The sequence below is a fragment of the Punica granatum genome, chromosome 1, assembly GCF_007655135.1.
Source record: "Punica granatum isolate Tunisia-2019 chromosome 1, ASM765513v2, whole genome shotgun sequence".
NCBI classification, from domain to species: Eukaryota; Viridiplantae; Streptophyta; class Magnoliopsida; order Myrtales; family Lythraceae; genus Punica; species Punica granatum.
The window spans coordinates 52,590,147-52,648,190 of NC_045127.1; the positions used below are offsets into that span (position 1 = coordinate 52,590,147).

The 58,044-nt window shown below is 40.7% G+C and overlaps 8 protein-coding genes and 1 pseudogene across 13 annotated transcripts; 2 read left to right on the forward strand and 7 right to left on the reverse strand.

Moving 5' to 3' along the window:
- Positions 1 to 1,391: 1,391 nt before the first annotated feature.
- Positions 1,392 to 6,548, reverse strand: LOC116201717. The gene is made up of 3 exons (XM_031533104.1): positions 6,309 to 6,548; positions 4,936 to 6,192; positions 1,392 to 4,033 (listed from the first exon to the last, which is right to left on the reverse strand). The coding sequence occupies exons 2-3, from the start codon at positions 6,068 to 6,070 to the stop codon at positions 1,881 to 1,883; spliced, it is 3,288 nt and encodes a 1,095-aa protein (XP_031388964.1). The 5' UTR covers positions 6,071 to 6,192; positions 6,309 to 6,548; the 3' UTR covers positions 1,392 to 1,880.
- A 446-nt stretch (positions 6,549 to 6,994) lies between these two features.
- Positions 6,995 to 13,509, reverse strand: LOC116192420 (acyl-CoA-binding domain-containing protein 4-like). 3 transcript variants are annotated; one of them, XM_031520970.1, is made up of 19 exons: positions 13,239 to 13,509; positions 12,366 to 12,436; positions 12,225 to 12,288; positions 12,059 to 12,130; positions 11,603 to 11,797; positions 11,422 to 11,499; positions 11,091 to 11,205; positions 10,893 to 10,955; positions 10,376 to 10,437; positions 10,017 to 10,156; positions 9,430 to 9,556; positions 9,238 to 9,352; positions 9,003 to 9,091; positions 8,822 to 8,905; positions 8,521 to 8,706; positions 8,283 to 8,438; positions 8,098 to 8,157; positions 7,439 to 7,673; positions 6,995 to 7,253 (listed from the first exon to the last, which is right to left on the reverse strand). In XM_031520970.1, the coding sequence occupies exons 1-18, from the start codon at positions 13,389 to 13,391 to the stop codon at positions 7,485 to 7,487; spliced, it is 2,019 nt and encodes a 672-aa protein (XP_031376830.1). In that variant the 5' UTR covers positions 13,392 to 13,509; the 3' UTR covers positions 6,995 to 7,253; positions 7,439 to 7,484. The 3 variants fall into 3 exon arrangements, with proteins under 3 accessions (XP_031376830.1, XP_031376831.1, XP_031376829.1); XM_031520971.1 differs by adding an exon at positions 12,754 to 12,832 and having other exon boundaries at positions 7,014 to 7,673; positions 13,239 to 13,440; XM_031520969.1 differs by having other exon boundaries at positions 7,014 to 7,673; positions 13,239 to 13,508.
- Positions 13,510 to 16,695: 3,186 nt separating this feature from the next.
- LOC116189074 (protein OPI10 homolog) lies at positions 16,696 to 18,137 on the reverse strand. The gene is made up of 3 exons (XM_031518638.1): positions 17,920 to 18,137; positions 17,468 to 17,627; positions 16,696 to 17,352 (listed from the first exon to the last, which is right to left on the reverse strand). Exons 2-3 carry the CDS (start codon positions 17,568 to 17,570, stop codon positions 16,889 to 16,891), a joined length of 567 nt encoding a protein of 188 aa, XP_031374498.1. The 5' UTR covers positions 17,571 to 17,627; positions 17,920 to 18,137; the 3' UTR covers positions 16,696 to 16,888.
- Positions 18,138 to 20,344: 2,207 nt separating this feature from the next.
- Positions 20,345 to 21,502, forward strand: LOC116192419 (nuclear transcription factor Y subunit B-4-like). Its single transcript, XM_031520968.1, has one exon. The coding sequence runs from the start codon at positions 20,395 to 20,397 to the stop codon at positions 20,893 to 20,895; it is 501 nt and encodes a 166-aa protein (XP_031376828.1). The 5' UTR covers positions 20,345 to 20,394; the 3' UTR covers positions 20,896 to 21,502.
- Positions 21,503 to 23,183: 1,681 nt separating this feature from the next.
- LOC116195981 lies at positions 23,184 to 25,071 on the reverse strand. Its single transcript, XM_031525463.1, has 3 exons — positions 24,915 to 25,071; positions 24,431 to 24,494; positions 23,184 to 23,464 (listed from the first exon to the last, which is right to left on the reverse strand). The coding sequence occupies exons 1-3, from the start codon at positions 24,975 to 24,977 to the stop codon at positions 23,244 to 23,246; spliced, it is 348 nt and encodes a 115-aa protein (XP_031381323.1). The 5' UTR covers positions 24,978 to 25,071; the 3' UTR covers positions 23,184 to 23,243.
- A 253-nt stretch (positions 25,072 to 25,324) lies between these two features.
- Positions 25,325 to 34,588, reverse strand: LOC116212227 (protein ALWAYS EARLY 2-like). 4 transcript variants are annotated; one of them, XM_031546813.1, is made up of 19 exons: positions 34,248 to 34,588; positions 33,768 to 33,886; positions 33,422 to 33,520; positions 33,257 to 33,319; positions 32,906 to 32,983; positions 32,182 to 32,353; positions 31,820 to 32,085; positions 31,362 to 31,725; positions 30,671 to 30,748; positions 30,164 to 30,426; positions 30,002 to 30,058; positions 29,296 to 29,780; positions 28,919 to 29,201; positions 28,548 to 28,748; positions 27,640 to 27,798; positions 27,133 to 27,243; positions 26,743 to 26,958; positions 25,956 to 26,231; positions 25,325 to 25,781 (listed from the first exon to the last, which is right to left on the reverse strand). In XM_031546813.1, the coding sequence occupies exons 2-19, from the start codon at positions 33,870 to 33,872 to the stop codon at positions 25,611 to 25,613; spliced, it is 3,447 nt and encodes a 1,148-aa protein (XP_031402673.1). In that variant the 5' UTR covers positions 33,873 to 33,886; positions 34,248 to 34,588; the 3' UTR covers positions 25,325 to 25,610. The 4 variants fall into 4 exon arrangements, with proteins under 4 accessions (XP_031402673.1, XP_031402656.1, XP_031402669.1 ...); XM_031546796.1 differs by having other exon boundaries at positions 27,100 to 27,243; XM_031546809.1 differs by having other exon boundaries at positions 27,100 to 27,243; positions 34,423 to 34,587.
- Positions 34,589 to 35,823: 1,235 nt separating this feature from the next.
- LOC116207667 lies at positions 35,824 to 38,543 on the reverse strand (annotated as a pseudogene).
- A 172-nt stretch (positions 38,544 to 38,715) lies between these two features.
- Positions 38,716 to 43,660, reverse strand: LOC116188715 (probable linoleate 9S-lipoxygenase 5). The gene is made up of 9 exons (XM_031518203.1): positions 43,294 to 43,660; positions 42,315 to 42,604; positions 41,977 to 42,217; positions 41,525 to 41,857; positions 41,343 to 41,428; positions 41,104 to 41,196; positions 40,701 to 41,008; positions 40,284 to 40,547; positions 38,716 to 39,673 (listed from the first exon to the last, which is right to left on the reverse strand). The coding sequence occupies exons 1-9, from the start codon at positions 43,514 to 43,516 to the stop codon at positions 38,920 to 38,922; spliced, it is 2,592 nt and encodes an 863-aa protein (XP_031374063.1). The 5' UTR covers positions 43,517 to 43,660; the 3' UTR covers positions 38,716 to 38,919.
- Positions 43,661 to 54,147: 10,487 nt separating this feature from the next.
- LOC116188721 (U-box domain-containing protein 14-like) lies at positions 54,148 to 55,765 on the forward strand. The gene has a single exon (XM_031518211.1). The coding sequence runs from the start codon at positions 54,404 to 54,406 to the stop codon at positions 55,328 to 55,330; it is 927 nt and encodes a 308-aa protein (XP_031374071.1). The 5' UTR covers positions 54,148 to 54,403; the 3' UTR covers positions 55,331 to 55,765.
- Positions 55,766 to 58,044: the final 2,279 nt, after the last annotated feature.

Consider the following 58,044-nt stretch of genomic DNA (forward strand, 5'->3'; position numbering starts at 1 on the left):
ACAATGTATAAGATCTTTATAAGTTATTTGAACGAGATACTCCTCTACTAGATTTATGGATAATTCAATGTAGACTATATCTTTCTGCACTTGAATCTGGTAAGGAAATTACCATATGTTATTTTCCAGAGAAATCCAAAACACGAGATAAAAAGATTTCATGTTCATATTAAATGAGGGTGTAGCACAGTGGTGTACGCTCTCGTTCGGTAATCAAGAGCTTCCATGTTCGATACTCAGTTGAACTACTGGTGCCCCTTAATTAGATATTATGATTTATATTTTATTATAATAAGCCCACGTGTTTTTCTTGTAACCGAAAAAAAAAATATTATGTTCACTGTTTTTGTATTGTCAAACACCTTAAACCTTCCTTCCTAAAAAGTGTGCCTAATGTGAGGAAGGGGTTTTAGTGCGGTGATCAAGACGCCAAATCGGGGACTAAAGGGTCCTAGGTTTAATCCTCATTTATGGAACTTATGTGCCTCTTTATTTCGTTTAATTTCTTATCTTTGTTCCAAGCTCATGGGTCATCCCTATAACCGGGAAAAAAAGGTGTGCCTAATTATCCTCTTAATACTCACATTCAATATTTAGAAAAATATATTATGGCAAAAAGAAGTTAGAATACTAATTACAAGAGTTTTTAGGAGAATTTAGTACAATTTTTTCTTTTCTCTTCTATCTGTCCATTCTCGAGATGGAATATTGGCCTCTATATTTTAAGAGAAATACAATTTTATTAATTTTTTCAGTCCACACCATAATATTTGAAAGTCTAATGGTCCATGCTAATTCAGTCGAGCCGGGTCGGCCTACTAAGAAATAAAGCTCTCTCAATGTAAATTTTCTTTATTCACAAGACTTGAGTCCGAGACCTTACTTTAATTAAAGGATAATTTTATTAATTCATTCCTACACCTATGTTAAGTCGTTAAGTCAGCAATTTATATATTCAGTCACTACTGATTATGTCGATCAAAACCCTCCCATTCTTCTTATCCATTCACGAAAACCGCCCTCATCACGGTCGGAATAATCGATGCTGACAATTGCAGTTCCATATTTATAGCCTCGTCGAGCCACATGGTGCGGTTTAGAACCGAGACGTCGCTGAACAAGAGATGTGAAGTCTCCGTTAATCAGACCGCAAGCCACCGGACCATTCCATTGGCAAATGATTATTATCATTATAAGACCAACAGTACTCGGAGCTGGGCCAAGATCTTCAAGCCCACCTCCAATATTTTTTTTTGCCGGAGGCAATAATACCTCGGCCGAGACAATCGGAAACAAAATTACCCGTTCAGGCAAAATTTATGGGCCCACCGACCAATTTTTACCCTTCAAATATTATGATTAATAATTTAAATGCAATACACGTCGCGATCACAATAGCCAGAAGAATCACCACGAAAGGCGTTGGCGTTCGGGGCACAGAACATTAATTAAACGGTCGAAAATCCGAAATGTAGAACTTGCCAAAGCGTTGGGAGAGGACGAGTAAACAAATCTACTAAAGTCTATGTTACCTAATGGGCTAAAAGCAAGAAAGAGAAATGGGAATATTACACTACAACTTCACTATTGAGTTACTAACAAATTTTGGAACCCCTGCCAACAAAGCCTTCATAATAGAAAAACAACTTCCCGTCCCGTTCCGTCTTGTCTCATCGGCCTGTCTGTCTCGTCTTGTCTCGTCTCGTCGGTCCGCGCTTCATAGCTTGGACCCTCTCCCTCGGCATCTTAAGGCCCGCACCGGCAGGTAGCGTTTGAGATAATTGATGATTGCCTCCTCCATGGACGAGCCCCAAGTTTTTTTGGGCATCTTTTCTTGACTCGTCAAAATTGGCGTTGCGCCTCCTCTGACGAGTTCAAGGTCATAGAGGGTGGTATGGCACATAGCCCAACAAGCCGGACAAACTGGTCACGACGTCATTGCACCGAGTGAGCAGGCTTATCATCTGCTGCGATATGTCCACACTAGCCGTAGCAGCAGTCAGGGCGGGCAAGGGTGTAGAGATGTTTGGGGGCGGTTGGGGTTGGTTTCTCGGCGGGATTTCTGAGTGATGGTGAGAATTATTATGCTGCTGTGCGATTGCATATTGCGGAGGAAGGGGAAGGAGAGGAGGGAGACTAGACTTCTGTTGAAAGTTCTTACTATTATATATCGTTCCACCAACACTTGAAGTAGAAGAAGACGAACCAGCACCGTCACCAAAACTACCACTGTTTGTGTTGTTGTTCGAAGTAGAATTACCAACTCCGGGATGGTCTTGCCTAGGGTTCTCTTCCCCTCCCAACAAGAACTTCACGCGGGCAGTCCCCTTCCCGCCGTTTCCGGATGCAGACCCAGCTTCTTCGCCTGGAGGCTTCTTCAAGCAGGACTTGAGCTGCACTGACTGCGGCTGTGGGATCGGCTGGTATGCATAATGAGGGGCCACCTGCCTCTCGGAATTGGGATCCTTAGACCTTGAGGTCTCGGTCATCGAGTCCTCGTTTGTCTCCGGGCCTTCCTGCCCTGGAAGGTCCACGGGCCGAACATGGCATCTTACATTACCAAACGGTGAGCTGTTTCCCATAGCGTACTTACATGCCGCCTGAGCATCAACCTTGTGCTGGAACACGACACGACAAGTCGATGACTTCCAAAAGACGCGAATGCTGTTGTGATCCAACGGCCCAAAACGAGCAAATCTTGCCTTGAGATGGGCAACGGATGGGAGAGATGTTTTTGGAGGGAACTTCATCACCAGCATTGTGGGTTCGGCAGCCCTGGCCAGTGGTGGTGGAGGCTCCGATCTCCTCGCAAGAACTGGTTTTACCGACTTCGATGATGGGGCTGTGGCTGCGGTTTCTTTTCCTTCACCTGGCCTCGTATCTTGACCTTTCTGAACTGCCTTCTTCTCCGCAGTCAGCATTTTAATTTTATTCACACTCTTTAATTTCTTTGCTTCCAGTTCTTCTTGACGATCAGAAGGAGCCCGCTTCCTCCCACCCCTGCTCAGATCATCCAGTCTCAGAGAAGTCTTGACCAGTTTTGGATGCAGAGATTTTCGGACTGCTTCACTTGAAGATTGCTTGGGAGCTCTGACAGTCGGAGATTTGGCAGGACGAATCTCCACGGAATCAGACTCTGATGCAGGTGCAATAATCAAGCTCTTCTGGTACACTAGTGACCTGAAGCGCAGAAAGGACTGCTTTATAATAGCAGGGTTGGTCCTCTCCACACCGTGGAAATGATCAACAGCAAGGTGTTGTAAACCATCCAAAAGATGTCTCAATTCAAGCTCAGCATTTTCAATTCCACCGGCAGTCAATGGCCCCACTGAATCCACTATTGAACTGCTTCCATCATCTTTCTTCGGTGGATCTAACTGAATGCCTTCTTTCGAAGCAGGTGGCCTTCCAGCTTTTGCGGTCACCGACCGGTGGTGCTGTTGATCAGAGCTCTGCTCTGGACCGAGCATTTTCCTCTTTTTCTTCTTTGCATTCATCATCTGTGTACCCAGCTCCCCTGGAGGCCGTTTAACAACTTTCTTCTTCTTCACCACTCCATCGGCACCGACAACAGCTCGTTTTGCACCAGTCAATGATGAATTCACAAGACAGCCAGAGTTTTGAACTTGATCCAATCCTGGAATGTTGGTTTTTATCTCTTGGCTTTCCTGCAGGAACTCTCTCTTTACATCTTCAGCGGCACCTCCGACAGTGGAGCTACTTCCATGTGCAGGAGTCCCATCTGTTGTTGCCGCTTTACCAACCATATCCTGTCCCAAAGTTGCATTAACAGCTGATTGGTCTTGTTCCTGTTTCCCAGGAGATTGAGAGTTTAGAGGGACTGACGGAACCCTCTTCTGCAAAACATAGCCTCCTGCATCTGAACCTTCCACATAAGCTGCTGAAGCTGAATCATCTCTGCGCTTGAAAAGGTATTTGTCTTTCTTGGACTGATCCTTCACCTTCATGGTCTTACTGGAGCTCCTGGACCCACCAAGAGTTTCGGCGATAACTAATGGACCGCTCAAAGGAGCTGGAGAAGGCAAGAAACAAGATGATACTATTAGCAAATCAAATCAGTCAGAAAAAGTAGTAAATGTGCTCGCGTATATATAATAGCATTTTGCTTGCTGATCAGAAAAAGACACAATGCTGCTCATCCATTTCTTTTTAATGGTGGTGAACCCTCTTGGTGCCTTTATTGATGAAAGCTAGTATAAGAACGATCATGAAACAGGAGGTAACCATCTAAAATGTTTCCAGGAGCTAACCAGTCCTAATTTCAAGTAAAATACTTCAATACTGATATCAGAATTACAAACTCTCATGCAGCTGTCTAATTTTCTTCTTCCACAAGACTGTTAGTCATCAAGTAAATTTTTCATCACTTGCGCAAAGATTCCAAGCATTTCACACCACTGCCGATTAATAGAATCTGATAGTAAATCTTGTTCTAACACACATGAATTGTGAAAAGGAAAGCTCGTAATGCTCAGGTGTAATGCAACAAAGTCATCATGGAATCAATCATGTGAAATCTGCTGCAACAATCATTTATCTCCAGAAATGCCACGATCATAGGATTAAGATGCCTTAAAATGGGAGAATTAACCCCAGAGCAAATGGAAATACAGCAGCAACTGTATCTATTTATGAAAGAATCGAGGAAATAGCCTGGTAAGCCTGAAATTCATCCCCTCAACTCATATCTCAGAAGATTTACCTCTCCTTGACATTAATTGCACACCTGTCCATGAGCATATTGCATGTAGCATTGACATGGAAAGCACATGATTGGGGAGGGGAAATGACAGCATTACACACAGAACACCCACAAATATTCAAACTTTATAGAAGTAAACTGCAGAATAATCACATATAACTTTTACTTTTACAATTATCTAGAGTGCAAAAGAGAATTCTACAAGTTGATACCTCGCGTCTGCTCTCTAACTGGCTGATCTGTTGCACCAGTATCACGGGAAGGGCGCGTAGCTGGTGTCCCAAATGCCTGAGCATAGGTCTCATCGAACTCCTCAAACACTGCCTTGCGGTAAGCAAAAACAGTTGCCCTATTTTTAATGAAATCAATGGTCGTCTGATCACTACCCTGTGGTACAGATGCCAACTGTTGGATGAAGGCGAGAGTTTCTCTGGGCGAGAAACTATCTCTCGCCTTCTTCATCTGTGTTTCGGAATAAACTCCTTGTTCATAATCAGGCACATCGACTGCAAAGTAACCCTGAATACTGGTGGGCCGGAAATTGTATTTATTCCAACATTTGCAAGCCAAACCCAAAGCCCTTCTTCGACTGATCTCATCCAGTGCCTCCTCCACCGCCTTCACGAAATTCCTGGAATTCATTTGGTGGGACTTCTCAGCAAAATTGGCATCGAAAGGGATCAGCTCTGCTGGGTCAAACCAACCATAGCTACTATCACCAAAGAAAGCCACCAAGACATGACCCGCTCTACTAGTTCGGCGAACTGATGAAGAAGCAAAGGCTTCATTAAAGATATGTCCTGGCCACCAAGGATGCGACTTTACCTTTCCCCACACCATATCCCCCACTTCAAATCCAAAACTCAGCGCCCTCGACATCCCACTCTCGATCAATCCAAATCTCTCATTTGCTACATATTCATCAAACTCCGTCATCAATGACTTATAATGTATGGAAGAAGACTTGGATGGTTCCGCCTCTCGTTCAGTCTTCAGCATCTTCGGCTCAGCCACAATACTTTTAGCCTCAAACATATGGTCCTTACTATCCACGGGATTCTGTATGTCAAATTCGACCTTCTGAACCCCGTATTGATCATTAACCGTACTACTACAATAATTTGCTGAACTCGGTCGGCCTTCCTCGTCATTAAACTGGCCATTGCCTTCATCCTTAACTTCAGAATTAGGACAAATATCTTCCTGCTTTACACTCACGACCCCAGAACTGGACTCTCCCAATGAGCAAACCCTAGCTCCATCATCCGCTGATCTGACACTATCTGGAGCAACTCCACCTTCCAAACCAAAGGCCTCGCCATCCTGAACTTCTCGATCAATATCCATGGAAGAAGAAACCCAAACCCCAGCCCCGGCAGGGACCACGAGATTCACACCCTTTTGGTCCCCATTCGAGCAAGGGACAGCTGCGTAGACCCCAGCTCCAGCTCGATTATCTTCCAAACCACCTGAATTCATGTTCAATTCACAGCCGCTCTCCGTTACGAAGATTATTTCAGCAGCTAGGCCTCCAATGGAAATCTCGATAATACGAAAAGAAAAAGAACTGAGCTTGCGAGCGTACCTTCTGCAACCGCGAGAGGCGCACTGCCTGCTGTCAGCTTTTCCGGCGGAAAATGCAATCGCCGATGGCAAAGTGATGAATCAAAGACGCTACCGCACACTCGAGAGAACGAGAGATGGGGGGAGAGAGAGAGAGAGAGAGAGAAGGGAAGTGTTTGGATGGAGAGAGAACGTAGGGTTGCGAATATTTGTTTGTACTTTTTATTTTTTGCTGATCCGCTGCGGCGCCTATTCTGCGTAGACTAGTTTAGGCCGCTCTGATGCTGCCACGTGGACACGACCTAATCATCCAATGACCTATTTTTGATGAATGATCATCCAGTGACCTCAGTTTTTAAACTGGAGGATAATCTTAGCCTGTTATCTGCTTGGCTAGTTGACATATTCAGTTGGACGTGAAAACAGTTCCTGAAAGAATCATATGAAAGTCCTTATATGTGGGAATTGTTCGTTGTTTATGCGGATCAACGGAAACTTTCGTTATGGCTGGTTGGTTGAAAAACTTGTTCGTGTTGGGACGGAAGTTTCGATTGCATTCGTCTATTATGATCCGTGAAGAATTCCAGATTTCCAATTGCAAGTTTCCTAGGCAATAGGAATGCTACAGTATGACTTCACAGGAAACCGCATTGATTGAATTAAGAGTCAAAATCCATTTGGTCAACTGTGCAAAATCACATTTTTCACTTGATCTGAATGATATGCATTGATCAAAATCTCCGTCTAACCTTCCCATAAGTTTGTACCTGAGATAACAAGGGCAATGTAACAGTGCACGGCTCTAGTTAGTAATCAAACCTGGTAATCAAGAAAACTACGGATTCATTCCTAGAGAAGAGAAGCAGACAAGAAGAAAAATGAACAAGTCTCTTTAGGAATTTCCTGTTGTGTCGCATCCTCGAATCGGCCCCCTCTGATCCCCTCATATCACGTATATGCATGTCAACTGCAGACTCAAGTAACAAATTGCAATGGGAAAATACATCAGTCTTAAGCCCGACAACTTTCGAATTTACAGAACTCCAAGCAAAAGTCCATCACGAGAGGCTACTTGAGGGGATTAAGCGTATAACTAGAGTAATTCTGTTTTTTCTTCCTGTATAACGTTAATAATGAATTAATCACTAAGACCTGAAGCTTGATGACTAAACAGGAAGAGTGTAGGTAGCTATAACTCTCAGGCTTCCTCCTCCTCCTTTTGGCTCGGAGGAGTTCCCGTAAGCCAAGTCCACATCCCACCCGAGCTCTGCCTCTTCGAATTCAGTGCAGCTTGTTCCGAAGCAGCCTTCTGTCTTTGGAGGAGCTCCAGCTCCTTTTGCAACGTCTCCAACGTTTGCAGTTTCTGCCTTAGCTCTGCAACATCAACCTGTGCATACAAATTCGGTGCAATTATTGTCTGAAATAAGTGCAATGGTAGGATAGGATCCTATACATCTCTCTCTAGCAGATTCAATTATTTAGCTATTAGAAACTTTACGGAAGATATCCACAACTGGCATAACCATCCTCCAAAAAAAATAATCATAAAAATAAATTAAAAAAAAAATCCTGACAGAGCCCAACAGTCAACTCAGTTTCTCATGCTGTTTTTCATGAACTGACGTGTGAGACTTCTAAATTACCGGAAATTCCAAGCGCTTGATCTAAAGAGATAAAGTTTGTGATATTACATTATAGTCCCATTAAATGATTCTGAGAGTAAGCAATAGTACAGAAAAGATCTACTTATGAGTTGTGGTTGGTTAAGCAAAGGCTGTTTCATGAAATAACTTCCAGAAATGAACGTATACCTCAAGTTTAAAACATCTTGACTGCTCAGCTGCTAGCTGACCACGTACAGATTGGAGCTCCTGCGATGGAAAAATCGATTATTGAGGCATTCATAAATCACCTTGCTATATCCACAAAATTATGCATTGGAATGTAAACTCCACGTCACTTTCAGCAACTAGTTGTCTATGATTGTAGACAATACCTTGTATAGGTCTGAATGGCGATTTTCAGCATCTGATAATTCTTGCTTTAACTGAAGAGACAGCAACCTCTCTTCATTTAGCAAAGATTCTAATTCTTCTTTCTCAGCTTTGAGGGTGGCCAAGAGATATTTACTGCCTTCCTCGCCCTTTGCTTTCTGCTCAAGAATGGCAGCATAAGTGGTCAGTGCAAAAAGATATACTCCTCTTGGCAAGAAGATTTTCCAAATATTCTGTTACCTTGGGATCGGAGTCAACATGGTCGACTCCAATTTCCCTAATTTTACCGTCCTGGCCTGTTTCAAAATCGGATTCCAAGTCTCTGGTGGCATTCGTAGCATTTTGCATAGCAGCAACACTGTCGGGAATCAGTGCCTCCATCTTTGACTGTAAGGTTGACTTGTGACTTGGTTTAAGGACATTAACCTGCCAAACTCCCAGCATTACAATCTTCAAAGGATACTCAGCAAAAAATAAATAAATAAAATACAACTTTCAAAGGACAAATGCAATAAAAGCAACTTAATATGAGTTACCGGACCTCATTGCTGTAACGCCCGTTATATCCACCAAAAGATACCAGCACATCTTCACCATCATAGGAGCTCACAACCAGACTCAATCCCTGCAACAGAGTACCATAAACTGATACATTACCTCTTATCCAAAAGATACAAGAAAAACCAGGGCTGTATTTATTAGTGTCCTCACGAATTAGATACCTCACTGGCAACAGGAACACGTCCCTTTGTAGTAGTTACCACGGACCAAGCAAGAGTGGACATATTGAGGACGGCAGTTTCAGAGACACCTGCAAAGGAGAAACCTCATGGAAATGAACATGAATTGCAGAAGACAATGCTGTGTTTTTACATGTAAACCCAAATGGAATATAAGTTGCAAGTGGAAGGGAAAAAGAAATCAAAAGATACATGTTGAAATTATAAAGGTCTATACCGCTCTTGTTGTCGCCACCACCAACAATAAACCAATTATCTCCAATTGTTACACCTGCATGACCTGCTCGAGGAGTGGGTATCTCCCCCTGCTGGCTGGGTCTTGACCATTCCATCTACAAAAGCAAATGAGGGGAACTGTTAACACACCAACTGGGAGACAAAAGCTATCAAAGCTAAGAGGTCCACATACTGTTTGAAGGTCGAGAACGTGGAGATCATTGAAACATGTAGCATGTGAGCCGCCACCAAAGATAAGAAGGTAACGTTCTGCATGTACTGCAGCAGCATGATCGGCCCTCGGCGATGGAGGAATTCCCCTATAAAAAACAGATTTAGTCAAAGCACTTCCTTGAGATAAAACAAAGATAATAAAATTCCTGCTGAATATAATTTCTGAAAAATCCAGCCAGCACACATCCAAGATTTGGATAGAAAATAAGCTGATTGTCTCCATCAACCCTTGATTTTTCCTTGTAAGAAGCTATTCTGGCAGAGAGGGTTTATTGGACTGCAGAAGGTATTCCAATGAAGGCTTCTCCCCAGTTAAGTTAAGTTCACCCCCGAAACTCCAACATTTAAGTATCAGATGCTCATAATGCAGCATCTACTAAAATATACTTTTATCTCACGTGTATTTGAAATCTACACTGACTGTTTTCAGCATTTAGTGAGATTTATTCAACCAGTACTTTTGAAACCCAGCAGATGCAATCTCTAGAAATAGAGAACCAACTAGAAGACTGCTTCAAGTTGCCGAGAGAGCAAAAATCAACATACACAGCATCAAATTCGTCCCATGTCATGCTCTCGAGATCAAGGATATGTAGATCATTCAAAAGAGATCTCTTTGCATCTTGTCCACCGAATATCACTAAGCTTGTCCCAACAAGGGTCACAGATTGACCTCCACGAGAGATCTACAAGAACAAACCAAAACAGTGACGATTTCATAACTAATTTTCAAATCAGGGACTCACAGATTATTATTTATATAAAGAGATACAGTTTCCATAGTGTGAACTTCACTATATTGAACCCTTATCTCTTAACTAAAAGGACTATAACCAGCAATATGAAAAGTAGCAGTAGCAGAATTAGGGGCAAGCACACCAAGGTATAAAAGGAAGGATATATACTGGTGGTTTTCCATAAGTCTTCCAGGTTGACCAGGTATTGATCTGTGGATCAAACTCTTTAACTGGCACCACAAATTAAATAAATATTAGAAAGGAGGATAAAAAAATATATATCATTATAGTAGAAATGACACCCAGATCACAAACTTTCAACAATGTAGTTAATATCCAAAGAAAAAGAGGTCCAGTCCAAACAGGAAATCCATTGTTGCTTTCATTGTCAAAATGAGTTGGAATAGGCTTTCAATTTATATTTACAGATACTCTTCAAAATATCTTCTTCATCAGTCCCTACAACTATGCCAAGATTGTTCTGCAGTTCACAGCAGCACAATTATGAGAAGAATTGCAAAAAGCCTAATGGTTCTAACACGAAGTGAATTATCCAGTTTCCACAGTCACTACTTTGTTCAAGGATATAGACAGAATCAGTTTCTTACATTTATGAACAACTTTTCCAGATAATCATAAGAATTGCGAACCACTATCACATACATCACAGAAGTAATGAATGTACCTAGGATGCCTTCTGATGGGTCCTTTGTATGTCCAGCAATTGAGAGAAGCTTATTATCCCAAGCTATCCAAAAGACAACAAAGATAAAATCACATGATTAAAGAAAACCAATATGCAATTTAGTCAGTAAATGAAATTCTGGCAATACATCCCCACAAAAAAGAGAGCAATGAGCATAAAGAAAATGTTGGATTATACTAATCAATGAATGCCCAGCACGAGGAGTTGCTAGCCCAGGATTTTGCGACTCCGAGGAATCAGATTTAAAAATCGCATCAACCTTCGACCAAGTCCAACTTTTCAAATCTAACACCTACAATGGTTTCAGTTTTCATGAAGATTAACATGATTGCAGGGAAAAAGGAGAAAAAGTAACTGGAGAAGTGCAATGCAACTGTATTACAACAACGGCATGGCCACTTTGTTAGCATAGGTTGTGGAGCTAAAATGCAGGAAAGAATTTAGAGCAGAAGGTATATGCCATATGTAGGAAAACCAGCCCACTTGTGCATGCAGATAAGTCCCTTACATGAAGATCACTGAGGTAACGACCATTGTGGTTTCCCCCATACACATACATTTTGTCTTGAATGACTGCTGCTCCATGCTGCAGGTAAAGAAAAATTGATTCGGGTGAGGCAGGGTCCCAGAGTGAGATAGGAATAAAAGATTAGAAATGGAGGTAATAATGTAACATGACATGCAAATACCTCATAACGGGCTTTAGGTCGCAGCCCAGATACTGGAGGTGCAACCCATTGATCGTAGACAGCAATTGAACCAGGACCATCTGAGATGATGTCTTTATCCTCAATTTCATTAACTATGCCATTCTCAGCGGCAATGGTTTTCGTCTCGGGAATTGAATGTCCATTCTCTACGAACGGTTTTGTGTTTGATGTGTGCTATAAACAACAAACAAGAAATGGTTTCTTATAGTTTAGAAAAGATGGGAAATTGAGCTACACATAAGGCTTTGGAAACTCTTTGTCATAATAGCATTTGAACTTTGCCGGATGGACCCATTGCTGGAAATATATCATCAAGGATAGCAATCTGTATGTACTAGTTTAATGCGCATGATGACACCATATCTTTTATCCAGGTAAGATGATCGATATTTACAGATAAGAAAAGATTTATCGATCGCTGGAAACTATACTCACATTCATTTCCACATCCACAACGGGCTCAGTGACAAAATTAGATGCCCTTGAATACCAACTTGGATCTTCCTCCTATTACGAAAGAAACAAGGTCTGATCAGGCTTCTCTATGAAACTACCTAAGTTTTACCCGCCTAATAATGCCAAGACCCATGATAGCACTTACCTCCAGGATTTTCACGAAGAGTCGCATGGCCTCAGTTTGAGCCATGTTTCCCAGCCCATGCCAACTGCAACGTGAAAATGAAAAAAGCACAATCAACAGTTGATCAGATGCAAAGTTATATACTAGAGAAACGAAATAAACCTTGTCCATTTGCTTTGCTCGACAGGACTCCAACCTCTAGGTTTTGGAGCATTGCAAGGTCCTACAGTGGCCTGAAAGCGTAAGGGAAGAGTAAATTTACCAAAGACCCATAGACTAATTAAATAGGTTGCCGATGGCACAGATAAACTTATATCAGAAGACTGAATACAATTAAATAAGGAAATCCCGAAAAGTGTCTAGCCTTCCTGCCTTTCCCTAGTGATGCTTCAACTCTCACACTTCAACTCGCACAATCAGGTCTATTTACAAGACAGCTCTCTAGTCTCATATGAAACAAAGATCACTAAAATAAGCGGAAAAGTTGAATACGAACTAACAATTGAATACTAACTAAAGTAAAAGCAGGCATTCATTTCTGAGATCTCACGTGGTGAGCGCAGCCTGTGCATGGTGATTAGCTAGCAACAGGGCAATCATGCAACCATATCACTTCTCCACAAGCATCACTGAGAAAGAAACCACACTGATAAAACTTGATTTCAAGCTGTTACGGCAAACGCCAACCCATCTCAGAAGCCGAAGATCACAAAATGAGAAGAATCCATACGGAACATACAATGATCTGGACAGGATAATACAGAACACGCCCCGACGGCACTAGATCCAATGCCAGAGCACTCAAAATCCAAAATGCCGCTCCTACTAGCAAAGCGAGCTGATCATAGCAACGCTCAGAGGCCTCGAGCGACACAGACACATCACAATTTAGCTCAAATCAACGCAGCTCGTCAGCATCCGCACTCAAAGAGCGTCTGATGGACCGGATAACCATGAAAACCGGCATTGCAATAGGAGAAGAGGATTGGATTCGTTCGACATTGGAAAGTGGAACTGGGGGAAGACAGGGGGTACCTGCTGGAAGAGAGCGTAGAGGAGCAATGCCGCGTCATTGGAGAACTTGGAAGTGACTCCCTTGGAGGAATCGGAAGATCCGTCAAATCCGGCGTAGGACGCCGCCGAGTAGAAGCGCTCCGGGTAGGCGAGCCCTGAGATCCCTCGCGCCATAGCCTTGCTTTCGCTTTTCCCCTTCCCTCCTCTCGTCGTCTTCTCTCTCTGACGGATCGAATGGTTTCCCTCTCAGAGAGAGAATTTGCAGAGACGAAGCAGCGGATGCGCAGAAAATAACGGTGCTTAGTTTGATATTGATTTAGATTATGAAAAAGGATAAATGAAATGAAATTATAAATTTGACTTGAAAAACGAGTATTTTTGTTGTGTAGTGTGTTGAGTTAAAGTTAAAGTTAAAAATTTTTACTTAGAAAATGTGTATTTTTATTGTTGTGATTTTAATCGAGAAAATAAACAGTCCAATTAATATTTCTATTGAAGCTTATTTACTTTTATTTATTTATTTATTTTCCTTCTTTTTTTTTAAGCAACGTGCGAGGAATTAATAATCAATAATCATAATTACGATTCATATTTATATATAATATTTATATTTATATATCTTATCTGCCTAGAATATATATGATGCCTTTGGAAGGGGCAGAGAAAACCATACGAGAAATCAACCATATTAAAAATTATTAGAAGGATGAAAGTGAAATGCTTTCTCTCGAAATTAATTTTCAAGAAGATGCCTTTGGAAGGGGAAGAGAAAAATGTATGAGAATTATAATTAAATATAATATAAATAATCAAACTTTAGAGGGATAAAATTGAAAGATTATATAAATTTATAGAAATTTTTGAAAATATATATATATATAAAAAAACACGTAGAGTTTTGTTTTCTTCCAAGGAAATGAGGAAGGGCAAGCGTCCTATGAAGTTAATATGGACCTCTTTTAGTTTATAGTAATAATAATAATAATAATAATAGTAATAGTAATAATTAACGCGTGCCAACGAAGCTCTCAAGCCCGAACATACACCCATGCAAGTAATCCGATAGAAGGTCTTCGACTGTATAATTTCACGATAACTCAAACTTAAATTGTTACTGAAAAAATCGCATGGTTTGACAATTAGATAAATCCTGTTGAATTAAATATAAATGTTTTTATTATCAACATTTATCAAAAGGTCTATCGGATCTTGCTCCTGACATGTTCTTCCCGGCATGACTAAAGATATACCAAATTCCAACTCTATCTTTAAATAGACTATTGTGGCCAAGTGTCAAACTAATAAAATTTTACTCTTTTATTTTTTTTTATGATGGTTAATAATCTCTTCTATAAAATATAACAATAACAATAACAACAATACGTTAAAATTGCTCATTCAATCATCACCACGTTCTTTTCTTTCCAAAATTTCTAAATAAACTTTTAAATTTTTTTTCATTTTTATCCTTCTTGAATCATAGAACCCTACTTACCATAAAAAAAAGAAAAAAAATTATATGGCTTTATAATATGCTCCATCGATACAATGAAAAGTGATATGTATTTCCGAGGATACCATATATTATATTATTAAGTCTCTGTCACTTTTTTTTTTAAATGCTAATGTATGTATATTATTTTTCACATTAAATCACCGCCGATTTGAAAAGAGAAAACTCTCTATTTTACATAGGTCTGTGATGTGATTGGAATAAGGAAAATTTTCTGCTTATTTCAAATATAAGTACGAATTGAAACTTAGTCCACTCCACTTTCGTCTTAATTCTCTATCCCACATTTTTTAAAATAAATTTAATCTATAGGATCAATTAATTAAAATGATCAAAGTTCTTTTTTATGTAAATCTTTAGATATATTCTGATATGTTATATTTTTTCAAATTTTCTCATTTTTATATTGATTTCATTTTTTTGTCACAATATTTTATTTGTCATGATCAACTTGAAAATTAAAAAACTACGAGGCATGCAAGTCTGAACAAACTAGGCTCAAAGGCCGTCAAATCGATTTGCAGGCCAAAGAAAATTTGTATGTTTTAAAGAAATAATTATAGATGTAAACATGTAGAATTTGATCGTTACAAAATATGTAAGAAATAAAAAATATGATTTCTTGACTTTGTCTAATTTTAGATTTAGATATCCAAAATAACTTTTAATAAATCATTATCGATCATGTTAGTATTTTTTCAACTAATCCAATTGAGTCGGGTCGGCTACTAAGGGATAAATCTCTCTCCGGCGTGGATAATTACGTTAATTTTACTAATGTAGTATTAACTTAAAAATGTCTCATATCAATATCACATTATCACTTAATCTAAGAGCAAATTATAATAGGTCATTAAATTTGCTTTTTATCTCATATTTATATTTATATTTTCATTTATTTTCTTCGACTTAGTATTATTTATGGCATATAACCCCTAAATTATCATATGATTATGTAGTAAGCAGTCATAACATTGTGTACTACATCATGTTTTCTTTTTTATTTTTTAATCAATATGTTTCCTAGTATTTGAAAATCCACTGAGAGATTAAAAATCTCACAATCATGAATTTATCTATTCACAAGACTCGAATTTATATATATTCAAGGAAAATAAATGTCAATTTATTTGAATCAATTTATATATATATTTTTATTTTTTGGGATGATTACTCTGATTATGAAATTCAATTTTTCTTTATTGCATTTATTATATGATATGAATTATGTCGAAAACATAATTATATTTTGGGGTAACTACTCTTTGATCTTCTCACAACGAAGCACGAGTATTACCCTAATATATAATAGAAAGAATGCCCAGTTTTAATTTATGGTAAATTACATTGGTGATCCAAAAAGTTTTATAAAAGTTTCAATATGGTACAAAAAGTTTTTTTTCGCTACTTGATAGAACAAAATGTTTCAAAATTGTATAGTACAAATCATCATCTCGCCATTAACGCCGTCAGGCCAACGCTGATGGTGCAAAATCGATTTTTGTGGGACGTTACATGATCGTGCAAAATATTTTGAAATTGTAACTCAATAGTACAAAATGTTTTACGTAAGTTACATGATTGTGCAAAATTTACAGTCTTGTAAAGAACGACTTAACGGCGTCAGTGACGAAATGACGGTTTGTACTATACTGAAACAACTTTGAAATATTTTGTATAATCAAGTAGCAAAAAAAACCTTTTGTACCATCATTTGTAAAACTTTTTATACCATCATTTGTAAAACATTTTAAACCACGGGTGCAATTTACCCTTTAATTTATAACTTTCTCAATATCAAAATAAATGATCATGAATAAAATCTTATTTATAACTTTCTCGATATCAAAAGAAATGGTCATGAAAAAAGTCGTCTTCCCTGTCTCTGTCTTCGCCATACCCCTACGTTCCATGGGTTAGGTTCAATGGAAAGCAGGTAAATTAAATTGTTGATGTGAAAATCAATTAAGAGCAAAGAATAGCATTGACCCGATCCTGCATTACCAGATTAAGTTATGCTCACTTGCACATCAACACACAGACATTCCAACCCCTACAAAATTTCGAAAACTTTAATAACCAATACAAGATAAGTACATTTAATAACCAATACAAGATAAGTACATTCGCTCGACGTGGAGATCAAGGTACAGTCTGACTACAATGCGAATCCTTTCAAGTACTCGGGATCGCGCTTCGCCCGATCTTGGAACTTCTTAAACCACCGGTCCAGTATATCCATGGGCACGATGAGCTTGCTCCCATCGACCCCGCAGAACGACTGCATGAAGTTGAACAGGTTCTCCCCTACCTTCATAGCCAACCTCTCAATCTTCTGGTCAGCCGCAACATCAAGGGAAGGGAGAGACGCCAAGTCCTCGACCGAGACCCCGATCTTGGCCGACGGCGGGGAAGAATCGGCCGCTGTGAGCTGCAGCTGCCCTCCTGGTTCAGGCCAGGGCAGGGAGAGAACAGCTGAAGGCCGGGCCAATGTGATGGCCCCGCAGAACATGAAAGGCGACCCAGGGGATTGGATGTAGACTGCGAGAGCCTTATCGGGCGGCAAAGTGAAGTTGTTCAAGAGGAATATGCAGACTTCCCGAACTTGATCGTATGCCTCGCCTGCAAAATGTTAATACTCCACGATGTCACGAACTAAGTAAAGCCAGGCATACATGCATACATACACAAGGGCACGCTCCGGTTCAGGTTGTTAGTAGCATCACTGTCGACTTACCGACGAAGGTGTTCATATCGAGGATCCAGTGCAAGGTGTCGATCTGCGCGAACGTCGAGATGTCCATCGGGAAGCTTCGGTTCGGAAACACCACCCCGAACATCGTTTTATAACCTTTACTAATTCTTACTTTACACAATTATCTCCAACACCCTCCCACCTGAAAGATCAAAATTTGGTCAGTCATCCACTACTGAGCACTGAGCACCGAGCAGCTTTACAACAAAATCAAACGAACTTCATCGCCTTCGAAAATTTCAGTGTCTCGCATAAAAATTAACACAGATTATTCCAAATTCCATCGGTACTCAATCAATTTCCTGAGAAATTCATTCACAATCTCAGCACAATGCTAATGCAACCAAATTTCTCCGAATTTGGAAGCTTTCGAGAGAATTTCATTACACGGGTAAGGACAATTTCTACAGCAGAATACCGGGTCAGAAGCTTACGATGCTGAGGAGGCGCCGCCGGAACACGAGCGGGGCAGGGCGGCGAAGAATAAGCAGAATCAGGAGCTCGGTACGAGGAAGATGCGATTGAATTTCAGACACAGCTGAAGCAGACAATCAATCAGAGCAGGCGGAAGTGCTGCCGGCGGAAGTGCTGCCGAGGTTTAATAGTAGGAAGGAAGGGAGGAGAGCGTGAAAGCGAAAGACGGCCAAAAAGCATTCTTCCAGAAGCTTCAAGACTCGGCACAGCAGATAATAGCCAGCGAAATTGGGGCTGGGCCTGTTTTCTCCCATGCCCATGAACTGAGATGGGCTCTTTATGGGCCTCCCTTCAAGCCCATGAAATCTGCTGAGCTTTTGATGGGCTCAGAAGACCAACATCAGTACATTTCCATTAGTGGCAATCCTTAATTCCTATTATTTTTCTTAATTAATTCTAATTATAGTTTATGTATCCTATACTCATGAGAGGCTTTTATTTGTGGCATTCGCATACATATATATATATATATATATTATATCCCTTTGGGCAATTTTACTACACAACCACGAGCTGAAACACGCGAGCCTCCAATTTAAGAAGGCTCCGAAAATTAATATGTTCTAGAGATTCATTTAAATGAGTGTACACATATTTTCCTAATAAAAGTAGGTATATCATTGCTTGCGATGAAAATAATAATGAAAACTCTAGGATTTATTTTTACAATGCATAAAGTATGCTGAAGATTAAAAATAGTATATAGAGAAGTTTTGATACAACGTTTGGTGATTAAAGTGAGAAAATGCCAAACGGTCCAATAAGTGAGGCTTTATCTGAATCTCGAGAATAAGGCATGCTTAATTAGTTAATTAATCTCCATACCTTAATTAAAAGAATGTCTAGAAGCCTTACTCTCTATTTGTTAATTAAATTTTAACTAAAGTACTTTTCACCTTTAGTCAGTGGACTTAGGCTGAAAGTTACAAGCCATATTAATTATTATTTTCTCTACGCCATTTGAATCAGATTCGATACCCTCTAAGTTTGAATGGATACCGAATTAAATAAAAATATCAATAAACCTATGTTTTAGCAATAATTAATTTCACTCATACGCAATCCATCGAAAAAACTTCACTCATGTGCAAGATCATTGCATGATTAGTCCATAAGGTCTTTGTAAACAGGATGGAAAAAGCTAGAAAACTCATAACATATTTCATCGAATTTATCATCTTTTTTACATTAAAATATCATATTTCTTCTTCCGATTTTATAATTTTACAATTCTTTTATTGAACTAAACTTCTGGATCTGTTCCTGTTTGTAAATGACAAGTTTCACCCTTTTTGTAGCACAAAGAGTGACATGGGCCAGTCGATTCACAACCATTTGCTAGAATTATAGTATGCTGAATTTGACTTACTTGAATGGCTTCTACTACCGATTTTTAAAATCGAAAAACAACTATTATTGTTAATTACTGTATATATATATATTTACCGGAATTCGACCAAACTCTTCCGACAAAGAAGTCACATGAAAGGAGATTCTTTGCCGCCACATTAAGTGACAAAACCCTGTTTGACACCTGAGTATGTGAGATGCAATCAAACACTAAGATTGATAATTGATTGGTAATTAAGTTCCTTAATTTAATTGATCATTTAGGTAAGATGTTGGTCTGGGGTTTGGTGGCTTCCCAGATGATGAGACGTGCCCAGATATCAGCCACTACTTCTAATTCGGATTGTTAATAAAGAATTGTACTTAAAGCCTCAATATATGTTAATTAAGGGTTTAACAATAGGATTAGTACATGCTAATTATATGGCCGAAGAGGGAAAGTGTGTGAAGCCATTGGAGCTGGGAAAATGAGGGGACCACGTGTCATCCATTAAAGTAATTGCTATCTCTAGTCCAGGGTTTCGATGGAGTAATTAATAATGACCTAAATAATTAATTCAACATCAGTACTCATTCTTTCCCAATTTGAGTAAAGTAGAGACTAAAGCAGTATATGCATATATGTCGGACGAGAGAAAATCATGAATGGTCATATCTTACGGTTGAGTAAGAATCAATTAGATTTCACATTGTGACGTATATATTATGTATGCATTTATTCATTCATTTGCTATAATCTTTTCGGTGTGAACCTTGGTATCCGGAAGTCTAATTGGACATCGACTAATCCAGTGGAGTCGAGTCGGCCAATGAAGGGGTAAAACTCTCTCAGCGTAAGACATATTTTCTCATATTGGACAAACATGAACTCACTATCTTTTACCTTCCACTCATATTTTGGATCCGTCCACATCCATAAGCCTAGCATGTTATGCGGCATTCACGTCCAATCGTATATATGCGATACTCATCTTTATTTATTCAGATGACATATACAGTTCTGTATAGTCAGATAGAGACGGACGTTCTATCTATATATAATAAATTCGACGCAGATACCAGTTCATCGAGGAAACAGGAGAAGAATGGCGGATGAGCAGGAGCGGATGCTGCCAATAGCGAACATCGGTAGGATAATGAAGCAGATGTTGCCAGCAAGCGCAAAGATCTCAAAGGAGGCGAAGCAGACAGTGCAGGAGTGCGCAACGGAGTTCATAAGCTTCGTGACGGGGGAGGCGTCGGAAAAGTGCCAGAAGGAGAACCGGAAGACGGTGAACGGGGACGACATCTGCTGGGCTTTGAGCACTCTAGGGTTCGACGACTATGCGCGGGCGATGATGAGGTATCTTCAACGATATAGGGAGCAGGCCGATAAGGATAGATCTTCCTCATCTTCTTCAGTGGCAGCAAATCGACCTCAGACTGGTAATGATGGACAGATAACAATCAGAAGATCATCAGAGGAATTGTTTCTGGGCAGTAATGGAAAAACTTCTTCCAATTCTTCCCATCAGCAAGAGGAGGAGACGGATCGTAATGCTCCTCCGACTCTGGAGTTTGGGATCATCAATGAGAAGAACGTATAAAGTGCAATAGATGGCTAGCTTTCCATTCATCCATTTGTACTCAAGGTTACGGCACAATGCCGGGGAAGGAAAGACCGAGATATCATTACTGGTCGTGAGAAGACAGGATGGTCATCTGAACTCTACAACAAATTACTAACTCAAGGGCACCCTGCAGTTCAACCACGAACCCGATCACCTGTAATTAGTACTTTACGAGCTAGATCATTTCCTAAAGTTCGCGTCTGCGGGAGCTGAGGACTCATGTATGTATAAACAGTTGTGGAAGGTAACCGGTTTCGTGTTTTCAGTTTCCTTTCCTTTTCCATTTCCCTATCCCTTCAGATGTCGTCATTCTTTCTCCCCCTGCTAGTCCTGAAGGGCCGTCCATATTAAGTCGGGACATGGTACTTTCTTACTGTCAAATTAGAGCGGTCATCGTTCAGAAGCTCTTTCAAGTTTCAGGAATATACAAGTAAGTAAATCTGCACCTTTCAAGTTTCAAGAAATTAATATGCTTAAGAACTTAACACGAAATATAAAACTTTATCAGCAAAAGGAGATCTTATGATTTGTTTCCAATCTGTCAGAATTTAATTGATTTTCATCATATTATCGATTCATTCCTGCTGTGTACTAATTGCACTCTCAAATCTATCATTTCTTACTAATTCTCCATACACCTTCGGAAGGTTGTTATTTAATCCGGGTGGATAAATAATTTACGAGCATGAGATCTTGCAGAAATACTATGATCGACCGACTGACTCTTTTCAGATTTTATATATTTGGCCAGGATCCTTATTTACTTTCGAACGGATATTATCAAAACCGAATGAAATAATTCAAAAGAACTGTCAATCAATTGTGCACAGTTATAGATCCTCTTGTTTTGGGTATCCAAATTGTTAACAACGTATAGAAACGCATCCATCCTTCACTCAGCGGCAAGGGATTAGTAATTACTTGTGTGAATAATTGCCTTACAAGTTACATCCATCGTTCCTGTTTTTCCGGTTCCAGGCCACCCGGACCACAATAATAATCTTGATCAGTATGGGGATGCTGAGGGCTTCTCATGTACTATATGGTCCCATTATGTCAGTTTCGAAGATCTGGGAAAGCATAACTGCTATTGATAGATACAGCCAGAATTGATCACGCTTATCCAGTAAGTATTGAAATCTATTATCAGTATATCACGTGACAAGCCTATGGGCAATGAGTGCTGCTTGAGTATATATGTACAGATCTCCTTGGTCAAATCATGGAGTTAAAGAATAGCACAAGTAATAGGTTCTAGGGTTTCCCTTCTTAAACATTTAACCAGGGACCACGGATTTTAGGGCTTCGCAAGACATCATTTGTCGTGAAAATCCAATCAAATCTCAGGCATGCTTATTCATAATTGGGTGTATATTTGCAAATGGATTGTAAGCAAGAAACCCTTGTGATTAAAAAATTGGGACTCCTGTCAGAATTAGAGCTTTTAGGGTTTCATGAGCAGCTTTGCTGGGACCACTTCTCAACTAATCTTTACCTCTCTCGGCATTGTTTCGAAACAAAAGGGATATATGAAGCGATGTTCGATGAGGAAAGTACCGACGGTATACGGTTAATCCGAACGAAGCATTCCCGGAAATATATTTTGCCCATAATACCGGACGAAGCGTTCATCATTAACTAGAGAATGGAGGGATTAGTATATGATAATTATAATCGAAGTTCAAGAATGGCAGTAGACAGACACTGAACAATAGAACTAGTTGTACGGAGCTCTCCATATACTGACGAATTTCTCGTGTACTACTAAGACCTCGTTTCCACAAGCTCCGACCACGGAAACCCCGGCATCGAGCTTCATCAATGCTGAATGGACCACGGCGAGGGGTCACCCTGCGATCCGGCAGTGGTGAATCTCGAAGCACGCCTCGTGAAGCGGCAAATTTCTGGGAAACTAATAAAGCTGCAAAGGGGAGAACTGAGAAGAATTTACCATGGTTTGTCTATGCGAGTTGAAGCAACCCTCGGCATTACAGCGAAACGCATAGAACAAAGATAAGAAACATTAGTTTCAATACCACGAAGACGTGGTCTTAGTGAGATGCACATCAGGTTCATTTTATTACCAATTACGAGCATTCACCGGGAAATTGCTTTGCAGTCGCAAAATCCTGAGAATTGAATACGTATGAGATAATACGAACTAATAGAAATTATCTTCATTTTGTTTCTCGGTTGTAGACATGTTTAGTTCATGGGCTTCTTGATTTGAAGATGATGTCTCGTCAGGCAAGTGAGAGGAGGTGAGAAACAAGAAGCATATCAACCATGAATTAATCGAACGATTCCGTCAGGGAAATAACTCATTATAATCGATTAACGAAAGCTTCAACAAGTCCCCAGCCGTCATCAAGATCCGGTCCCACCCAGTAACCGGACAATACAAAACAACTACAACACGACTCCATATTCATGCAACTGCAGAAGCTCCGACTCCTCGTATATGCTTCAATGTGATCTTGATGGCACCCAATATTTGTGAAAAATCTTGCCCTGGTTAAGTCGCGAAGTGCAGGAAGCCCGGGTGCTGCAGAAAGTCAATTTTTTACTCACAGTATCAGTCTCCACATTGAATCAACAAAGCAAAGAAAGAGTACTAAGATGGTTGATATTGTTCCATCGGAGATATTAACAGCATTACCATCTCTTCTCAACGGACAATAGAACCTTATGCAATGAGCATAATGAGCAATTAATGCATGTATGCTTCAACGAGGAACATGCTCTCTAGATTGATCTAACAATCGCAGTTTTGTACATCGTTCCTGCTAGCTAAGATAGATTTACGAGTTCTTGCAGCCTCAAGCTCTTAATATTGGCAATGAAACGCATTTCTCTTCTTTTCTCTCCGGTGTAAAGCGACTCCTCGACAATGGCCGAAAAACAAAATGACTCCCTGCTCAACAACTACCTCAAAAGTAAAGCTTAAGCCTTTCCAGAAATCCTATTTTGGCGTGGTCAATTTCGCAGTAAATGTGGGGCGCGAGGACTCGAACCTAAATAAGTGTCGTCAGTTGTGGTCTTATCCACTTGACTAACTCATTCGTGCAGAGTAACTCATCACACATCCGGCCAAGAACAAAACTATAAAAGAAGATGCGCCGCATATGCTATCTATAATAGATCGATATCTGATAATTAAATCAACCAAATGAATATTTCAAGCACACTGAACCACATGTAATGTGAACAGGGCCTCCACCTTGAACTCAACTGAACTCAACCGAAATTTGTGATTAAAGAGAGGGAATTAACTGAAGCTCTCAGTAAAGCAGCTTCACATCTTACCAATTAGTTCATCAGAATAATAACAGAACTACGAGAACATCCGATTCTCATGGCTTACTCATAAACCTAGGGCAGGACTAGCACCTAAATTGAACTAAAACTAATAAGCCGTGGGGGCAGCAAAAGAGGCCAAAATGCTTGTATTATGATCCACAGGGGTCGCAAAATGAAGTAGCACAAAATCAAACGAAGACGCAGACAGTACCTTTCGTGTCACCAGCTCGACCAACGGCAAGTCCAGCCCTACTTGGAGCTCCTGGGCACATTTCCTGCATTTGAGCCCGACAAAGTATCAGCAATGGGCGTAACCAGAATAATCTACAGCATGGAGAAAATGATCATCTTATTTAGTCCGTGACGACAAGCCGAACAGCTGTAACTCTACTGGCTGTTCATTACCATATTTCAGAACTGCAAAAGTTTAATCGATATCTCTGCTTTTGGTTTAGCAACTGTCTGGAGTGCAGTCGAGTTGTTCGACGAAATGTCGCTAAAAGTTGAGCTTGCCCATATTCGCCACAAATACATGCTTTTCCTCCATGATCATAAACCCAACAATCTCTCTCTCCCTCTATACATATCTATCTATCTATCAATCTATCTATCATCTTACAGTTCATCAGCTAGAGAAGGCAGAGCAACCACAATAGACAAACGAAGAAACCGAGTTCTGCAGAGAAAAGGCATACTTTGGAAGGCGTTTTCCACGGCACGAGAGGGAAGGAGAAGGTTATGGAGATCAAGCTCGCCATGGAAGCTCACAGCTGAAGCTCGCCCTCGTGAAGCGACAGACTTTCAGGACTCTCGCCTCTCGGTGGGTAGCGAAGACCCAAACGGCACCGTTTAGTTCTCCAAGTTCTCGCGCCGTGAAAACAGGTGAGATTTGTTTTTTGCCCTTAGAGTTTCAATCTTTTCAAAATGCAACCCTAAGTTTCTGTTTCGTACTTTTCTGTTATGTCCATATCGTATTCAATCCATCCGACGGGCCGATGCTCAAGTAAAATACTAATTTCAGAATTCCATCAAATGGACTAAAAATATCTAGTGATCTTATCGAAAAAAACAATCCAGGTTCCTATCATGAACTATATTAATCGACTTGATCCAAAAAATATAATGGCAATATTGAAATGGAAATTATATAACATTATAGTATCTTTTGTTGTTACATATGAAAAGAAAAGGCAAAATAATTAGGGGCGAAAAATATAAGATGCTGAACCACAAGGACCTTTCTAACTACTGCCAACAGCAGCGCATTCCACTCTCTCACTAGGAATTACACAATTAGGTAACCTGCGACGAAAATTTCCGGAACTGTGCCACCGAGTATATATACAAGTTGTGATGATCTCAAATGGTCGAATTAGGAGTAATTAACTATGTCATATCTGAGTCGGTACAAGAGCTAGTATCTGGGTCTTGAGTCTTCCCATGGACATCTGTATCTCTCGGTAGATCGGGAGGTTCTCGGGGCAGCAAGGATGCAGGCTCGAAACAGCTGAGTCGAGAATCCTCGCCACGTCGGCAGGAGGGTAATGCCTCTCCGTGCAAGTCTGCAAGTTAAAGAAGGCCTTAGATCCTCAGCAGAAGAAGAAAGGATAGCCCGCGAGAGAAGGTTTCGTATTATTACTCAATGGGTAAAAAGAGACATCTTCGTAAAATATGGAGGTGGAAGCCAAAAGACCCAGAAAGTCCTGGACTAAAATGCATAATGTTGTCATGCCTACCTGTATCATGAGCAGAGTGGCGACACATGATGTGATAAGCTCAGCTGGTATTTGAGTTTCCTTGTCATAATCACCGGAAGGTCGACCCAAAGAATGATTGGGATCTGCCATGCTATCATTCGACTGACTGCTCTGGTGAAAAGCTCCATTGGCCTTCTCCGGAGACATCGCAGCTAATAACCTAGGGTCTGAAGTCAAATGTTGATCATTGATGGAATCAAAGGCTTCTGCAATTCTCATAAAAGCTTCTTCGCCTTCCTTTGCCGATGAAATAGCCTGAGACGAGATAGCACCATCAGATGTCATACCCAAAACCAATGTAGGTATAGACAAACAGCAGTACTTTTGTTGCACTCATAACAATGGTATCAAAAACAGGACTGTACCAGCCGAGCAGGCTGGTGAGATTGTGACTGGGAAATTTGGCCAGTAGAACTCTGGTGAAAATTGGGTCTGCAAAAATGACCGTCGAGGGCTGTTTCTTGATAGACCAACCCGTTAATGCTATTTCTCTGGAAAAATCACCCACCTTTTGCTTTGAACCAGTAATCTTTTCCTTCAATTTATTAAATTCTCATTCTCATTCTCATAAGATTCTTTTATGTTTTCATGAACCTGGTGGGGCTGAATTTACAGATAACGCCATTTTAATCTAAGATCTGATATCTTGTATTGAAAACTTAGCTCAAGCCAAAAGATCAGGAAGACAACCATGCCAAAGGGATGTGATAGGGTGCATACTTATCAGCGAAAATAAGATTATATGATAGGAGGCAAGTCCATGTACCTTAATAGCAGTATCCACCATTGCCTGTGCTTTCAATCTTGATCCATCAACAATTTCAGGAACATTGCATCCTGATTCTTGAGAAAGCAAGTACTTATCCACAGAACCTGAGAGACCAATAGGAGTGCCAGAATTCACTTGGGTTTTAAGCCAGGGAGGAAGAGGATTCCCTGTATAGGTATTCCGTTCTCTCAAATGGACCAAAGCAGAAGAAGCCTGCAAATTTACACATAAATATATGATACACCATCTAAAACAAAAGGTCCTTTTTCTCCGAAATGAGAATTAGTAATAAGGATGCTGAAGACCCAGCAGTAATATATAAAGGAGGGTATAAAAATCAAGGAAGCCACATGCCTGACCACCGGCTTCCTTTAGCTGTACAAGTACCGTGGCATAGTGCTTCTTGAAAGAATCAGAATCTTTTAGAGATCCATCTCCATCATTCTGGTGCTGTAGAACGTCATTGTTTAGATTCCTAAGCTCCATTAACAGTGCCTCCTACAGCACACAAAGTGAAAATTCATTTAGGTTTTAGCTTTTCATGATAAATAATGTCATTATGTTCATGGTGTTCTGGAATGGTATGCAGAAAGGAGGTGCAAGTTGGAAAATTCTGAGCTCAAAGGGATAAAAACTAGAACAGATACTTATCCTCCTCCCTCCACCCCCCCCCCTCACCCAACAAAAACAAGAAAAAAAAAAGAGTAAAATAGTTGAGAAGGTTAGCTATTGTGCAAAAAACAAGATAACCACAAACTAATATAATAAATATAATCAGTTACAGCTGGTAAGTATTAACTACATTCGAGATGACATAATTGGGCCTTGAATAACCTAACCTATAGAGACTTAACCTTATATTATAACCAAAGTAACCAGGCAAGATTGTCCTACCTGCTTGTCCAAAGCCCGAGTAAGATTAGAAAGAGCCTGAATATCAGCTTCTCTTGCTTGAATATGAGCTGTTGGCAGAGATTGACTGTAGACCAAATGTTGAGCACCAATGCCACTGATAGCAGCTCCTTTAGCTTGTGATATAGCACGCGTTATATCCTGGAAAGCAATGCTAGAATAGCTTAGATACTGCCTTTTATTACTCCTACTATGCATTGAATGTGAAATTCAACAATTATCTGCCATGGTAGATGCTTGATACATAAATCAAAAAATTATCCGACTGCACATTTTTTTCATTTTTAATGATTTAAAGGAAAGAAAGTAAAACCACAACATTAGGCATGAAAAACAACACAAGGAATTGTAGAACTATGACTCGTTATTGAAACAGAAAAGAGATAACAGATTGGCTTGTCAATCAAGCTGGAATTCATGGATCATGCAAAAAAGAAATGTGAAATGTGTGAATTAAGTTGGACTTCCGAAAAGAGGTACTCAAATTTACATGGGGTCAACACGAAGAAGAAAATGGAATAAGATGTTAAAGCAGAAAAAGAAAAATCTAGGCACAAGCATGAAATGAAAGATAAAAAGCAGAAAAAAGAAAAACTCTCAAGCCCCCCCGTGTACGAACAAAAATCTAGACATCCCCACAAGAGATCTGGAAGGTCTCTGAAACTAGCAGTTTCCATTGGAGATGGAAGTGCGAACGTAGTATAAACTGTTCAGGATCTTTTAATCAACAAAAGAATCACACAGCACCCAGCTTACTTCCATCTTACAAGTGAAAAGAAAACGGGAGAATACAGGGAAAAAACTATAGATAGTAGGGTAAAGATTGTTAAACAATTGATCAAGAATAATGTGCAAAGAACAGGTTAACCTTAATAAACCAGCATGCTTACCTTTCCCTGCTTCATCAAAGAATTCATTGGACTTTGTGCAGTATGACCACTGACACCATAAACAAGGGAGCCACCAAAATTTATATTACCATTCATCTGGGGCTCTTTAGATACCGTTGAGAATTTCTCAGCAAAGACATTATGTCTTCTAAGAGCCTCTGGCATGTTATCCACTGGACTTACAGGCATGCAATCCACATCCTGCGAGACCACCACCATAAAAGATCACATTGGTATATCACACATTTCAGGTTTCGTAAAGACATTTCGCAAATAACTGGACGGCAGAAGACTGTCCAAGCAGATAAGAGATATGTTAGAAAAAGAAATACGCATATGATTTCTTCTTTTCTTGATGGAAATTAATTTACCATGACAAATTCAACTCCAATGTCAGGACGGTCAAACTGAATCCTGCATTTATCATGATCAACTGTGAGCACGCTTCCATCATGAAGTTCCCTGGTTTTAGGATGCAAAGCAATGACGCGTTGTCCCACCGACAAAGGTCGAGCTAAATCTGCCGGAAGTCCATCCCTAGCACCAGTCCGAAGTTCAGCATAATGCTTTCTTACAGATTCCCTATACTGTTCAAGTTTCTTCCTCTCTTCACTCAAAAAATTTTCAGAAAATCGACGAGGCTTCCCAAGGGAGCTGCAAGAAAAGGTGCCTGCAGTGTAAGTATCTGCCACACTCCGTACTTTCAACCATGTAACCAAGAAAGTTGGTAGCAAATTAAGCGTCATACCTTCTTATGACACTCCATTCAACCCGTGTAAGCCTGGGGATGTGTCCAAGTCCAACATGGTTCAAATACTCCACAAACTCTCTTTTTGCAAACCAAGGATAATCAATAGCACTATAAAACCACTCAAAAATGCACCACCGCCGAGCCAGAGCAGATGAAAGCCAACAGGATAGTTTGTCCTGCACAAAGGTGGCCTGCGTATCAAGCAGTTTCCTAGACATGGTATCAGGACCACTCGTCTCCTCTGAACTCCAAATCTTAGGCAGATTTTTCTTTCTTCTACTTCTATGTCTGGCAGCCAAGTCAAATTGAGCTGGTGCAGGAACTTGAGCAGTTGACACAACTGAACCAGTTTCTCTTCCCTTCTTATCAGCATCAGAATAACTTTCTGATAGCTTGAGAGTTTTCAAGTTTCTAGCGATGCTAGATACTTGAATTGAACGTTTGCCTTTGATTACTGATTTGTTTCCTTCTTCTCCAGCAGCCTAAAGCATATGCAGCAAATACCTCAACAGAAGGTAAAATGGACTAAAACAAATTCCAAAAAATATGAAAGATGCAGATAAGGTCCGAAGAAAATTATCAAGAAAGATGCAGGTAAGCTCCAAAGGTTTGACTAGTTTGCACACCTACCATATAGACCCTTGAAGAAGTACTTAAAACAGCTTCATATTCGAAACATGGGATCCATAAAAAAGATAAGTACCTCACTCTTGACATTTTCATCCAGGTGAGGACTGCTGTGAACTTCATCATTAGGAAGCTGCAGTCACGAAAGATTATATCATCAATAAGCAGACCCTAAAACAGAAGTGCAAGGAGTGATTTCTACATCAATGATTATGAAATAATATCATCTGGTGCCTACCTTAGAAACCACGGGCTTGCTTTTTCTTCTTACTGTTTTGTTGGTAGGCTTTAGCTTCTCATTCACTTGAGAGAAAGCATCAGGATTTGATCGTCGTCCAGGTTTTGACTTCTTAGCCTCAGATCCAGATGTTGCATGAAATATTTTGTCTTTTGATCCAGAGGGGCTACCACGTTGATGCGTAGTAGATGTAGCTTCAGGGACACCAGTCTTATCATCTATATTAAAACTACTTTTCTCTTCCTTTAACTGGATTGAAGATTCTGTACCACATCGTCATAGAAGGGAAAAGAAAAAAGAAAAAGATACAGAATTTAGCAACAGAAGCACAACTAGACCAACAGAAACTCCACATCCTCTTATATATATATTTATAAAATATACACCCACTGACACACATATATATAAGCAAAGTCATTTTAAATGCTTACTCTCAAACACATGCAAATGGGACATATCAGGATATTCAAGTGCTCATGCACAAGGTAGGGAAAATGAAAAACAAACCTGAGTCCATCGCAGATGCTGGCATCATTAAAGACAAATCAGCCAATGTCTGTAGAGCAGAGAGAGCAGCGTTTTCATCTACAAGGGGAAAATAAACAGATTAAGTACTGATGGCAACACATATCATATGTGACATAAATTTTGTGTCAATGTTGGCTAAATTACAAAAGGCTGTGAAAATATTAAGAACTCTAAGAAGTAAAGAGAATTGAGCATTAAAAGCATAGAGTGCACAACTCCAAGGGGTCTGGTCTAGTGGTTAAGGAGGAGCTCATGTATCCACCCAATCTCGGATTTGAAACCCCTTGGAGCCACCGGAGCGCCTTTGGCGTGATTACCCGCTCTGTGCGCCGCCCGGGATTCACGGAGCCTCGAGAATTAGTCAGGTGAAGCTCAGAAACCCGGGTCAGCAAAAAAAACAAAAAAAGCATGGAGTGCACCCATTGAAACATTCTCATGAAAAGGAAATGACTTCTGTCAGAATTAAATTCAGAGCTGGCAATCACTCAGTTCTTGATATCATTTTGTGGCTCAAGCTGCTTACAAACAATGATGCTTTATGCTTTCATGGAACCCTCACTGGTACAACAATTAAATAAAGTAACAGGCAATGACAGGTCAACAGAGGGAAAAAAAATAAAAAACAGAAACAAGGTTTATAAAAAAGAAAAAAAGAATCAAAAGGAAATACCTCCAAAGAAAAGTTTCTTGCTTCTCTTTCTCTGACCTTGCCGAGTAGATTTATCCTTTTTCACATTTAAAGCTCCAATATCAACTTTTCTTTTCGAAACATTAGCATTATCTCCTTCCTCAGTTCCACTGCAGGCTTCTCCACCATCTTCAAACTCTTTCTCTTGCTTCTCAACTTTCTCCTTCTTCCTGTAGATTTTCTTCCCTTTTTTGTGAACTTCTACAGTACCCACACCTTCAATGTCCTTCAAGGACCTCATATCCCTGGCATCTCCATTTTCTGTTCCGGCACTGCCGATGCTGCCCTCTATCAATTCTTCATCCAAGGAGGCGTCGCCACACTTGATCGCTCCTGATTGTGAGTTCTGGATTGGATGAACATGAAATTAACAGTCTCTAGTCAACAGAAAGTGCAGAAAGAATAATTATTGAGATTGACATGGAAGTACAGCTCAATACCATCCTTTCCCAACTTTGCATAGGTGATGCTTTCATCCAATCCGTTCTATTAAAGAGACTTCGGGAAACTTGAGGGGAACCTCCTCTATTCGAAGCCACAGCCAATGCTAGGGCAGCTTCATGGGCAACATCATCATCATTAGCATCACTTTCTGACTTTCCGACCCTCTTGTTCATGGAAACAAAATTTTCCCGGCCATCTCTCCTATACAAAGAGGAAACAGGGAAACGGGGTGTCCTCTTTCCAACTGCACGAGGTTGGCCACCTAGCACACGTGATATTTCAGCAGAAACTTTAAAATTTTCATTCTTTTAACTGACTGAGGAGCAATTCAAATGCTTTAACTTTAAGTATTAGTTACCATCAGTTCGTCTCCTCTTCAAAAGCGATAGGCACCCATCATTTGACAAGTCATTGCTAAAATGCAAAAGATCTTCCCTCGGAGCTGTCACCTGAACCTTTGCCCGTTTGCGTTTCTGCGGCTTCCTCACTTCCGCTGCATCGGTGCTTTCTCGGTCACTTTCAGTTCCTTCCTGTCAGTCACAAAGAACGAATAAATAACTGGAGCCTTCTCATCAAGTGTGCATAGCAGTGCCATGCCTACCCAAGCATACATAAGAAGCCCGAGAAAAAATATAATAAAAAAAGTTAAAAAGGAAAATAAGACGGCTGTCTCATTTAAGGATTAGGTGTCTTGTCACTCTACCAAGATCACGCGAATACCACTAGGTTAGGGGATAAATTTTTGCATTTAACTAAACATTTATTTGACCAATGAAGGAGGCTTATACATTAAATTACACATTAGTATCTCCATAAAAGCACAATCATTTAGAAAACTAACACTCAGTTGGTGCCAACTTTATTAGCAAATAGGGAACCTCAAAGCACATTCACTTTCTTATCACACCAACAAAAAGAAAAATAACAGATTCTCCCCTCTAAACAAGAAAGGTACTCAGGTCTCTTAACAATCAATCTCCAAAAGATGGTGTGGGTTCTCTCCTGGAGCTTTCCTTTGCCCCTACATTATCCTCGCTGTGTGTATGATAAAAGGCAGAACTTCATATGAAATCCCAACTCACCAGAACATTGTAATGGTCGGTCATCATTGCCTTGAGGCCAACAACAGAAGCCATCCCCTCTGGAAGAGACAAATATGCCTGGAACAAAGAAAATGATTAGTAAATCAGAAGACTTCTAACCATGGTTTGAAATTTATTAATCAGCTAGAAACAAGTACAAAGAGCAATTAGTGATGCGACATGATACAATCAAATCCCTTTTTGGAAGATATCCTACAGTTATCAAAGGAGTAAATGATGCATAAGTGAATATTATTCTTCATTTTTCTTTTTTGTACTGCATGTATATCTACAGGCACCAGTTGCCTGAATATTTAATCTACTAATTGGCAGAACGCCTGAACCACATACCCGATTCATGTTGTAAAGTGCCTCCACCATCTCCACGGATCTGTTACGCAGTACAGCAGCCACCTAATAGTTTAACAATGTTGAACAGACATAATTTTACCACCCCGAGAGAGAGAGAATTGCAACTAGGGGAAAGACACAATGTCAAGGTCAAAAGGATAATACCCTTCTCCAGTCTTTCCCATGCTTCCGATACGCTTCATAGAAACGTTCGAGCTCTTCATGACTCCACTGTGGTCCCAACATGTCAGACAGTTTCTTCTTCTGTGCAGAAGTAGATAATCAAATTAATTAATAAACATCCAGAGATAGAAAATATCATTCTTTTCAAAAAACATAAACCATCTTAAAACAAATATCAAATGATTTCAAAAGCAGTATTTGCGTGGAAGTGGTGTGCAGGATCAGAACCCGACAAAGGAACTGTAGTTAATAGATAGATTAAACTTCCAAGCATCTCATAGCTTAGTAAAAAGGTTTAAATTTGAAAATGATAAAGAACCAGACTCACCCGAGGCCTGCCACTTTTCGAACTCCCAGCATCTTTGTCAGGAGAGACCTCGTTTAGATTTGAAAACCGCTTATATGCACTTCTCGATTTTCTTGATGGTGCCATATGGTAGACTTCGTCTACGGAGAGCACAGAAAAGATGAGTAGGAGCTACTACTGCACTGCGTGCAAATACTCAGAGCCTCAAAAAAGTCATCCCCTTTTCCAAAATCAAGATGCAGAAAAGCTAATCAAACAAAGAATCCAAAGGGGAAGACACTGAAATCGGCAATTATGCGCGAAAAAGGCTGCACTGAAAATGTCTATCATCCAACAGACGGTTGCAGATTAGTCCCAAAATGTGCAATCCGTTCACCGGACAGCAATAAACTGATTAACCCGGAAGCACAGACAAGGATTGCCGTGTAAACATTCAGAGAAGGAGATTCAAGTTTAAGAATACCACTCCAGCAGATTAAAAATCTCAGTCCGAAACCTTACTCGAAGCTCCAGCGCTGAAACAAGGGGGAGGACCTTCAGCTGAGCCTGGAGGTTCAAACTCCGGGACCAAATCGCCGGAAGGCGACACAGAAACAGACAAAAGAAGCTCCGAGATTTTTCAAACTCAAACCCCCAGTCAGCAGATCAGAGGGAGAGAATCCGCAGCCAGACTCACCAATTGACGGCCCCGGGCGATCCGGCACCGACCATGGGCACCGGAGGGGAGGAATGGAGAGAGGGGTTCAAGAGAGAGAAAGTGAGAGTCTAGAGAGAGAGAGAGAGAGAAAGAGGAGGCTTAGGGGAAAAGGATGGGCGAAAGGAAGAAGAAGAGGGACGTTGCCGCGAAACTTGAATGCAAAGGGTGGGTTTTACCCAATGATAATGCCGTTCCTCTCATCCGAGCCGTCGGGATCATCACACCCTGACCCCCTTATCACCGTACACGTGTCGCATTTGAAAACCTACGGCCCGATCTGACGGCCCGGGCCGTGGGGCCACCGGTAGAGGATGATAGAAGATTAGGTTTGAACTTTGAAGTGTACTTTCACCTAGTGTCACGAATATACCCCTCATCTTAATTTATTTTCCAATGCTCGACCCTCAATTTTCATATATTTCATTTAATCCCCGATAGTTTGTATTGTCCCTTTGTTATTTGGCATTATCATACATTTTATTTAATTTTTTATTATGATATAATAAAATAATTCACTTGAAATATATAATTTTTCTTTTTCGCATTGCCAAATCCAGCATCCGGTAACACACTACTTAGAATTATCAACCAAAAGAATCACTGATATTTCGTAATGAAAGTTTCATGATACATCAAATACATAATATGGTAATATAGAATTAAGTTTAAATATATTTTGATATGTTCGTGCATCGGCTAATGGGAATTTGCCTTTTGAATTTGTATTTATTTTTTTCAATCTCCTACGATTGAAAGGAAGATCACGAAAGACTTTTCGCTTTATTCGAGCAAATTTATTTTTGCCCGTACAGTGATTTAAAAATTCAATTTCTATTGCGAGACATTCTCATCTAGTTTGATGACCAGGCGAGGTCTATAAGTCAAGCATGTGCATGGTGCGGTCTTATCACGCCCTAGCAACGGATCACCTGCTTCACCTGAAGAGCAAGCCTGTCGACAATCTCGTCCCAGCAATCTTTGTCCATTTTGTAGTTAGCATGTGAAACAAAACTTCTTTTGATTATTTTCGCCGAGCAGGAACCTCCGTTAAAATAGCACGGAACTGTAATTCCCTTGCTGTAAAGCTTAACTTGAAAGCTATCAGGTAACCCCGCAAAATGAGTCGAGGCCCCTTGGACAAGATGTAAGCCGTTGTTCATATCACTATTGGTTAAAGTTTTCTCAATAAAGAACTGAACCTCAGCACCCGGAAGACGGTTCCGAACCCACAATGGAAGAGGAGGCTGAGGATTACCCATGATTCAGCAGCTCATTTGCTTCGACATCTTGCACAGTCTTTGTTTAAATTGAGTGAGAAAACGTATTGCTCATGAATGAAGCAGCTAATGCAACCTACGTGAGCAACCTAGCTCTCACACAAAAAAAGAAGAACGAACATTCGCGCATGGTTTCGAGGGCTGGACCAACTCTGGACCCATATTTTTTTAGCTCTGGCCAATGGTCGATTGTCGGGCCTTCCAATGTGGATCACAGCAGTTGATAATGAAAGCCGACTAAATATATATGATCAATAATCAGTATTCCTGAACTTATTCTGCAGATAGATCCGATATGATACGAATCTAGTGTTTCCAATCCTACAAGCCTATAATGGAAATTTATTAGATGGAGATGCTATTAGTATTAGGAATCCCTTTTGCAGTCAATCCGACCTCGCTTGACGGGTAGAGCAAAGTGTATGGAAACTCACGGATCCCATCCGATTCTTCCACCGAGGATCGCTTTCATCTCCATGATCCTCTCCTCAATCTCTCTTAGCCTCTTCCCGAACCTTATGAATGCTTCTTTGGGCACCTCATCAGCAGTCCACTCTGGCATGTCCCTACTGCCCGAGGTAGATCTCATCCGAGGCATGCTCTGACAAGATCTCAACAAGCGAGATCCCCGGACAGTCAATGGCTGCGATGTTACCGTCTTTAGAAAGGCCTTCTCAGGATGAGTACTGCCCGAATTAATGGATGCCTGGAGGGCGGACCAACCCAGATGATGATCGTGCAGGTCCGGATCAGCTCATCCCAACTCCCGGGGAATCCATTCTTGGTCAACCGGGCTTGTCATTGTCATTTAGGTCCGTGTACCCTACTTCCCTGATGAGTTCCTTCTACCATCGACTGGAGCTCAGGATACCCCTCATGCACGACCCCGTCATTCTTGTAGTAGAAGCAGCATTAGTCTCGAACCCATGCTTTGACGACGGACCAAATCTCCAGCCCATCAACGGCAAAAGGGCAGTCTTCTATCAGCAGGCGAATACCGTGTGGAGAATTCTCGTCCTTAACGCCGAACGTCTGAATATATAGGCGAAAGCAAAAAATTTCATGCACTGCTGACTTTAGTATGTTCTATACATTTAACTGATGCGCGATTGGTACGGGAAAGAGTCGAAAACGGAATTTTAAGATAAAACTACATTGTCTAGTACGGTGATTCCGTCAAGTTCCATTTTCCTTCTAAGTTACGAAATCTTCCGATGAATGACGGAAGGCCATTCGAGGAAAGGAAAAGAGAAAAGGAAAGATTCTCTCTGTTCTGCACTTTTTCGGTGCTTTGTACAACAGCTGATCCTGTTATCAAAGGTTTAAGTCTGTTCTCCAGGCACCAAAATCGAGCTTAACGTATTCGTACAAAATAATGAAATGTTATTCTAATTCTTCACCGCATACAGTAAATGTTGAGAGATGTCAATCCCACGTCGGAAGAATTGAAAAAAATCATTGTTTCTCATAAATGAGGGTGAATAAGTTCATGGATCTGGAGAAGAAAGCTGAGAGATGACGATTCATCGCGATTATGGAAGGTTCAATCACTGCTAGGGTCTTCGAACTTAAACCACCATCACCAAGCCACCAGTAAAGAACACTTCTTAGGAAAAAAAAAGATCTATATGATTGTTTATTTTTTGGGTGAATAGATCTATGTGATTTTTGAAAATTATTTAGAAATAATGCCTCGTGTTACCTTATTTCTGTACTTTTCTTGTAATACCCCAAAATTGTATTGTGGGCAATAAACGTATTTGAAGCAATTATGATTTTTTTAAAATTTTTATTGAAATTGCAATAAAATTAGTGGGTTTAATTACCTAATTAATTTCCATGAAAATCCCAATTGATATATGATTTCTCCTAATATATAATTCTCCTTGTAACCGCCACTTCGATTTGTCTCTTTAAATGGATTCTTCCAACTTTTGTTTCAGTCAAAGGAAATTTAGAATAAAATTAACAGAGAGGGAGAATGGTCGAGAGCGGAGAATAGAGCGCGAGATTAGAGAAAATAGAAGCTCGTTCGTCTTTTACGAATTAGATGTCCTGCAATTGCAAAGCTGAGTAATCTATTCTAAGCTAGTATTTCTGTAATGCTTATATCCGGTATTTATAAAATTCATTGCCATGGTCATGTCAATGTCTCGAGTCACGCATGTATTTTGCCACGATGAATGTTGGTTTTGATCATATGAGTTTGATACGAGTATATGTATGAACCGAGTTTTCCGTTTATTATATTTATTATTTTCGGAATATTAAAATCATGCGTGGACTCAACTAGTTCGAGTGTGTATTATTCGTTGGGAGAAAAACTCTTCATTTTACTCCAGCAAGTTCATTTTCACATGTACGTCGATTTATTCACTACTCAGTACGTCATACATCTGATTTGTATCTCCATACATTCTCATCTAACTTGATAGTTAGTCCATGGTGCGGACTCATCACGCCCCAGCAGTCGATCTTCTGTCTCGCCTGAAGAGCGAGCCTTGCGACAATCTCGACCGAACTGTCTTTCTGAATTCTGTAGAAAATATTTCTATCTGGACACCCTTTAAATATTTTCAGGGAGCAGGACCCTCCGAGAAAGTAGCACTGGACTGTGACTCCCTCACTATAAAGCTTATCTTGATAACTATCAGGTAATTCTTGAAAATAACTCGTTGCCGACCCGACAAAATGTAAGCCGTTGTCCATATCACCATTGGTTAAAGTCTTCCTGATGAAGAACTTGTACTCAGCTTTCGGGAGATGGTTCCGAAACCGCGGTGGAAGAGGAGGTGGAGGAAAAGGCTGAGGGTCATTATACATGATTCCGCAGTTCATTGGCTTCAGTCACTCAAACTCTTCGTTTCGATTGGGTGAGAAAATGTATTGTTCGTGAAGGAAGGTGCCTAATGCAACTTACATTGGCAGCCTAGCTGTCACAGGAAAACACAGGAACGAATCTTTGCACAAGGTTTTCTATCGATGGCCGGACCAGTTACGTACTAGACCCAGATTGTTTTTTTTTTTTTTTGAGCTTAGGCCGAGGGTCGGGCCTTCTGATGTGGATGACAGCAGTTGATAATGAAAGCTGACTAAATATGATCTTGATCTATACTCATATTGCTGAACTTATTCTGCAGATAGCTCTGATATGATATGACAGTGTTTCCAATCCTACAAGCCCATCAAAGGAAATTTATTAGATGGAGATGCTATTAGGAATCCCTTTTGCGGTCAATCCGACCTCGCTGGACGGGTAGAGCAGAGTGTATGGCATTTTCACAGGGCCCGTCCGATTCTTCCACTGAGGATCGCTGTTCATCTCTGTGATCCTCTCCTCGATCTCTCTGAGCCTCTTCCCGAACCTTAGGAATGCTTCTTTGGGCACCTCATCAGAAGTCCAGTCGGGTGTGTCCCTCTGCCCAAGGTAGACCTCATCCGAGGCATGCTTTGACAAGATCTCAACAAGCGAGATCCCCAGGACAGTCAACGGCTGCGACGTTACTGTCTTCAGAAAGGCCTTCTCGGGATTGGTCCTCAGCTCCTCGTATTCGGGAGTTCCCTCCTTAGGCAAGACCCTCCGGGTCGTTGCAGGCCTGTTGGGCATGTAACCTCCAAATGGGTACTGTCCGAAATTAATGGCTGCGTGGAGGGCGGAAGCAACCCAGATGATGATCGTGCAGGTCTGTATCAGCTCGTCCCGAGACTCCATTCTTGGCCACCAGGGCTTGTCTTTCATGTCCGCATGGCCTTCTTCTCGGAGCTCCTTCCACCACGACTGGAGCTCGGGATCCCTCTGCACGGCCTCCTCATTCTTGTAGTAGAAGCAACAGTAGTCTCTCACCCATGCTTTGATGGCAGACCAAACCTCGAGACCATCAACAGCGAAAGGATAGTCTTCTATCAGCAGGCGAACGCCATGCGGAGACTTCTCGTCCTCAACAGCCAAACCTCTGCATTGGTGAAAGCAAGAAGTTTTATGTACTATAGATCGACTACTCCAACAGTTTCTATACATTCAACTGATGTGACGTTTAGTCCGAGAAAGAGAGGAACGTCTGAAAATGGAATTGTAAGGTAACACTACATTGTCTAGTAAGGCGATTCGATTAAGTTCCATGTTCCTTCTAACATACAAAACACGATTCCAGAATTTGTTCTTCCAGTGAATGGAAGGCCATTCGAGAAAGTAAAAGGGAAAAGCAAATATTCTTTCGTTCTTCACTTTGCTTTGTATAGTACTGATCCTCTTATCAAGACCAAAAATTTGTTCTTCATGCACCAAGAAATGTCTGATGATAATGGAATGTCGGTAGAGGAAACATTCCCCGAAATCAATCTTAACATATTAGCGGAAAATAACAAAACTATATACTAATATTTCATGGCATACGGTCAAGGAATCATCCGGCAAGATAAAACATGTTCATGGGCACCGAAAATCCTCCCAACATACTCTGCCAGGAAATATGTTCTGTGGGATTTGTTTTCGATAGCAGACCCCAAAAATAGAACAACTCTTGTCACGCCGATGAAGTAAAGCAAAATCTTGAGAGTTAATACCTCTTAATGAGATCCGCAGGGAGAGCTTGCTCAGGGAAAACCCAGTCCTTATAGGCTGCAGAAGACATTACCAGTGAATATTTTGCAGGGAAAACCGTCATCTCAAGCGCTCCACCTGCATTTATAAGTGTCTGCCGTCCGAAGGCATTGATGTTCATCGTGTCTCGGAAATGAGGGTGGAGAAGTTTATGGATTGGGTGAAGAACGCTGAGCTGGCGATTTGTCGCGATAATGAAAGGTTCAATCACAGCGTGGGTCTTCAACCTATATCACCAAGCCAACAGTATTCATGATAAGTTCCCAGAAAACAGATCCATATGATTTTCGGAAACAGTTCATCTTTTGGTTTCTTCAACGAGGAATGTATCTGAATTACTTTTTCCAGGAAAAAGAAAATCTTGTTTGTAAAAGCTTTACCAGTGGCTGATTAGTTGATGATAGCCTGAATCATTGACAGAGACATAAGCTTTAGCAATCTGCCAGAGGGTTCGTTGGATCCCATCCTCTTCAACAGGTGTGATGACATCGCTAATTACCCCGAATTCATCTCCATCAGGATGTGGGAGGCTCAGTTCAATTGCTAGCGGCTTCAGAGTCCCATCCTCTTTCAAGAAAAGAAGCGTCCTCGTGGCATAAGTTTTTGTGGAGGTCTCATTTATTCCTCGAAGGAACGGCATTAGAGTGTCATAGTGATCTAAGATATACAACTTGTTCTTCTTGATAGCCTACAGAACCAAAAGGAAAGGAAAATGAAAACAAGATAGGGTTAGTCTTTTCCTACCGGAAAACTATCGAAGGCCTATGGTCCAACAGAATTTACCTCGTATATGGAGAGCCCGTCCAAATTCTTTTCAAGGTATTCTTTCATTTTCAAATCGTTCTCAGGGTTTAGCTTACTCGTCGGAGGAAACTCCTGCAATTAATTTAGCCCGCACTTATATGAGAAACTTAAAGGAAGCCCCAAATCCACTGATTCAACTCGATAAAAAAAATTCAAATCTAATCTTTAAACTTGTGTAGATCATGAACAGAGCGGACAGAAAGTGAGAATCATTAAACCTTGAGACGGCAAATAACGTTAGGGTCCACTCCTGCAAGCATTTCTCTTGCAAATTCTTCATCGGTGGCCCATGCTGACTTGTCCTCTGCGTCATGGAAAAACCGTAAAATGAACTCTGAAGAAGCTGATTGAATTTGATAATTTCCACCGATAATACTGAGATACGCAAATGTGAGAGTACCTTTGATCACTTGAGGCTTCGGGAACTTGAACAGTCTATCGCCATCAGCCCGAAGAATCTCTTTGAGCATCTCTGAAGGGATGCTTTCCCTGAAACTCTCGACGAAATGGCCTTTGGGAAGCTTAATTCCTCCTTCATAGAGCTTCATTATGTCATCGAATGAATCAAACTCACCCCCACAGAGACCTTGGATACCTGGCTTGAGGAAATGAACTATCGACTTGATTGCAAATGCTAGCAAGTCTGACATCTTTATCTGCCCGAACCTCTCGTCCCTTGGAACATATATGCTCATGCTGTTCAGAAGTGGTATCCTACTCTCAACTCTAGGATCTGCTCGGAAAAAATTGTCATCAAATGCAAGCATGAGAACAAAGATCTACTCTGTTCTTCTAAATTAGAACTGAGACAAGCAAAACAGAAAACGGATTTCTATGACTGAATGGACTTACCTTCCTTTGTCGGGGGTCGGCCTGTCCTGTTCCTTCGAGGATAAGGGTACTCAGTGGACCCACCAAGAGTCGGGCGGATGTAGTCTGGCCCTTTACCAGGTTCAGATAAATCGTTATAGCAAGCATAGTCATAGATCCGGTCCCATTCTTTGCGCTCCCCTGTTCCATCTCCTCTCAGGTTCTCGAGCTCTTCTACTCTGTACCTGAGGAGCGGTTCGGGTGTTTCGTGTGGAAGATATGCCTGTAACAATGTGTTAACAAGGACGAAAAATGACATGTAATATCTGCAATGTCAATCAAACAATCCACCATAAAATGCACGGTATATCATCACTTACCTTATTGGCAAAGAAGATCCTATCATTCTCGTAGCGATGTGCCGGGTAAACCCAAGAGTCACAGACGAAGTGGACCTGCCCGTGTCCCGGGACGTCCTCTACAGTGACAGTTTTGAGCAGGAACTCATTGTGATGATTGTTCCTTATCAGGAAAGCTCCCGGAACTCCCATCTCCTCATCCCAGTCGAATGTGACGTCGAACGCCCTCTCATTGTCCTTGGATGGGGCGAGCGTCTTGTTCCAGTTCTCCAAGGGCGCGGGCTTCCCGAGCTTCCCTCTCAACTTGTTCTCTGCAAACGGAAATGCGGAAACCGAATTCCAAATTAGTTATAAGGTAGTTACGTCGACAGAGTACGTAGTTGCCTTCAAGGTTCGGACAATTGACATTTGGTAACTGGTTCAAGTGGCCATACATGTATATATATACATACACAAATATATGTATATATTATGACGTATATGGATACTGTATTTTATGTACTTTTTATATTGATAAATACATCGATTTAAAGGAGTGACGACAAAAGAAAAAGGCGTGGCTATAATTATTGAAAGCTGCAATAATGATTCAACAGTGAGAGTCCGATCTCAGCCAAAAAAATGGAAAAAAAAAGTGGGAGTCCGATGAATGGTACAAGAATAACCGTTGACTTGGACATTCCGGTCGTTGACTCGTCGTTGAGACTTCAAAATCACGTTTTGTTGATGAGAGTTTTTCGCCGTCTCAAAAGGGGGGGGAAAAAAGAAAAAAAAGAAAAAAAGGACGATCTTTACGCCGAAACTCCATTGATCCCGATCGAAATTCTCACCCCTTTTGAACTGGTCGCCCGCATTTCCAATCACAGAGAGAAAAAAAAATCGAAACTTCGGGTTCGAAGTATTCCGAGAAGACATCAAAACGGTGGATTTGTTCAGGAAGCAACAGAATTTAATGAAACACAAAGGTATGGAGCAGGGAGGAGTTGACTGACTGACTGACCGGGATCGGGGGTGACGGCGCTGATGAGCTGGAGGGAGACCCTGTGGCCCAGCAGCTCATGGAACCAATCGAGGGCCGAAACGTGGACACCGGTGGCGAGGTCGGCCAAGTTGGGCTGGCCAAGAACGACTTTCCCCTTCACCGTCCTGGTCCCCAGCTCGCACTTCATCTTCTTGCTCCCGTTCTCGTCGGCCAAACTCTTGACTGAGCTGTCCTCTGACATCTCTGCAGTCTGCTCTGCTTCGATCAGAGCACAGCTTCAGCTTCTTCAAGAACAACAGAGGAATGAAAAACAGTGGAAATTCTTGAACTTCTTTTTTCTTTTGGGGTGTTGATGATGCTAATGCTATGGTGAAGATAATTGATTAGGGGGGATGGAAATGGTTATTTATAGAAGGAATTCTGATGCGTGGGCCTACCTGCTTCGAGAGCATAGACTGAGACTGAGTATGGGTGAGGGAGCTTCCATGAAAGACTTCGAAATTGACACAATGAAAATCCTTGGCTTTATTGGAAAAATGAAAAACCACATTATATCTTGGAAGAGAGGAGAAAAAAAAATTATAGTTGACCATGGGACTGGTTTCCGAAGATTATCCTTCTTGCATTTTCATTTCTTCCGTATCCGTCTTATATCTGAAGAGCTAATTGATCCCGATTAATTCAATTCGAGTCAAGTTAATTACTAAGAAATGATGTTTTTTCGGCATAGATTTTCTCCAATCAAAATATTGAGACCAAAACTTTATTTAAAAAAATAAATATCGAACTATTTGAATCAAACCCTATTGATTCTTGCATTTTCTTTTTTAAGTGAACGAAAGGGACAGATAGTTGTTTGGTGGATTACTATTGAGAAGCTGTGGGCATAATTTTTTTGGTTGGTGGGCATATTTTATTTATTAAGTCAAATCTTAATATATAATATACCATGAATATATTAACGATTGTTCTGTCATATACACAACAAGAGTTGTAATTTATTCATAACGATAAAACTACCTACCAATGACGCACTCAACTGCACTAAGTTGTAATGTAAGTTAAATTTGCAATATGAATTTATTATCTTGGACAATATATGAGCTCCCCCGCATTTCATAGAAATTTCGCATAAATATCATACTCCATTCGGAATCCATTTCTTAACAAAAATTATATGAATTCAGTTCATTTGAATTTATTTCGGCTCAATTGAATTGTAAATGAATTATATTGTTTCGAATATTCATGGATTTAATTTAAATGAATTGAATAATATTATTTGAAAATAATTGAATAAGCTATTCAGAAAGGAATTTGTGATTTAAAATTATGCGTGTAGCAACAAATTGAATTGAATTATGAACAACTTTTTGTTGATTTTGACCGGATTTCAAGTTCAACCTAAAACTTGCACTTTTAATCTAGTTCTTGTACTTTTATAATTCAAGCAAACATAACTCAATTGAATTCTACTAAAATGAATTAGATTGGGCATACAAAAACTAAATCTAATTTAACTACCCAAAAAAAATTTAATTTAATTGGACACTATACGTAAAAATAATTTGTTTTAGAAGCTCTTTGATTTTACATCAAATATTCTGTTGGATATATTCCCAATGAAAGGTATCGGACCGGCTTGTTTCACGCTTTATTCTTCTATTCCAAAGCTAAACATGAAGATTAATCTCCATAGCAAAAGTGTAATGTAAAATCAACAAAACCTTTTCATATATCTTTTTCATCTCTGCACCAGAGAGCTTTATCGAGGTAGAACTAGAAAGAACAATTAGAATGGACCTTTTTTTTTTTTTCCTTTTTTTTGCTTTCAAAGAGCGTCGGGAAAGTACGTACGCGTAGACCCATCTTACGATGACTCTCAAAGGTCCTAACACTTTCATTAAAAGTAGTGCAAGAATAAATTCTCATGACCATGTCCCGAAACTCCAAGCTAATTAATTAATTAATTAATTTGAACGATCAATCTAATCGGGAATATTATTAACGACGGTAGAAGCACATTCTCAAACAGTTGAATTGAACTAGCAACAACTGCAAATGTGAAACCTCTCGCATTAATTAAATTGTAAATATATATATATATATATATATGAAAATAAGTTGGACTAGTGTGAAAAGCCATATAAATATATATATGAACTCACTGTCTGTGGTCAGAGGATGTGGTAAGAATTTTGCCCATAATATGACGAATTAAGGTGGAATTCAAGAATTTGTCATACCTTTCTTTGTTTTTTGTCTAGTTCCCTTTATAAGGAAAATTGTTTGAATTTCGTCTGACTGATTCCATGGCACGCATAAACGTCCCTGTCAACTCATTAGGATAGTTAAACCCAATTACACAAGTCATGCAAGTCCAGTGGTCGAATATAGAGTGCCATCCTTCATAATTTTGCGATGAGTCATTTTCTTGGTTATATAATCTTGTGATGAGTCGAATTTGAATATTCAATGAAGGTCAGCTGCGAAACCAACTACATTGAGTTTCATTTGATCATTTTGTTTTATTTTGATTTATAATTTAGATGAGTAAGACCTCGTCAATTGTCATCATCCATGAAGTGCATGTTGCGTTATCATATGTCTGGTCAGTAAAATGATTTCTTTGTTCGCATTACGAAAATGATGAGTGATGATGCATTTTTTTTCCCAGGAAAATGTGGAAATATACAATGATGGAAAAACTGGGAAAAAAAAGCTACGATTTTTTAGTGGAATCGTACGAGATGGTTTCTAAAGACAACGTGCCCGAAAGAAATATTACTTTATCATCACGATCATAGATATATATGTATTGTTGTTAGCTGCGGATAATGGGACTTCATTTGCTACATATGTGTACAGCAGTACGTGATGATCACTAGATATATTAAACTTTCCGAATGTTTGCACTGTTATAACTCTTACTATGTTTTATTAGCTCTCTTTGGATCCCCGTAGGTCTTTTCCTTAAATGAAAGATATAGCAATTGAATAACGTTTGGGTCTACTCATTCATTGCTCCTATATGCTATTTCTGTTTTTGTGACATTATTTTACTTTTCTTTTCAGAATGAATGTGTTTATGACTTTGGCTTCATTGCAATCAATACAATATTAAAATGGAGTCCTTTAATCACAAATACATATATATATATATATTAGTTTATTTTGTTCATCATGTCAATTTTGTTTACTGGGAGGAGATATTTGTGTGTTTACTAGTTGTAATCGAAAGTCAAAGTCTTCTTAAATTGCCAACTTGATGACTTTCGGCCTTTTATTCCTTTCCTTAGTTTCCTCGATCATTGCCTTTTCACATTTGTAGCTTTGCACACACTTAGGTGAAAGGAAAACCCACTAATCTTTAGACTATATCAGAAGTATAAAAGAAAATATAATAATTTATACGAGATTAGATCTCACAATTTATCAGCTTGAGTTTTTGAATTTAAAATTGAATCAAAGGCCATGTACGTCCAGTAAAATTTAAGATTATGTGTCTTGTATGTGTTTTGTTTCCGGTGGGGGTTTCTTATGAATGTATTTCCATGCCTATGTATATTCTCTATTAATTATGAATGAATGAAATGAACTTTTCATAATAATAATAAAAAAGTTGACGCTAAAGGGAGCATTATTTTTTTTGCTCGAAGCTAAAGAGAACATAATGTAATTGAAAAGGAAAAAATATATTGTCTTATGGATCAAAGAGAGTGAAGAGGAAGCTTGATGAAAATCCACGTTATGAGAGATTTACCCTTTAGTGAGTCGATCTGATTTGACTGGATTAGTCGGACCTTAATTGAATTTTTAGATACCAGGGTTTACCCCGAAAAAAAGAGTAAGTTTTTTATTTATATGTATAACTGAACGGTATGATAATTAGAAAACTCGCTCTGCTATAACTCCTATGGTATGCTGCTTTAGCTCTCTTCCCTGCCCGACTCGCGTGAATTGATTGACTGCTCATGTAGGATCAAGCATGCCATACCCCTTCAATGAAAGATATATAGCATTATCAAAAGAGAATGTAGCGTAGTAGCGTGCCTCGCCTGTTGATTTAGAAGTCGCAAGTTCGATACTTAATGGAACTATCCGTGTCCCTTTATTAATTATTTAGGATTTCTCTTTCATTGTACCAGGTCTTAGGTCTCCTTTTTAACCGAAAAAAGATATATAGCATTGAATAATGCGATGGTCTACTCATTCATTAATTGCTACCTATATGATACTTGCTTTGTGGAACACTTTCGTAAATCGGGCATTGTAAGGAAAAGGAGTGTACGGATTCGCTCTCAACACTTGCTAGCAGGCTAGCGTGCACATGAGGCCGGAATCGCGCACGTGATTCTTCTTCTCTCATCTCATCCGTTGGATCGATGCCTCCCTCCTCTCTCTGGTAGGTTTCCGGCGCCGTATGGCCAGCGGGATGGCTGCTCTAGGAGGGGCAACGTCGGAAACAGCCTCGCTAGCGTCCGAGAATGCCAATCAATCTCGCTCGAAACTCATCTCAGGTGAGAAACCAACTCTCAAAGGTCCTCTGAACTGGAAGAAGGTCTTTCCTAAAGTTAATCAAAACCTAGAATTCTTCGAAGGCGTCGAGCACAAAAATGTGAAGCCCCCTTCGGAGTTCCTGCAGTTAGGGGTCGATCAATGGTGCTATACTCTAGTCGGAAGGTTTATGGGCAAGGCTCCCGACTTTGCGAAGGTAACAGCGGTTGTGAATGGGTTATGGGGGAAGCAAGGGAGAGTCACAGTGAGTACAATGGGTCAGCTGTTTATCTTCCAATTCCCGACCGAAGAAACAATGACCTAGGTCCTGGAAACGGGGCCATGGCATGTGGAGAGAAAGTACCTAATTCTGCAGAAATGGAGTCCTCAGTTCACTGAGGAGGATCTTGACATGAAGAGGATGCCAATCTGGGTCCAACTTCGCAAGATTCCCCTTCAATACTTTCATCCCAAAGGTATTAGCTACATTGCAAGTGTAATTGGCAGGCCCTTATACATGGATAGAGCCACTGCTATTCGCTCAAGGTTGGACTATGCAAAGGTATGTGTAGAAGTTGATGTGGAAAACGAAATTCCACAATCTCTGTCTGTTGATTTGGGTAACGGCTATATAGTGGAGGTTCTTGTGGATATCCCTTGAATGCCGAACAAATGTGACCGATGTAAAGTGTTTGGTCACCGATGCAACAACACTACTGAGGTAGCACTAGTAGCTGCCCCTGCTGCTCCCATTGCTGAGGTGCACTGTACAGAAGTGGAAGAGGAGCCTAAATGTGCTGCACCCAACCCAGTAACTGAGGAGGAGTCTCGAGCTGCTGCTGCAACCCCTGCCACTACTGCCCACATAGTCTCATTCTCTGGAACAATGGTTAAGTCCGGAGATGGTTTGTCTGCAGATTCAATCAGAAACAGGAAAAAGGCCCCTTTTACAGAAGAAGTCATAGCTGATCTGGAGGAAGAAGAGGACAATCACGGAAGTGAATTCAGTTCGGCTGATGAAGGGGAAAACTCTAATAAGGAGAAGGTTGTTCAGTTGGGAGGACAACGACAATCACGAAGTGCTTCGAAAGGTGTAGCTCAGGCGGTCTTGAAGTTACAGGGAACGAGAAAGTCAAGGTCTGGCAAAGGGAGTAAGGCCCCTAAGGTACTCTTATGATTGTAGCTTCTTGGAACGTTAGAGGGCTAAATGATCCTCATAAACAGAAAATGGTATATAAGTTTGTACAGGATTATGATCTAGGGGTCTTTGCAATCATTGAAACGTGAGTTAAAGAGATGAATTGTAAAAAAATTGTTGATAAATGGAAGGGCTGGTATTTAGTTGATAATTATCAGTTTGCTAGCAATGGTAGACTGTGGATATTGGTGCGAGAGGATTTGCAAGTACAAATACTTAGCAAATCCAACCAATTCATTCATATTTCTCTCAATGTGCCTAAAGAAGTTGGCTGGTTGGTAGTCACTTTTGTGTATGCTTCTAGTGATATGTTGGAGAGAAGGTTGTTATGGCATGATTTACAGGCCCTGGCTAGAAACATTAGTCACAGCTGTGTGTTGATGGGGGATTTTAATGCAGTCAAAGATATCCAAGAGGTGAAAGCAGTGGGAAGGGAGGTTGTTATCGACCAAAGCATGCGAGACTTTGCTGACTTCTTGAACTCAACTGAGCTCACTGACCACACCTCCATTGGTTGTTACTATACGTGGAGCAACAAACGGCAAGAGGGATTCCAAGCAAGGAAGATTGATAGAGTCTTGATTAATGAAAAGTGGGTTCAGAGTGAGTTACCTTCCACTGTCGAGTTCCTTCCTCTTGGTATCTCTGATCACTGCCCTGCTGTATTGAAGTTTGGAGAAAAAGAGAATGCTGGTCCTAAGCCTTTTAAATTCTTTCATTTCTAGACTGAACATTCGGATTATATGGCGCTAATTGGGGGAGTTTGGTCAAAGACACAGCGGGGTACTCCAATGGCAGTGCTATATAAAAAGTTGAAGGATCTCAAGATGCATCTAAGGGAGTTCAACAGAACCAAGTTTGGAAATGTGCACACTCAGGTCACTGTTTTGCAACATGAACTCGCACAGGTTCAATCTTCTCTGCTTGGAAATGATTTTGTATCTCTAGACTCTATTAAGAAGGAGATGGACCTACGGGTTAAGCTGCTGGAAGCAACCGACAGACAGGAGAAGTTCCTGAAGCAAAAATCCAGAGTAGCATGGCTAAAAGCGGGAGATCAAAACACTTCTTTCTTTCACAAGACAGTCAAAGGCAGAAATGCAAGATCCACCATTCGAGCCCTTTTCTCTACCTCAGGTGTCAAATTAGAAGGAGTCCAGGAAATCAAAGACGAAGCAATTAACTACTATCAGGGTCTCCTAGGGAGAAAGGATGACTGTATCGGAAGGGTCTCGACCTCTCAACTTTCTTCCATCCTCAAAAAGAAGGTTCCCCACCCTAAACTCCAGATGCTCATGTCACCCATTGCAGAGGAAGAGATCAAAACGACCTTATTCTCTATGGGGAACGACAAGTCTCCGGGGCTAGATGGTTTCACCGCATTTTTCTATAAGCATGCCTGGCAAGTTGTTCGGAGGGACTTCATTCGAGCTGTGCAGCACTTCTTCTCTTACGGAGAGCTTCGAAGAGAGGTAAATTCAACTATCATAGCCCATGTCCCAAAGAAAGAAAAAGTTGACTGCATGAGGGATTTCCGACCTATATCATGTTGCAATGTAGTCTACAAATGTATTTATAAGGTGCTTGCGAATAGATTGAAGGGAGTGTTCCTGGATATTATTAGCTTGAATCAGACTGCCTTTGTTCAAGGTAGAAAAATCTCGGATAATGTATTGCTTGCTCATGAACTTGTGAGAAACTATCACAGGCAAGGAGTATCTCCCCGTTGTGCTATCAAGATTGACCTCATGAAGGCCTTTGACTCCTTAAGTTGAGATTTCATTCTAAACACTATTTAAGCTCTGGGATTCCCACATACATTTCTTCGGTGGATCAAAAGTTGCATCACCTCACCCTATTTTTCAGTAGCTATCAATGGGTCTTTAGCTGGATATTTCCCAGGTCAGCGTGGAGTGAGACAAGGAGACCCGCTCTCCCCATATCTATTTGTCATCGGCATGGAGGTGTTCTCACACCTCATGGACTTGGCTGCAGCTGAAGGAAGAATCGGGTTTCATCCTAGGTGTAAGTCACTCTAATTAATCCATCTATGTTTTGCGGATGATCTACTCTTATTCACAAATGGTTCAAAGGGATCCATCATTGCTATTCTTGATGTGTTGAATACCTTTTATCATTGGTCTGGTCTGAAGTTGAACCCTGACAAATCTGAGATTTTTACGGGAGGCATTAATGGGGATTCTATCTCTGAATTGATGACTTGTTCTGGATTTAAGCATGGTACTCTCCCTGTGCGTTACCTGGGCTTTCCTCTTGTCTCTGGGAAATTCTCTTCTAAGAACTGTGAGGCTCTTACTGAGAGAATTGTGAAACGAATTAAGAGCTGGTCTGTGAAGCACCTGTCTTATGTAGGTAGGGTACAATTGATTAACTCTGTTCTCTTCAGTATGGCCAACTACTGGTGTTGCCGCTTAATTCTCCCAAAAAAAGTTATAAAACTTGTGAAACAAAAATGTCGATCTTTTCTGTGGAAGGGTCTTGACAAACACGCCGGTGGAAGCAAGGTCAGTTGGGAAACCGTCTGCCTTCCAAAAGGCGAGGGAGGTCTTGGCATCAGGGATCTAACTTTGTGGAACAATGTATGTGTGTTGAAGAATTTATGGTCCCTTCTTCTAAGTTCGGGGTCTCTCTGGGTGGCTTGGACTACTAAATACCTTACAAAGGGTCGCAGTATTTGGTCTTTACGGATTCCTGGAGACTGCTCCTGGAACTGGAGAAAACTAATGCAGCTGAGAGCACTGATTTTCCCTTATACTAGCTGCAGAGTTGGTTCAAGTATTACTATATCTTTTTGGTATGATGCCTGGTTACCAGTTGGCCCATTGATTAAATTTTGTTGTCAAGGACTACAATGTTTCCCTACCCTCAGTGAACATGCAAAAGTTAGCGCAGTTCTTTCGCAAGGACAATGGCACTGGCCGCGGAGCTCGGACCCACAAGCCGCTTTGATCCGGGACCTAGCTGCAGCTCTTGATCTTTCCAACTAGGATACAGTCTTATGGACCCCCCACAAATCTGGGCAGTTCTCCACTGCCGATGCTTGGAAGTGTTTACGAGTTAGAAGCCCGACTTTGGAATGGAGTAATGCGATTTGGTTTGATGGATAGCTCCCGCGACCTTCTTTCATCAGTTGGCTCTGTGTTCATAATAGATTAGCTACAAAGGACCGACTATCAACATGGGGGATTCAGATTGCGTCAGTTGAATGCGAATTCTGCAACACACAGTGGGAAACTCACGAACATCTCTTTTTTGAATGTCCAGTCACCTAGGAAATATGGAGAAGTTTGTTGGCTCGAGTTGGCCTGCACCGTAATTTGGTGAGTTGGAATACGGAATTTTGTTGGATTTCTTCTCTTCGAGGCAAGAAACTCGATGTAATTTGTTTGAAGCTTCTTTGGACTCACTACATATACTGCATATGGCGTGAGAGGAACGCAAGGATTTATCAAAGGCAAAGCTTATCTCCAGAGGCTATAGTTCGGAAGATTTTTGCAGATGTGAAAGCAAAACTCTATGTTTACCCCCGTCTCTCTCACAAAATTGTAAATTCTATCATAGTCAATCACATGTTTAACCCTCTTGATATAGCGCATAGATAGCTGTTGTTATTTGGTAGTTTTGTTGGTAGTTCTGTTGGTAGTTTTGTTGGATAAATGACACTTGATGTAAATCCTTTTATTTAATGAAAGTCTCTACCATTTATCCAAAAAAAGATACTTGCTTTGTGACATTAAATAGATATGCAGGCTGAGAAAATATTAGGGGATAGTAACACATTAAAGTAGCATGTGTAAGTACTGTATCAATATTACGAAAAATACAGAAAAAAAGTGCGATAGACTTCACAGAGAACTTAACAAAAACTTACACACCTCAATGCATATTAATCTCATGAAATATTTTCTCGCCTAGAGCAGTGTAAACTAAGAATGAAAGAGGATAGAATCTCAATTTGAATATTTTTCTTAAAAATTGGTTTTGGTTGCAATGATTTTTGTCTGTTATGGTCATTGAATCCTTTTATATTACTTAGGTGGTGAAGCATTTTGGAGCAATGGCCTTTCTGAGTTGTTAGGCAATTAACGCCTTCTTTCCTCTAAGATAAACTTCGTGTGGTGTCAACAGAGAATGGAATATTATTGGTTGTTATATTCTAATTTTGGACTGAGGAAATCGATTGCAATTACTTGGAAGAAAACTATGGTGACGAGTTCAACTCTAACAACTAAACGAACAAATTATTTGCAAGTGGCTGAAAAGATAACTAGAATGATAAGATGGAAGGCCTTTAATCTAAGGTTAAGGCCAGGCTCCTCTATGAATCAAGCATTTCATGATGCTCTAGATAAAATTGCGTGATGCCTTCTGCAGGTACAGAAGCAGAAGAAGCCCTTCAGTCTCGCCGAGCCATCGTTACTGTGGCCGTTGCTATACCCCAAGCCGTAGCCCTAGTCGCGACCATTCGCCAGCCAAGAAGTCCCGTTCCCCTCCCCGGGCTGAGAGGGAAAGATCCTATTCAAGGAGTTTGGTGTGTTTGGTTTTAGAATAGAGTTGAGAATTATGAAAAAAAGTGTGAAAAAGTAATGAATAGTTGACAGAATTTAGTATTAAAAATTGAATTGAGTATAATGGAGGAGTATGTGGATTTATGTATGGGTCCTACCTTTTTGACTTTGAATAGTTAATTTTTATTGTGTAGTGAGTAGAGTTAAAGTTAGTTAAAATTTTAAAATCTGATTGCGAAACCAAACGGAGTTTGAATCGCTCTGTGTCGAGGTCTTCTCGGGACTCCCCGTCCCCAGCCAGAAGAGCAAGCAAGGACCATTTGAGGTCTTCATCTTCATCCCTGAGCCCGGCTGGTAAGAAGGGCCTTGTCAACTATGATGATGTCTCCAGAAAGGTGAGAGTGGAGTTGTACTAGTGGAACGATTGGTTCATAGGGTGCGGCTTGTGAAGCTTACCTGGTCCATATACCCTCTCTTGAGTTAGTAGACTTTCATGTGTGCATTTCCTCCGCATCGATTAAGGGTCATGCACTTGCAGTTTTGACTTTTAGCTTTTGAATTGCCACTTGACACGAAATGTTAGTTGGCTATACATATGGAGGATTATGCTTATGGCGGTTTGGAGATGATGTCCTTGTTTTGGATTATTTTTTTGCCTCGGTTCCCGATATTTTGAGATTTGCTCAATTACGTCAGACTACTGAGCTTCATAGCCAGCTCCAACCAGACAAAGAAACAGACAACATAAGGGACACTTACGAAGCTGCAATTCATCGATGTTATCACCCGGTTCTTGTATGGGTCGTCAGCACTCTGCACCCATTCCATGCAGTTGTTACAAGTTCAGTAGGACTGGGGTTCTCCAGCTTTGATAATACTAGTTGGTAGGAAGCGTGGGAAGAGTATGTCGAACGTCTCGACCCCTCGTGCTCGTGACACGATTGTACAGTGCGTGTTGGAAGCACGCTCGAGCTTTCATGAGAAACAGCAGAGAGCACTACAGATGCTTGCCTCTCTAACCAAGGTGAGTGCCCAGAATCGGAGCCTGCTTGCACAGTCAGAAGGTGCGATCCCAACCTTGCTGGCGCTCTCGAAATCACCCTCGTCGACGGTCCAGACCCTCGCACTCTCTGTTCTCTTCAACCTCTCCTTGAACCCAGATCTGAAGCTCCTCCTAGCAGATATGGAGACGATCCATAGCCTTAACTCCGTCATTATCCTATCGACCTCTCCCGAGTCCAGTAGGCTGGCATCGTCCCTGATCTGTAGCTTGGCGTTGCTGGACAAGAACAAGGCCAAGTTTGGAGTTGCAGGAACAATCCAGCTGCTGGTCAAGGCTATCTGCGGGCCTATGAGCCCGGACGTGGCCCACCACCTCCTGAGCTCGCTCGCAGAGTTGGTCCAATTCCATGGGAACTGCACTCTCGCTGTGCGGTCAGGAGCCATACCTGCACTCCTCCGGCTTGCAGAGTCCAGTGATGAGGAGGACCTTGCCGCCACGTCCCTCACCATTCTAGGGCTTCTGGCTCGTTTTGATGAGGGCCTGAGGGCCCTGAGGAAGACCGATGGGATCGTTGCTTCAATGGTTGACGTCATAGTGGGAAGGAGCATGTTGAGCAAGGAAGGCGCGGCAGATGTTCTACTTCGACTTTTTGATGAGAGCGAGGGGTGCATAAGAGATGCCCTTAGGCTGTCCGAGCTCTCCACTGTGCTGGCTGACCTCTCCGTCAGGGGGTCAAGCCGGGCCAGAGAGAAGGCTGCTTTGCTGATGAAGAAGATGATGGAGGTCGAATCTTATGCCGATGGTAACTCGATCCTCTACGAATGGTAATAGGCTAACCCGGTAGGTTTTTGCGCATTTCCAGGTGACTGGCGTTTGCGTGATATCTAGTCGGCTGGCTGTCGCAGGGATCATTGCTCGATTGTGTTTCTAAAACTCGTGTTCAGAATTACTGCCATAAATCTCGGAGCGCTTATAATGTGTAGAAGTGACCCGTGTTTCTTGCATAATGTCATAATGCTGCTTAAGGCTACTGTCATCTCGTGGACGTTATACGACATAGCCAACATGTTCTCTCCCGATGTTCCAGTTTTGGAATTTGGATAGACTGGTTGGTCCCAACTCGGCTGAATTTCCGATAAATAGCTAAAGAATATATTGTACGACTTCAAGTGTCAACTCCGCAAACAACGCACCGTGGCCCATAGAGGATGGAAGTATGGTGTAATTACACGTGTCCTCGACTTGAAATCAAAAGTATTTAGATTATTCAGATAGGTTTTATAATGAAACTTTAACTCATGTTCTATGATGGAACGCTAATTTCAGCCATTAGATCCTACAATTTTTTTTTATCTCATTCGTCTATTATTTATATATTTTACCATAGTATTTCTAGTCATTTATATTTTTATTTCATAATTTTCGCATACTATACTATTCTACTGTTCTCAAATCTTCTCACAATACATACTAATCACATTCCGTGATGTCACCTATCTTCGCCACGTTACTGAAGCGGACCATAAAAATCGAATTTTACAGAAAACACGTCATCGACATGTAAGCGGATTTTAATTTATATACATGTCAACGGCAAGCCATCAACACGTAAGCAATCATCCAATTTTATTGTACTTTACATGTGGCCAGAAGAATTTGTGACATTATTGAAAGACTATGGGCCAAAACGATGTCTTTAACATTAAAAGGACTAGAAAAAATTAGCGTTCGACCATGAAACATAATTTGACGTTCCATTATAGAATTTGCCTTAAATTCGAGTCTTCTCATTGGTAGGATATTACGCACTTCTTTCCACATGCCTCTTATAACATGGAAAGGAAAAAAGGGAAAAGGTCAAATTTGATCCTCAACCTTTAGTTATTTTTCTATCTTAGTCCTAAATCTTTTCTTTGGTTGATTTCGTCCTCAATATTTTCCGCGCGGTATGAGTTCAGTTATTTCGTCCAAAATTCCGTCCATTTTCCCTGACATGTATATTCGTCAAATGAGAGTGCATCACGTGCGCGACATATCACTACTACTCTAAACGGTTATTATAGAGCAAATCCGATTCTTTTTTTAATCGGACCTGTAAATCATAGCGCACACATGGCACACTCTCATTTGACGAATATACATGTCAGGGAAAATGGGCGGAATTTTAGCCGGAAGGACCGAATTCATACCGCACAAAAAAGATTGAGAACGAAATTCAGTTAAAGAAAAGGTTTAGGACTAAAATAGAAAAAGAGCAAAAAGTTGATGATCAAATTTGACATTATCCCAAGGAAAAATCACATCTCATAATCTAATCGTGCCATGTTTAATGGGTCGAAATTTGAAGAAAGGCCCAAGATTTTTATTTCCAAGCAATGCTCAATCATGGGCCAAAATTAAAGTGCAAGTTGTAGAGGCATTGGAACAAGCGAAATGGCCCAAGTACCAAAAGTATATAAGAACAAGTGAAATAGCTTTTACTAGGAGGACGGGTCAGCTCCTACTAAAGAGGAGTGCGTGAGATATATCGAGAAAGGGGTCTGAGTGTGGTCGAATCCACCACAGATATGGAAGGGGCTCCTACTAGGAGAGGAGTTGGGAAATCGACCCCCGAAGAGGGGGAGCGTGTGTGTGATCATGGCCAATCAAGGAGCACACAACGATGGCTAGCTCTTAGGAGTTCGAGGTTGGATGGTGACTCGAACTGTGCTTGACTGATGGCAAGTTTGGTGAAGGTCTCGGGCTTTTCAGAAGAATGCAGGAGCCGGGAATTTGTTGCATTGAAAGGCAACCCTGAAAACAATACTATCGGGGTGCGACAGGCCCGAGCTCTTTTATGTGACTGAGATGATGCAGGAAATAATAGTCAGGTGGGCTAGTTAACTTGTTGACGAAGAAAACTCGATCCTTCTTCAATTTGTCAATGAGGTAGAGCCACGAGTTGCACACGAAGTGGACTCGACTGTGGCCCAGGAGTTTCTTAAGAGTAAGCGTCTTGAGGTAGAATCGATTTCACCAACGCATACACAAATTGCCATTAGTAGCAGTCTATAGATCAGTTGCAGATAAACTCTCCGCCGCCTGAAAAGCTCATGAACTTGGCCGAGGACAGAGGCATTCAAGTCGATGAAGTCCATCACATTCTTCTTCACCAGAACCACCCTCCCTTTGATGCCCTGCTTCTTGCTCGATAACTCGTTTTCCAAGGTCCTTGCTTCTGAGATTGAGCTCTACTAATCAGTAATGATTGAAAATGAGATGTTTGAATGGTCAGAGGCTTCTGAACTGTAGTAACCAATGATTCTTGTGACTATGATGTTGATGGATATTTTAGTAAGCCGGTGAACATTCTTCTCTGGCTTCTGCTCATGCTCCTTTAAGATGTAAAAGTGAAAGTCCATAAAAGGTTGCAATACATATTACATCTTTGATAGCAGCCTCTTCAGAAAATACCTTGCAAATTGCAACTGGATATGGTTTAACTCGGTTGTTATCATCTTTCGATAAGATCGCAAGATGATTTCATCTTTTCCTTTAAATAC

Coding starts and splice junctions, on each gene's coding strand:
- LOC116188715 (XM_031518203.1), bottom strand. CDS start 43,516: ATGTCAGAGGACAGCTCAGTCAAGAGTTTGGCCGACGAGAACGGGAGC. Junction 41,429..41,524: donor GAAGCCTCAAGTGATCAAAG/GTACTCTCACAT, acceptor TCCATGACGCAG/AGGACAAGTCAGCATGGGCC. Junction 40,548..40,700: donor CATCAACTAATCAGCCACTG/GTAAAGCTTTTA, acceptor TTGGTGATATAG/GTTGAAGACCCACGCTGTGA.
- LOC116189074 (XM_031518638.1), bottom strand. CDS start 17,570: ATGTTCGGGGTGGTGTTTCCGAACCGAAGCTTCCCGATGGACATCTCG. Junction 17,353..17,467: donor CGATATGAACACCTTCGTCG/GTAAGTCGACAG, acceptor AACATTTTGCAG/GCGAGGCATACGATCAAGTT.
- LOC116212227 (XM_031546796.1), bottom strand. CDS start 33,872: ATGGCACCATCAAGAAAATCGAGAAGTGCATATAAGCGGTTTTCAAAT. Junction 32,086..32,181: donor GAAGAGGAGACGAACTGATG/GTAACTAATACT, acceptor CACGTGTGCTAG/GTGGCCAACCTCGTGCAGTT. Junction 31,726..31,819: donor TGCAAAGTTGGGAAAGGATG/GTATTGAGCTGT, acceptor CATCCAATCCAG/AACTCACAATCAGGAGCGAT.
- LOC116192420 (XM_031520970.1), bottom strand. CDS start 13,391: ATGGCGCGAGGGATCTCAGGGCTCGCCTACCCGGAGCGCTTCTACTCG. Junction 10,157..10,375: donor AGACTTATGGAAAACCACCA/GTATATATCCTT, acceptor TTGTTCTTGTAG/ATCTCTCGTGGAGGTCAATC. Junction 7,674..8,097: donor CAAGATGTTTTAAACTTGAG/GTATACGTTCAT, acceptor TTGTATGCACAG/GTTGATGTTGCAGAGCTAAG.
- LOC116195981 (XM_031525463.1), bottom strand. CDS start 24,977: ATGGCGAGCTTGATCTCCATAACCTTCTCCTTCCCTCTCGTGCCGTGG. Junction 24,495..24,914: donor CGTGGAAAACGCCTTCCAAA/GTATGCCTTTTC, acceptor GCTCAAATGCAG/GAAATGTGCCCAGGAGCTCC. Junction 23,465..24,430: donor TCGAGCTGGTGACACGAAAG/GTACTGTCTGCG, acceptor GACTTTCTGCAG/CACCCGGGCTTCCTGCACTT.
- LOC116188721 (XM_031518211.1), top strand. CDS start 54,404: ATGTCGAACGTCTCGACCCCTCGTGCTCGTGACACGATTGTACAGTGC.
- LOC116201717 (XM_031533104.1), bottom strand. CDS start 6,070: ATGGATATTGATCGAGAAGTTCAGGATGGCGAGGCCTTTGGTTTGGAA. Junction 4,034..4,935: donor AGTTAGAGAGCAGACGCGAG/GTATCAACTTGT, acceptor TGCCTTCTCCAG/CTCCTTTGAGCGGTCCATTA.
- LOC116192419 (XM_031520968.1), top strand. CDS start 20,395: ATGGCGGATGAGCAGGAGCGGATGCTGCCAATAGCGAACATCGGTAGG.